The 66,951-nt window shown below is 33.0% G+C and overlaps 3 protein-coding genes across 7 annotated transcripts; 2 read left to right on the top strand and 1 right to left on the bottom strand.

Moving 5' to 3' along the window:
• The first annotated feature begins 19,450 nt into the window (after positions 1 to 19,450).
• LOC132716139 (uncharacterized) lies at positions 19,451 to 35,152 on the top strand. Its single transcript, XM_060699331.1, has 7 exons — positions 19,451 to 19,471; positions 27,107 to 28,010; positions 28,253 to 28,303; positions 30,570 to 30,789; positions 31,181 to 31,299; positions 33,052 to 33,226; positions 34,179 to 35,152. The coding sequence occupies exons 2-7, from the start codon at positions 27,124 to 27,126 to the stop codon at positions 34,440 to 34,442; spliced, it is 1,716 nt and encodes a 571-aa protein (XP_060555314.1). The 5' UTR covers positions 19,451 to 19,471; positions 27,107 to 27,123; the 3' UTR covers positions 34,443 to 35,152.
• Positions 35,153 to 40,783: 5,631 nt separating this feature from the next.
• On the bottom strand, positions 40,784 to 51,014 carry LOC132716140 (adenosine 3'-phospho 5'-phosphosulfate transporter 1-like). 5 transcript variants are annotated; one of them, XM_060699336.1, is made up of 3 exons: positions 50,846 to 51,014; positions 43,261 to 43,493; positions 40,784 to 42,696 (listed from the first exon to the last, which is right to left on the bottom strand). In XM_060699336.1, exons 2-3 carry the CDS (start codon positions 43,406 to 43,408, stop codon positions 41,597 to 41,599), a joined length of 1,248 nt encoding a protein of 415 aa, XP_060555319.1. In that variant the 5' UTR covers positions 43,409 to 43,493; positions 50,846 to 51,014; the 3' UTR covers positions 40,784 to 41,596. The 5 variants fall into 5 exon arrangements, with proteins under 5 accessions (XP_060555319.1, XP_060555318.1, XP_060555315.1 ...); XM_060699335.1 differs by lacking the exon at positions 50,846 to 51,014 and adding an exon at positions 50,716 to 50,845; XM_060699332.1 differs by lacking the exon at positions 50,846 to 51,014 and adding an exon at positions 44,967 to 45,005.
• A 5,238-nt stretch (positions 51,015 to 56,252) lies between these two features.
• Positions 56,253 to 66,694, top strand: LOC132716138 (proteasome subunit alpha type-6-like). The gene is made up of 7 exons (XM_060699330.1): positions 56,253 to 56,424; positions 59,057 to 59,151; positions 60,284 to 60,365; positions 60,908 to 61,063; positions 63,863 to 64,041; positions 64,872 to 64,966; positions 66,548 to 66,694. The coding sequence occupies exons 1-7, from the start codon at positions 56,349 to 56,351 to the stop codon at positions 66,603 to 66,605; spliced, it is 741 nt and encodes a 246-aa protein (XP_060555313.1). The 5' UTR covers positions 56,253 to 56,348; the 3' UTR covers positions 66,606 to 66,694.
• Positions 66,695 to 66,951: the final 257 nt, after the last annotated feature.

Genomic DNA, 66,951 nt, shown 5'->3' with positions numbered 1-66,951 from the left:
CATAACTCCAAAAGCCTATGAGATATCAACATGAAACTTCATAGGTGCATAGATCTCACTCGGGAGGTGTGCAGTGCACAATAATGATAACTCTACCTTTCATAATTTTTGAGTTATTGCCCTTTGTTATTTTTCATACTTAATTTTTCACCCTGAGTGGAGCATAACTCAAAAAGTGTTTGAGATATCAACATGAAATGTCATAGGTGGATAGATCTTATTGAGGAGGAATGTTGTGCGCAAGAATGATAACTCTTCCCTATACAATTTTTTAGTTATTGTCCTTTGTTCTTTTTCATGCTATTTTGTCCAGAGCTTAATATCTCAAAAAGTATTTGAGGTATCAACTTGAAACTTCATAGGTGGATGGATCTCATTGAGGTGGAGTGCAGTGCACAAGAATGATAACTCTACTTTGCATTATTTTTGAGTTATTGCCCTTTGTTATTTTTTCAAAATTAATTTTTGTCCAGAGCATAACTCAAAAAGCCTTTGAGATATCAAAATGAAACTTCATAGGTGCATAGATCTCACTCAGGAAGTGTGCAGAGCACAAGAATGATAACTCTACCTTTCATAATTTTTGAGTTATTGCCCTTTGTTATTTTTCATACCTAATTTTTCACCCGAGTAGAGCATAACTCAAAAGTGTTTGAGATGTCAACATGGAATGTCATAGGTGGATAGATTTTATTGAGGAGGAATGCTGTGCACAAGAATGATAACTCTTTCCTGTACAATTTTTGAGTTATTGCCCTTTGTTCTTTTTCATACTATTTTGTCCGGAGCTTATCTCAAAAAGTATTTGAGGTATCAACTTGAAACTTCATAGGTGGATGGATCTCATTGAGGAAAAGTGCAGTGCACAAGAACGATAACTCTACCCTGCATAATTGTTTAGTTATTGCCCTTTTTTTTATTTTGCAAAATTAATTTTTGTCCAGAGCATAACTCAAAAGGCCTTTCAGATATCATTATGAAACTTCATAGGTGCATAGATCTAACTCAGGAGGTGTGCAGTGCACAAGAATGATAACTCTACCTTTTATAATTTTTGAGTTATTGCCCTTTGTTATTTTTCATACTTAATTTTTCAATTCAATTTTTTTCTCAAAAAGAATTTGAGGTATCAACTTGAAACTTCATAGGTGGATAGATTTTACTGAGGAGGGATGCAGCACACAAGAATGATAACCTACCCTGCATTATTTTTCAGTTATTGCCCTTTGTTATTTTCAGCCATCAGTATTCACATAGGTTTCAAATCTGTAATCACTATAGCCATCAGTTTTCATTACCAAAAGACCTCTTAAAATGGAATTATTCTGCTCTACTACATAAACATTCTTCCAATGAGCAAACACATTCGGCGGGGGATGGCCATGTTGACATGGCTCTTGTTCAATTGTTAAAATGCCTTGTCGTTCCATTCCCAAGCGACATCTTTTACAGTCAGTTTTCGTAATGGTTCTGTAAAAGTCTCATAGTTTGGTATGAATCTAGAACAATAAGTTGTCATACCCAGAAAACTTCTCATTTCCCTGATATTTGTGGGTGGTTCTATCTTGTGAATGAATTCGCGAGATTTCCGATTCTGAACACAACCCCAAAGAAACTGAAAGTGACTTTTGTCTTGTTGTATTCACATTAGTTCCTGTTCAAAGTAAGACCATTGTTGAGCTGTACTTTCAGTTCCTTTTGTACAGCTTTATCGTGGTCTTGTTGGCTTTTCCCGAAAAATTATGATATCTTCCAAAATATTCTTTGCTCCACGGATCCCTTGAATCAAAGATCCAATTGTCTTTTGAAAAAAATTCACTTGTTGAAAAAAAAGTAATAGACCATGATTCCTTGTTTAGGACAAGTTGATAGTATCAATTTACTGAAAACTTTTTATCCATTCAGGTCATGCTTAAATTCATCTATTGAAGGTGTCAGGAGAAATGTCTGCCTTGATGTTATTTAATCTAAGAAAAGATTTAGTAATAAATACTAGAACCAATTTCCAAGATATGGAGGCTGGGCAGCACCGCCTGACATAAAAGTGAAATATTCTCAGTTGGAAAACTAGCATGTAATTGTTTAGTTAACACTATCTTTTTTTTAGGTATTTTTTATCCTTTTCTATCTCAAATCAATATATACATGTAAACAACAAACTCTGATTATTATTTACACCCAAAACAAAGAACTCTGATCATTATTTACACCCAAAACAAACACACATCATTTATCAGCCACTTATATGAAATATCTTTTCACGTATACGTCTTTTATACGAAACAAGACACCTGGCGAGCCCAAGCTCTAACAACTTATGATCAAACAACAATAAAATCACCACAAAATGAAGAACACAAAAAAATGAATATTTTTACAACTCTAAGATACGGTATAAACCACAAACATTCATCCAACAATATTAACTTCACACAATCTAATCGGCATCAGAAAACAACTTAAACTACAGCACCCAATATTTACATATATCCTCAAAACAAAGCAGCAACTAATATAATCTTGATATAATACCAAACATTCAACCAATATCAACCAATTATATCTTCACAAATAGATATAACTCAACAACCAAAACAACAAATTACAACCAATAAACCCTGATCAATTAAGATCACCACAATTATATTCAACCACCTCAACAAACCAACAAAACTGACTTCAAAACAACAAAATTCTCTTCCGAATAAAAAATAACCCCTCACACTATAAGCGTGTGTCTCCTAACTAATGTAAAATCTCTCTCTAAACGCGCATATTTGCTAGCTAAACGATCTGACCTTTAAACATGTATACATACAGCGACTGGTTTAAACATGATATTTACAATCTACTAAAAACAATGTATCACTGTAAAGAAATATTAACTCGTTGTTTCATCTACAACAATATATCACTGTAGGGAAATATTAACTCGTTGTAAGATACATATCTACATATAAACTTCATGATTATTCTGACAGCCCCCTACTCAAGAAAACACTCCACTGTTTTCAAACAACATGAATAATCTACAGTGTCTCTTTTCAAGTATCGAGTCTACTTAGGTAATCTGCACATACGTTGTCCTTTCCTTTCACAGCTACTATTCTAAACTTATAGTTCTGTAGAAATAATGCCCATCTCATTATGCGGCCACTTTCAACTTTACATTTCTGAATATACGTTAAAGGAGCATGGTCTGTATGCAGCTCAAATTCTTTCCCGTACAAATATTTGTTGAATTTCTTTATTCCAAATACCATCGCAAGACATTCCCTTTCGATAACCGAGTAGTTTCTTTCTCGATTCAACAATTTCTTACTCGCGTAAGCTATTGGAAGCAGACCATCATCAAACTGTTGAAGAAGTGCAGCCCCTACTCCTGTATCTGAGGCATCACATTGCAAAACAAATGACTTTGAAAAGTCTGGAAGTCGTAGTATTGGTGATCGTGTCAGTACTTGCTTCAATGTCGTAAAGGCTTTTTCATGGTCTGGTTTCCATATGATTTTAATTGGCTGTCCTTTCTTCGTAAGATCAGTCAAGGGTGAAGCAATTTCTGCAAATGAAGCAATAAATTTTCTGTAGTATCCAGCTAAACCAAGAAACGATCTCAGTTGCTTCTTTGACTCTGGTCGCATAGCGTCTTTAATTTTGACTAATTTGTCATCTTCCATTTGCATTTGTCCTTTGCCAACAACATGACCGGTAAATGGTATACTTTCAAATCCAATCATACATTTAGAAGGCTTAACTGTGATATTTGCGTTTCGTATTCTTTCGAACAATTGTCTCAACATCTTCATGTGTCTCTCCATGTAACCGTATGTCCAAGCACATCGTCAACATAGTTATCAGTATCATTCACTCCGGAAAGCAAACTTCCGCATCATTCTATTAAATGTTGCACCAAAATTGACCATTCCAAATGGCATCTTTCTGAATTGGTAACTACCTTCTGTTGTAGAAAAATGCTGTGAGATGTCTTGATTTTGCTTCAATTGGTATTTGCCAAAAACCTTTGGTCAAATCAATTTTTGTGAAGAACTTATCTTCTTTTAGCTTTGCCATCACATCCTCAACATTAACCCATTGGTTCTGTATCAAACTTTGTTACAGAGTTGAGTCGTCTGAAATCAATACAAAAGCGGTTTGTATTATCCTTTTTCTTCACCAAAACAATTGGAGAATTATAATCAGAATTTGCTGGTTCAATGATACCACATATCAAGCATTTTCTTAATTTCATCCTCTACCGCTGTCCTTTTTGCATATGGTATCGCATATTGTCTAACACGAATTGGTGTTTTGTCAGTCAACTCAATCTTGTGAGATTCAAGATCTGTAGTTCCAGGAACGTCAGTAAAAATATCCTCAAATTCTTGAAGCAACGCATTAACTTCTGATTTTTGTTCAAGTGTTAATTGATCATTAACATTAACATCTCTGTACGTCTCTTCACCTTGTGTGTCTACTAGTTTCTAAAAAGATTTTCATCATCAACTACCCCAGTATCATCATTATTTTCAGCTTCTATTACAGCTACACTCGCACAAATTCTATCTTCTCTTTCTTCGTATTTCTTTAGAAGATTTATGTGGTACATCCCAATTCTATCACCTACTTTAACTTTGTAGTCAAACTTGTTAACTGCTTCACTTACAACAAATGGACCTTTCCATTGTAACATCAGTTTATTGTGTGTTGAAGGCAGGAGCAATAAAACTTTGTCTCCTTTCTTAAGACTTCTTGGTCGGTGTTTTCTTATCATAATGATGTTTATACTCTTCTTGTGAGTTGCTGAGATTCTCTCTAGCAATCTTGCATGTTTGTTCTAATCTATTTTCTCAAATCTCTAGGACGTACTCATAGGTATTACGTGTCTCTGGTACTTCTGTCTCTGTCGCCATAATTCTTTTAGTGCTTGCATGGGACCTCTAACAGTTCTGCCATATAAAAGTTCAAATGGTGAGAACCCTGTACTGACTGAGGGACTTCTCTGTATGCAAAGAGAACCGCAGACAAATATCTATCCCAATCCTTAGTCGTCGTTCTTGGCACATTTTCTTCAACATGCTTTTTAAAATACCATTCATTCTCTCACAAGACCATTACATTTTGGATTGTAAGGGGTCGTAAACAACTGTATTAGATGAATAACTAAGCCTACAAACTTCTATCCATAAGTTGTGACGTGATCTGACTTTCCACCTATCACTAAGTATTTCCGATGGGAAACCTACATCTTGCAAAAAATATACTATAACAATGCTCAGCTATATTTTCAGTCTTCATTTGGTAAAGCAACAGTTCGTGGTAGATTAGTAGCATAATCAACTACAGTTAATATGCTACCTATTTCCCTTTCCGACTAACAGGGTTATGCTCTATTCAAATCAACCGACAATTCTCTGGAACGGAGTATCAATAATAGGCATATTTCACCTAAAAGAGCATTTCTGAAGTACTACCCCTGGGCACCGTTCATTCTGACCAATGTCACAGGAACGACAAAATCTAGTTGTATATCACTAGAATACCTAAGGCCAGTGAAAATAGGACTGTATCCTGTCTAAAGTCTTGCGTACAGACAAATGCCCACCCACTATAGATTCATGAGCTAATGACATAACTCTTTTGTATATTTACTAGGAACAACTATTTGTTTTGTTTCAGACTTCAAATCACCTTTCACCGTCTCAAATATTCTATACAACACATCTTTTTCTACTTCATATCTAAAATTGTTACCGTGTTTTGTTTTCATGATCTTATTTTCCCTAGCATACTGCCACAAACGCTGTAACGTATTGTCATTTGATTGTTCTTTCTTAAGAACATTCTACCGTAATTTCGTTATCTTCGACCTTTGGAACTTTAAGAGGTTGCATTGCTTTCTTCTCTTTCTCGGCCTGTGCTCTAGTAACAACAGCAGCTATGTTTGTTACTTCTCTACGGCTAACCCACTTCTCATTTGGCTTATCAAAAGTACAGCCCTGAATATTGCCCAAGACTAAGTCACAAATTGCTGACTCTAAAACCATAGCTTCTATTTCACCCTTATAATAAGGTGTATCAATGTCTATTTTTGCCATAGGTACCAACCTGGCCCGACCATCTATTGCTATCATGACACAATTTTTATTCAGCATTTGATCTTCTTCCACTAAACTTCTTTTTAACTACTGCTAACTCGCAACCAGTGTTCTCTAAGAACTTTCACCTCTTGATTACCAACATATCCTAGTTTCAGATCCAATTGACGTTCACCTTCTAATGATTCAATTGTACAGCTACTTGTAATGACAGGCACAGAATTACCATTGGCTAATTTAAGTTTTCCTCTTCAATACAAACCATCATAAGAACTTGTTGGAGAAATTGACATAACATAACCCCCGATACTTATTTATCATCCGATCTACAATCTCGTCGACATTCTCCAGCCTACTACGCCAGTTCCTTGGTGAAGAATCCCGATTTGTTTTAAAGTAATTTCTATTTTGCTTCTCCATATGACATTGCAGCAGCCCCATATCTTTTCTTAGTCTGATCTCGACAATCTCTGGCCACATGCCCCTCTCTATTACATATGAAGCATGTTACTTTTCTATTTTTCTGTGAAAGCGCTGTATGGTTTCGATAGATTACCTTGATTAAGGCGTATTGGTGATTATTTGAAAAATTGGCAACTTTTGAGCTTTTACTATTTGTAATTGTACCGCCATGAGCCTCTAAGTATTGTTCAGCCAAGAGATGACATCTCTACGATCCTTTGGCTTTGCGTTCCTTTAGAAAAAGAGCTAGCTTCTGTTGAACAAACTTTGACAAATTGCTCTCTAATAATAAGATCTTTCAATTTATCTACTGTATCCGCAGCGTCGGCCATTTCTGTCCATCTACTAAAGTACCTATCTAAGCGAGCCATAAATTGGTTTACAGTCTCCCCTTGTTCCGGCTTACTCTCTCTAAATTATTTTCTGAAACCGTCTTCTGTTAATTGGTATCTTTTCAAAACTGCTGTTTTTAATTTTTGATAGTCTGATGCTTGCTCAGGAGCATACTAGTGTAAACTTCAAGACCTTTCCCCGTTAATAACGAACTTAAGCTTATTGCCCATGTGTCTTCTTTCCATCCTTGACTGATAGAGAATCTTTCAAAAAACGCTCTATATAAGCATCTATGTCATCTTTTGACTCTTCAAATTTTAGGCAATCTTGGCCTCAAACCGGTGCTAGGTGGGTATCAAGGCGATCCCCAGCCTCGATTTTTAAAACTTCATTAATTCTATTCTTTGTTCTTTCATTTTCATCTCTACTTCAGCTTGAAATAAAACGTTTCTTTTCCTCACGTTCGGCCTCTTTTTCTAGACGCTCGGCCTCAAAACGCCGTCGCCCTTCCTCACGTTCAGCTTCTTTTGCTTTACGCTCGGCCTCAAATCGCCGTCGCTCTTCCTCACGTTCATCTTCTTTTGCTTTACGCTCGGCCTCAAATCGCCGTTTATCTTCTTCACGTCTAATATTTCTCTCTTCTCTATCAAGATATTCTGATTCTTTCTTTTGAACATAATCACGTAACTCCCCTCCTTCAACCCAAGCCTCTCTCCCCAATGATACCCATTTATCATAATCCATAATTACTTAATAATGATTACTATTACAAAAATAATAAACTTTTTTTACGAAACCGTAAAATAAACACTTATTACTCAACAAAATGGTGTACTCTGTAGCACCGACAATCGTTATTCCAAATCTAATCTCTATATAACAATGGCACTACCGGGCACCGGCAATGAACTTGTATCAACATAACAACCAGCGGGACCGAGATAATAATCTTCCTGTAGTGTTTAACAACAATGTAAACTTTAATAAAACAACCAACTGAGCACCGGCAGCAAAAACTTTCTATTCAACTATGATAAACACTTTTATGAATAATCACCCACTGAACACCGGTTATAAACTTTAATCAACTACTGATGTTTATAACCTCAACAAATTATAAGTTATATCTTTATCATCGATATAAACTTATTAACACAATGACTCAAACTATCGAAACAAATGTCTCCCAAGGACCACTTAATTCTATCACCGTATAAACAGTATTCAACAAAGGGTGCTCTCCTGCTAAAATGCAATAACTTCTTCAGTATAAATAAACTTTTAAACACAGCCCGTCACCGCTTCTATACATATAACTCTCTACTTAAACTCTATTGTACAGAGAGTTTACTTGTATAACACTACAACGAAGGTTTATCGATTTTCGCCTAACAGCATTTTACACTGCTACATTTTACCAACAGATCGTAAATGATTTAAAGTTTAACAAAATTTTTATCAAAGTTTAACAAACAATATTTTGCCAGAAAAGATTCCAACTTAAAGAGAATATCCCGGACGAGCCCCCAAATTGTCAGGAGAAATGTCTGCCTTGATGTTATTTAATCTAAGAAAAGATTTAGTAATAAATACTAGAACCAATTTCCAAGATATGGAGGCTGGGCAGCACCGCCTGACATAAAAGTGAATATTCTCAGTTGGAAAACTAAGCATGTAAATTGTTTAGTTAACACTATCTTTTTTTAGGTATTTTTAATCCTTTTCTATCTCAAATCAATATATACATGTAAACAACAAACTTGATTACTTTATTTACACCCAAAACAAAGAACTCTGATCATTATTTTACACCCAAAAAACAAACACACATCATTTATCAGCCACTTATATGAAATATCTTTTCACGTATACGTCTTTTTTATACGAAACAAGACACCTGGCGAGCCCAAGCTCTAACAACTTATGATCAAACAACAAATAAAATCACCACAAAATGAAGAACACAAAAAAATGAATATTTTTACAACTCTAAGATACGGTATAAACCACAAACATTCATCCAACAATATTAACTTCACACAATCTAATCGGCATCAGAAAACAACTTAAACTACAGCACCAATATTTACATATATCCTCAAAACAAAGCAGCAAACTAATATAATCTTGATATAATACCAAACATTCAACCAATATCAACCAATTATATCTTCACAAATAGATATAACTCAACAACCAAAACAACAAATTACAACCAATAAACCCTGATCAATTAAGATCACCACAATTATATTCAACCACCTCAACAAACCAACAAAACTGACTTCAAAACAACAAAATTCTCTTCCGAATAAAAAATAACCCCTCACACTATAAGCGTGTGTCTCCTAACTAATGTAAAATCTCTCTCTAAACGCGCATATTTGCTAGCTAAACGATCTGACCTTTAAACATGTATACATACAGCGACTGGTTTAAACATGATATTTACATTTCTACTAAAAACAATGTATCACTGTAAAGAAATATTAACTCGTTGTTTCATCTACAACAATATATCACTGTAGGGAAATATTAACTCGTTGTAAGATACATATCTACATATAAACTTCATGATTATTCTGACAGAAGGCATTAGGTGTCTTTTGCGCTAAATGATTATGTTTGCTTCTCTCATGTCCACACATATCACCTTATTTCTTAGGTGGCGTGACAATAGGTGAAACCCATGGAGTTGTATGATTGACCATGAATTTTTTCTATAACGTCTTTCTATATGCCCGAAAGAATTTCGGGCATATCATGTTATACCCCCTGGCGTTCGTCCTTCTGTCCCTCTGTCCGTTAGCAATTTGGTTTCCGGAGCATAACTTAAGTTCCATTTGACCCACAATATTCAAACTTCATAGGATGATTGTTTATATAGGGTAGAAGACCGCTATTGATTTTGGGGTCACAAGGTCAAAGGTCAAGGTCACTATGACCTTAAAACTGAAAACAGTTTCCGGAGCATAACTTAAGTTTCATTTGGCCCACAATATTCAAACTTCATAGGATGATTGTCCATATTGGGTAGAAGACCCCTATTTTTGGGTCACAAGGTCAAAGGTCAAGGTAACTATTACCTTAAAACTGAAAACAGTTTCCTGAGCATAACTTAAATTCCATTTGGCCCACAGTGTTCAAACTTCATAGAATGATTGTCCATATTGGGTAGAAGACCCCTATTGAATTTGGGGTCACAGGTCAAAGGTCAAGGCCACTATTACCTTAAAACTAAAAACAGTTTCTTGAGCATAACTTAAGTTCTATTTGGCCCACAGTGTTCAAACTTCATAGGATGATTGTCCTTATTGGGTAGAAGACCCCTATTGATTTTGGGTCACAAGGTCAAGGTCACTATTACTTAGAAATTGAAAACAGTTTCTTGAGCATAACTTAAGTTTCATTTGGCCCACAATATTTAAACCTCAGAGGATGATTGTCTATATTGGGTAGAAGACCCCTATTGATTTTGAGGTCAAAGGTCAAGGTCACTATTACCTTAAAACTGAAAACAGTTTTCGGAACATAACTTAAGTTTCATTTGGCCCACTGCGTTTAAACTTCATAGTATGATTGTCCATATTGGGTGGAAGAACCCTATTGATTTTGGGGTCACAAGGTCAAAGTCACTATTACCTTAGAACTGAAAACAGTTTCTGGGGCATAACTTAAGTTCCATTTGGACCACAATATTGAAACTTCAAAGGAGGATTGTTATTTGAAGGAGGTAATACTTTATTTAATTCCCATGTCTTACAAATGCTTCATCTTTACTAAAAAAAAAATCACTTTCGGGCATATAATGCTCCGCCTAACGGTGCTCTTGTTTTTGCATGTTCTCTAATTCTTTTTCGCCATTCTGTCTACAATGAAATGGAGTTCTTCTTCCTTTTTGTGCAACTGGTTTAACATTTTTGTTACCACCATTTTTCCCTTTAGTTGACTTATTTAATCTATATCCCCCACCAGTTTAACATTTTTGTTAATGTGTAATTTTACCACCATTTGTCCCTTAATTTAGTTCACTTATTTAATCTATATCCCCTTTTCCGTTTAGTTGACTTACTTAATCTATATTTTAATCTATATTTTATTGTTTGTTTGTTTCATTTTATGCCTTTTCCCAACAGTATTTCAGTCATATAGGCGGGTAGTTTCCTAACCATCGTTCCTGGAGAGTTACACCAGTACTAGACTACCTTTCTGCGCTAAACTACCAAAGCATCTCCCGGGGATCGAACCCAGTTACCTCTCTGGCGTGGGTTTGATCCCCGTGAGATGCTATAGTAATTTATGGCAGAATTCAGGTCACTTTGGTGAAAGACATGGGCCTTTTTGGTTCATTGATTTAAAGGCCAAGGTCACATATATTTATTAATCATTTTATAGAACTTTTTACAATACGATTTTCCATAGCAACGAATGCGCATTCTGCGTAGGGCAAAACGCAATAAAGATGTCTACAGTTTACAATACTTTAAGGCTTTAATAGATGCGATTTCATGTTATGTCACCCAAAAAATATTAATTTTGGGATGACTGAAGGCGGTTAGTACTGAAAAAGTGAATTTATTTTTAACAGATCTACGGTGTGCGGGACTAATAATTCAACGGTCAAAAAGGGCACACATGTTTTTTATTTAAGGTATCATTAGACGACCTTTCCATCAGTAATTATACCCCCACAAACGAAGTTTAGGGGGGGTATATAGGAGTCAGCTTGTCGGTCGGTCCGTCGGTCGGTCCACATCATGGTTTCCGGATGATAACTAGAGTTTGGAATGAGGTATTGTAATCAAACTTGGTATATAGCAACCTTATGTGGAAACTTCGGTTGGTATTGCATTTGGATGCCCTGGGGTCAAGGTCAAGGTAACCGTTACTAAAAATAGAAAAATGGTTTCCAGACAATAACTAGAGTTAGGAATGAGATATTGTTATCAAACTTGGTGTATAGCAAGCTTATATGAAGACCTGGGTTGGTATTGCATTTGGACCCAATGGGGTCAAGGTCAAGGTCACCGTTACTAAAAATAGAAAAATGGTTTCCGGACAATAACTAGAGTTAGGAATGAGATATTGTTATCAAACTTGGCGTAAAGCAAGCTTATATGAAGACCTGGGTTGGTATTGCATTTGGACCCCTGGGGTCAAGGTCACCATTAGGAAAAATAGAAAAATGGTTTCCGGACAATAACTAGAGTTAGGAATTAGATATTGTAATCTTATTTGGTGTAAAGGAAGCTTATATAAAGACCTGGGTTGGTATTGCATTTGGACCCCCTAGGGTCAAGGTCACAGTTACAGTGTTACTAAAAATAGAAAAATGGTTTCCGGACAATAACTAGAGTTAGGAATGAGATATTGTTATCAAACTTGCCGTATAGCAAGCTTATATGAAGACTTTGGTTGGTATTGCATTTGGGCCCCCTGGGGTCAAGGTCAAGGTCACTGTTACGAAAAATAGAAAAAAGGTTTTCGGACAATAACTAGAGTTAGGAATGAGATATTGTAATCTTATTTGGTGTAAAGGAAGCTTATATGAAGACCTGGGTTGGTATTGCATTTGGACTCCCTAGGGTCAAGGTCACCGTTACAGTGTTACTAAAAATAGAAAAATGGTTTCCGGACAATAACTAGAGTTAGGAATGAGATATTGTAATCAAACTTGGTGTATAGCAAGCTTGATTCGAGACCCCAGTTGCGATTACAATTAATTGAAATATTTCTTTGTACACAGTTGATAGTTTGTGTTCAAATTTTTCTTCAGACTACTTTTTTTTCAAAAAGTCAAAGTTGCTGGTGGGGGTATTAATCACCTTCAGTGATAGGTCTAGTTTAAATTGAAACAGCAGGGTGTTAAAGATAAAATTTTATTACCCCTGTATTACATAATATTACACAATTTGTATTGTACACTTCCTTTGAATAACTGGATTGGTCAGGCGGCAAGACTTTTTAGTGTCAAACAGTTTGGCATGCGAACGGTTGTTCATCCAACCGGGATGTTTAAATACCATGATATAGTTAGTTACGCTTATTAAACTGGTAATTTATGTAATTTTTAAATACATGTATGCCGATCAATGTTTTTGGATTTTGAGAAGAGAAAAATTGTGTGATGTGCATTATTAAAAATAACATGTATTACGAAGAAGCGGATAAAATGTGTGTTATATCTCTTTCAAACAACCCATCTTAACTTCTGAAGATTTTGAAAACAATAATTAATTATTTAAAATCTATTTATGTGACTTAAATTTTTCTGTTTGCATCACAAGCAAATTGGATAAAGGATATAATCAGGTATATTGAACACTAAAAATGCATTATCACAGTCCTGTTCTGATTTTTTTTTTTCAGAATGATAATTAATCTCGATTTCATTTTATAAAATTTCTTTTGATTTTAAATGAACTATTTCAACAGCAAATAAGTTGACTTTTCATTTGCTAATGGATTATATTTCCACATTTTCTTTAAACAAGAAAAATATTACATACATTCGTATGTAGATCTAATATAGGTACTATTGCATACTAACTTCTGTGAAGACTTTTTATGATTGCTGCATGAATGTGTAATGTAAAATGAACAAACATTTGAACAGATATTTTATATTTTTAAACATTTTCATGGAATGGGATAAATGTATCAAAATATTAAAGTTGCATGCATGCCTTCAGATGAGACAAATGATTTCAAGGAAATCAAATATAAACAAAAAACAATACACAACCGATTTACTGCTTAAAACATAAACACAAAAAAGATACACATCTTCCACTGAACAGTGAAAATCGTGCAAACCCACAGAAGAGCATTAAAAACCTTTCTAAAACATTAAAGTAGAATTTTATTGTAAATCATAGTCACAGATTAAAGAAATGATTATTTATTTACAATAAAAAAACAACATCATTTTTTGTTATTGATTGACCCAATAAAACCCAAAAGATACGGTTTGTAAATATTTATTACAAATAGATATTAAAAGGTATTTCCTAATATTTTATGCGACGCGCCCAGGTTAGCTATATTTAAAATTCCCGCGTTAAGTCGCGGTGGTGCTTGGGATAATCACGTGACACTGTAACGGCAGCCATCTTGCGAAACGAAAATGCCTGGCCGTCCTCTACTAAAAATGTAATATGAAATCAAAATTCCAATTCAAAGTTTATTTGCTACATCAAGATTATCAACGAGTACTATTTGCAAACATTTTCTCTGCCCGGCTATGTTGATGTTTTTTTCATTGGCTGAAACAATCACGTGATCAATTCATATGAAGGTGTGAACTTATTTCATATGGTCATTAAAATTACTCCTTTTTCGGCAAAAATAACAAATTTATTTACAAATATTTTAAGAAAACAATCCTAGAAGCATTTAGAATAATAAAAATCATTGCAAAATCATTCGTGCATATAAATTGTAAATTTGTGTATGACAACTCGCCCCCTAAACAAAACATAATAGACTCGACTAAAAAAGCGTCTGCTTCTTAACCTAATTATGAAGTTGCATGACCATGATTTGCAAACCAATTTAAGAGATAAGCCTATTGTAAAAATAATTAATACCATGACCACAGCAGATTTCGTACAGAAAAATGATCTCAAGTGTCAGGTCCTTGATCGTAAATTCTTAAACAAGTATCTTTTCCATGCCTTTTTATGGCATTCTTCGCCAAAAAGCTATAAAGTCATCCTTACTATATTTGTTAAAAGCTATTTTATATAATTTTCTACCGTTTACCTTGAACTAACTCGGCATTGTCTATGAACTTCTACTATATTTCTATGTAGGACGATGCATTTTTTTGCCCTAGCAGATTGCGCATGCGCGAAAAAAAATCTAATTCCTTAGGATTTTCATAGCAACGGACCGCGTCGTGAAAAGGTCTATTGAGTAAAATAATCTATTGATCTTCTATGAATTTATAAAACTGTAAATCCAACATAAAAAAAACATAGTAACGGCGTTAGGTTCTTGGAATGACTTTTCACACTTCATCGACTCTATGCTGACGTCTTTTTCAGTTATCTCTGAGGACTCATCCACAGCTGGCATAGATCTACGTTTCCCAAGAGGAAGTATCTTGCTTGCGCAACTGCTGACATATCAACAGCTCCGTGTTTCCGTGTATATGGTATCACTGCATTGCGTCTGCGACATGCCTTAATAACACAACAAATAAAGCCAACACCCTTAATCATAATTCATGTAATAATCATTATCCCCCGCCGATGGAATCGGGAGGGGAATATAGTTTTGGCGTTGTCCGTCCGTCCATCCGTCCGTCCGAATTTCGTTTCCGGAGTAGTTCTCTGCAACTACTGGCTGGAATTCAACGAAACTTTATAGGAATCATCAATATCAAGAGGAGATGCGCATCTGACCGTCCGTCCATCCGTCCGTCCGAATTTCGTTTCCGGAGTAGTTCTCTGCAACTACTGGCTGGAATTCAACGAAACTTTATGGGAATCATCAATATCAAGAGGAGATGCGCATATCGTCAGCTTGTTCCGGTCAGACCCTTTAACTCAGAGTTATGGCCCTTGATAAGTTATGTAGAATGCATATAGAGTAAAATTTTGTTTCCGGAGAAGTTCTCTGCAACTACTGGCTGGAATTCAACGAAACTTTAGGGGAATCATCAATATCAAGAGGAGATGCGCATATCGTCGGCTTGTTCTGGTCAGACACTTTAACTCAGAGTTATGGCCCTTGCTTAGTTATGTAGTATGCATATAGAGTAAAAATCGTTTCCGCACTACTTCTCTGCAACTACTGGCTGGAATTCAACGAAACTATGGGAATAATCAATATCAAGAGGGGATGCGCATATCGTCAGCTTGTTCCGGTCAGACACTTTAACTCAGAGTTATGGCCCTTGATTAGTTATGCAATATGCATATAGAGTAAAAATCGTTTCCGGTGTAGTTCTCTGCAACTACAGGCTGGAATTCAACGAAACTTTATGAAAATCATCAATATCAAGAGGAGATGCGCATATCGTCGGCTTGTTCCGGTCAGACACTTTAACTCAGAGTTATGGCCCTTGATTAGTTATGTAGTATGCATATAGAGTAAAAATCGTTTCCGCACTACTTCTCTGCAACTACTGGCTGGAATTCAACGAAACTTTATGGGAACCTTCAATACTAAGAGGAGATGCGCATATCGTCGGCTTGTTCCGGTCAGACACTTTAACTCAGAGTTATGGCCCTTGATTAGTTATGCAGTATCCATATAGAAAAATATTTGTTTCCTCGCTACTTCTCTGCTACTACTGGCTGGAATTCAATGAAACTTTATGGGATACTAAGAGGAGATATGCATATAGTCGCCTTGTTCCAGTCAGATACTTATAACTCAGATTTATGGCCCTTGATTAGTTATGTAGTATGCATACATCTCATTGGCATTTCCAGATTTTACTATTTAACACAAAGTTATGGCCCTGTTATTGCCCTGAATATTTATCAAGTTCAAAGAATATTACTGTTTATGCCATGATTAATATATAAATAAAGCCTTATGTCTTCAGTTGTTGTGTTAATAATAACCAGTACTCGGCGGGGGATATAAGTTCATCGAATTTGCTTGTTGATCCTTCTACAATTAAGTTTTTATCCTTCCACAAAATTTTAAGCCTTTAAGGAGACTTTGCTTTGCACAATCCAGATAGGGGTGGGTTTGATTTTTTAAATGGCGAACATTATAAAATTATTCGATTTTGATACTTTGAATTACACGAGAATCTCGTGCATTGTGAAATGAAATTAAAAACAAAACATATATGACACGATGGTAAGGGTCCTTTTTATCACTTAACTCAACGCCGGAAAAAACTTTTGAAGTATTTTGCGTGCTTTTGTACGCCTTTTTAGTAAAACATTACACGTGTGTAATATAGAAAAATTGGTAATGGTTCCATCTTATACATGTTATAACAAGCGATGTCATGTGATAAAGCTAAAATTCTATATGCCGTGGCAATTATAACTCATCCTTGAAGTATATAAACATGTTTGTCATGACAATATATATGTACATAAAAGGAACGGCAATATTTTTTTTTCTGATAAGATTTGTCAATTATCGCATCCTTTGTTCTAACCAGGTACGTATATTAATTTGAACAACGACTCCGATTATTATAAACAGCTTTCCATTGATAAAAAATGATGGGATTCCAACCCATTTCACATTGTACAGCAACATTTAGAGTGTTATTGCCCTTGCCAAGGAAAACCCTCATAGCTCGATGATGAACCGAATTAATGGTACCCCAGCTAGAGCTCTGCACCATGTGATGTATCAGAAATAACGCAACCAGTTTAAAGTTTTGTATATATACCCGGTAAGATTAAAGACAGCCGGAATTTTTAAAACATATATAGAAGTAATATTATACTCTAGGAATTCATCTAACATAATACCAAAAAATCGTGTACTTATAAGCATACCCAATTTTTGGTATGTCACATTTAAAAACGCATTCAAATCTAGGCACATACTTTGACTTAATTAAGTGCACAACATTGCTTTTACTGAAATCTACAAACATTCCGTTTAAAACACAATTGTATGTGTATTATTATAGATTTTGAAATATGAAATTTTTTCAAAACGGCTTATATTAAGTTTTTTTATATATATATGATCAGTACATGTGCTGGGATTGACAAATATGCATTTTATTTGGATTTTAAAGGCGTTTTGAGCTCCAAACCCAAAGTGTCTGTGGTTTAAAAGGCACCAGATATTTATTGGTGGGAAGGGAGTTTCATTTTCAGCAATAATAACAATATCGTCCGCATAAAGAAAAACGTATATTTCATCATTTCCAATACCTTCATTCGTACTTTTAAGAGAAACTGCTTTCTCAAAGCGGGACTAAGTCTCCCACTTGGTCAGGAGGAAAACGTACGTATACTTATCGTTGAACACTAATTTAAGGATATGCGGTATGTCCTAAAATAGTAAGGTCATAAACCTATAAATAAAACGTTAATGATTTTAGTAAAAACCGACATGTTGAATAATTCTTATAGATCTATCACTTAAACCCTCAAGGTCAAATTATTGAAATTTACTTAAATTTTCATAACTTCGTTATTTATTTTTGCCTTTGGGTTTATATTTTCTATAATTTTCTATCTTTTAGAGGTGCAATGCCTAATCACAACGGTAATAGGACATTTCGGACCATGGACGTTTCGGACCAGACACTTCGGACCAGATTTCGGGACACTTCGGACCAGATTTTGGGACATTTCGGACCAGATATTTGGACGTTTCGGACCATGTGTTGGACATTTCGGACCATGACATTTGTGTTGGACATTTCGGACCATTGTTTTGGGCATTTCGGACCAGATTATATATTATTTTTTGATATATTAGGCATCAATTATTTGATAAACTAAAGAAACTTTATATATATATTGACACAATGGGACGATTTTACACCTATCCCTATTTAGATTTTATATATTTTGCACTATAAATGAAGAAAATTAAAAAACAAACAAGCAATGTTTTAATGACACACGTTTGCAAACAATTTATTTTAAAATATATACAAAAAAGACATGGCGAAATAGATTATTTACAACATATTCTTATAAAACAAATACATTATTGACAAACACATACATACCATTGAATGTATACACTTAGATAATTATTGACCACAAAACACATGTACAAAATATTTGAATGTCAAATAAGATATTTATAAATAATTCACATTAATATAATCACATACATTTATGATACAAACACAGTTTAACAACATACGACCACAACATAACCTCTGCTTGAAAACATGAAGTATATACAAAAAGACATGACGAAGAATATTATTGGCAAACTATTCTAATAAAACAAATCATACATTATCTTACAAACAAATAAATGCATACATTTAGATAAATATTGACCTTTATTGACCTTTACAAAACACAGGTACAAAACATTTGAATGACACATAAGATAATGAAAATTACATACATACTTCTTTAATTGAGTGAATCGTAACTTAAACGAGTTCTATTCAGCAATTAAAACGTGTGAAAAACTGCATTGACAAGGATGTCGTTGTTCTTTAATACCTTCTAGATCACGATTTAATTTGGATAAAGTTGACTTTAAATATGTATATTCAGCGTATATCCTACGCTTACCAATATAGATCTAAAGGTATTTAAATTTATTATTGTTTTAATTTTTTTTCAATATTAAAAAAATGTCAAAACAATGGTAATATAAGCTTATTAGAAAATGTTAAAATCGCGTCGGACAGGTCTTAACTGCATGCATTTTGAATATCATAAACTATAAAAAATGTCAAATATTGTAAATACATCCTGAAATAACAAATAATTTTATATAAAAAGGAATATATGTTCTGGTCCGAAGTGTCCCCATCATGGTCCGAAATGACCATCGCATGGTCCGATATGTCCCAAAATGACCCAAAATTATGGTCCGAAATGTCTGGTCCGAAACGTCCGTGGTCCGAAATGTCCGTAATTCATCACAACAACAACAACAATTCTCAGGTGCACTGCATGCTGCACTTTCAGTTTCACAATGAAGTTTTAAGTTTTCTAGTGATAGAAATATAGCAGTTGAGCATTGGTACGGTTGCAACGTTTTGCTGCAAATAGTTCCTCTATTTGCCTTTGAGCGTGGAACGATTTCCCCATTCGCTAGTGGTAAATATAACGATTCGGCCCACCTTCAATTCGCCCCATAAATTTTGATTCACTTACTGAACCGTAAATGCACGATGATTTCCTATCTTATGATTCATCCAAGATAAGTGATGATTCGACCCACTTATTTCAGCATGTTTAACATAATATTAAGTGAAAGAAATTTCATATGTAGATTAGAGACCCCATTTCTTTTTTTAATCGGCCCCAGAGTCAGCTCGGCACTTGTCACAACTCGGCCCCCTTTTTCAATTAATTGTCCCTGGCCTTTTCTAAGAAAAAGGGGATATAGAAATAGGCTCCATCCGTCTGTCCGTCCATTAGACTTTCGTATCTGGTCCATAACTTTGTCATTTATCAAAGGAATTTAAAATAACTTGGCACAAATATTTGTTACAATAAGACAATGTGTCATGCGCAACAACCAGACCCCCACCTCCAGGGTCAAGGTCGCACTTGCTCATTCAAGGTCAACATTGTCTATTTGAGTTTATATGTTGTGTCCGGTCCATAACTTTCTTATCTTTGAAGGTATTTTGTAAATACTTGCCACATTTGTTCACAATAATGAGACAATGTGTCATGCCCAACAACCGGTCACCTACCTCCAAGTTCAAGGTCACATGTGGAGGTCAAAGATTAACATAGTCTGTTACAGGGTATATTTTGTGTCTGGTCCATAACTTTTTCAAAGATCAAAGGATTTTAAAAATACTTGTTACAAATAGTCACTATAATAAGACAATGTGTCATGAGCAACACCTGCATCCCTACCTCCAAGGTCAAGGTCACACTTAGAGGTCAAAAATTAACATAGTCTGTTACAGGGTATATTTTGTGTCCGATCTAGAAATTCTTCATAGTTCAAGGGATTTTGAAATAACGTGGCACAAATTCACAATAATAAGATGATATGTCAAGTACAACACTTGCCTCCCTACCTCCAAGGTCAAGGTCACACTTCAGAGCAACAGATAAGGTGCGTATTTGCGTATTTACGCAATTAATTTTATAAAATACGCAAATGATTTTTTAAGAATGCGTATCAAAACCCATTAAAAAAAATAAAATACGCAATTGTCTTAAAAACCCGTGCGTATTGTCATTTTCATCACCGCCAATTAATCTGTCGTACGCTCGTAGTTTTGGACAAATTATATCGATATGCATGCTATTCGAATATTCCCGAATCAATGCTAACTAATCAACGGTCTTCGGTCTTCGACGGTCCCCGGTCTCCAAAGACCGACTAAGCCATATCAATAAAGCATGAGACCGTCGATTTGTCTACTCAGGTCAACGGTCTTTACAGACCGGCAGAGACCGTTGATTTTGCGGAGACCGTCAATAAGTAGATAGATGCATTGAAAGCAATATGGCGTCGTACAAAAAGGAAAATGATTTTAAACAAAACAGTCGTAAATCAAAAATCAGTCAGAAAACGAACTTGTTAAAAATATTATGAAATATAACATGGGCATTTTATATAAAAGATAAAACAATTGTGAAAAGTTCTAGTAAATTGTTAATCCTATTTTCTTTTTAAAAAAGTTTAAATTTTATTGATATTGAAACCATAAAATTCATATCTTCATAATTGAATACCCAATTAATCTTGAAATCATAGGTTATCGAGTTTTGGAATACCCAATTAAATTGAGCTAATACCCTATTCCAAAGGAAATGATGGAGTAATACCCAATTCAATTTTAAAGCTTATCTGTTGCTCTGACACTTAGAGGGCAAAGGTAAACAGAGTCTGATATATGGTATATTTTGTGTTCCGACCATAACTTCTTCATTGATCAAGGGATTTTGAAAATACTTGGCACAAATAGTCACAATGATAAGATGGTATGTTATGCATAACACCTGTGTCCCTACCTCCAAGGTCAAGGTCACACTTAGAGATCAAAATTTACATAGTCTGTTATAGGGTATATTTTGTGTCCAGTCCATAACTTTTTCATAGATCAAGGGATTTTAAAAATACTTTGCACAAATAATAACAATAATAAGATGATATGTCAGTCGTGAAAATGGGTCCCTACCTCCAAGGTCACACTTTGAGGTCAAAGATTAACATACTCTGTTATAGGGTATATTTTGTGTCTGATCTATAACTTCTTCATAGTTCAAGGGATTTTGAAAATACTTGGCACAAAAAGTTACAATAATAAGAACATATGTCATGCACAACACCTGCACCCCTACCTCCAAGGTCAAGGTCACACTTAGAGGTCAAAGCTTAACATTAAAGATTTTTAAATTCTGTGTTTCATTTTATTTCTTTAATGAATTTATTGTTGCATTTGCAGATCTAGCATTGATCAAAAAAACTGGACTGAAAGTTTTGAGATCAATACCTTAATTTTTGAAATAGCACAATTTTATGCTTCATTTAAAACTTCCCGAGGTGGGGGACGATGGTAACTCTGTTACAAATTCTTGTTCGTCGTTTGTCGTCAACAGTCTAGCAGTCACAGTTTTGATTGGATCATTGTCAAACTTTGTCTATTATATATTTGTCTCAATGAAATACAGATTGAGTTCGAAGATGGGTTATCTCAAGTCAAAAACTAGATCACAGGAACTAAAAATAGAAAAAGCTTGTTAACACTCTAGTGGCTGCAGTTTTGATCCAAATATTCTGGAAATTTGTCAGGAAGGTTGTTTTGATAATTTCTAGGTCAAGTTTAAAGATGGGTCATCTCCGTTCAAAAACTAGGTCACAGGAGCTAAAAATAGAAAAAGCTTGTTAACACTCTAGTGGTGTGTTTGTGTTTGTTTACCCTCGCCACTGGAAAGAGACCATATGGGCGAGCATATACTTCATTTATAACCTTTTAAAAAGGGGGAGCTGATGTTTAATTACTAATTGTTATATCCGTACATGTGTTTATGTGCATACCATATCCCCAATGACAGGGTAGTCTCTACGTACAACCTCTGCCATGGGAGTAAGATGGGGCAATCCCATACTAAGTTCGAGAAATCTAAAATTTAATAATTAAAAGCACTTAATTTAATATCGGCCAAGACGTTTATATAGGTTACCGTCTTTTATAACAGGACTAATTAATATTTAATATAACTAAAAAATTTTAGAAATTTACCTATAATTGTAGAGTTCGCATACTTATGTGCGAGAAGGCATGTCAGGAACGTTTTCTGACCATTTCATTGTGGGCTGTCTGTTATTTATGTTGGTTTCTATTTAAATGTTATAAACCGTATACATTGGGATGCATATGATTAATTACATGTTTGTAATTAGCAGAGTTTATTTTAATTTTGTAAATTTTGTAAGTTCTACCGAACACCCGCTTTACAAAGTTAATTTTGATTGGTTTAGAGAAGATTGCCTCCTTTGTCCTCATTGGTCTAAAATTTCTTCTTTCTAAATAAGGAGGTCAATCCGATTTTCTTGAAGTTTGTGCAAGTTTGTGTGTTGACCTATTTCGACAAGTTTGTCGCGCGGACTGGATAGAAATTTTGTGGGTGCCCGTTGCATTCCAATGTATACGAGTTTTTACCAACTTTATTTCTAAATTAAAACAAATATAATAATTAAAATGTGATGGAAACGGCCTTATCTATTTATCACTGTCTCATGGTCTATAAATTATTATGCATCTAGATATCACACATAATAATTAATCTTCTATTACTTAAACAATTCATAGAAGAATAAGAAAAAATCTAAGTCCCAGATATGGCTAATAATAATAACTTGGTTACCCATAATGTGATGAGATAGTCTTTTTGTAACATATTTAAGAAAATCTCATGCCTGAGTGAACCCATGATAAACGTATTGCTCCATATGGGGGCACGGGTTCACGTTTACTAGTATTAAGGATACTAGTTTATATATACAGGAATAAAAAAAGATAGATAATAAATAACACGGGGCAAGGGGATATATACAATATGGAGTCTTTTTTGACATTATGGGTAATCTGTAGCCAGCACCTCCCAATTTTGAAAATAACCATGAGACTGTATGGTAAAAATAGTCTAGTGCACAGCCTATTTAAGAAATTATTCAATTAAAATTACATGGCAATAAAATTACAAAATAAATAAATAAATAAACTTCTCAATAGCACCGTTTCACGGCCACTTATTAGGGCCACTTTTAAAATAAACACTTAAAATAGGTTTTGTACACTTTATACAATGGCTGTGCACTGACTCAAAAATTTAAAACATAAAAATATATGGTCGAAACTTACATACAGTATCCTATACTTTAGTATATAACTTAGGCAACTACCCCTCGCGTAATGTTAATATATTCACGTCTTAACCTAATACATCAAAAAAGTTTTGTCTAGTTAGACTACCTTGTATTTATCTTATAAAGTTTCATTTAACGGCATTGATTATATTTTAATACATTCACCTTTTTGCTGGAGTGTAAAGATGGGTCATCTCCGTTCAAAAACTAGGTCACAGGAGCTAAAAATAGAAAAAAAAATTGTTAACACCATAGTGGCTGCAGTTTTGATCAAAATATTCTGGAAATTTGTCAGGAAGGTTGTTTTGATGATTTCTAGGTCAAGTTTGAAGATGGGTCATCTCCAGTCAAAAACTAGGTCACAGGAGCTAAGAATAGAAAAATCTTGTTAACACTCTAGTGGCTGCAGTTTTGATCCAAATATTCTTGAAATTTGTCAGGAAGGTTGTTTTGATGATTTCTAGATCAAGTTTGAAGATGAGTCATCTCTGGTTAATAACTAGGTCACAGGAGCTAAAAATGGGAAAAGTTTGTTAACACTCTAGTGGCTGCAGTTTTGATCAAGATATTCTGGAAATTTGTCAGGAAGATTGTTTTGATGATTTCTAGGTCATGTGTAAAGATGGGTCATCTCCGTTCAAAAACTAGGTCACAGGAGCTAAAAATAGAAAAAAAATTGTTAACACTTTAGTGGCTGCAGTTTTGATCCAAATATTCTGGAAATTTGTCAGGAAGGTTGTTTTGATGATTTCTAGATCAAGTTCGAATATGGGTCATATCTGGTCATAAACAAGGTCACAGGAGCTAAAAATAGAAAAATCTTCTTAATACTCTAGTGACTGCAGTTTTGATTCAAATATCTTGGAAGTTGATCAGGAAGATTGTTTTGATGATTTCTAGGTCAAGTTTGAATATGGGTCATCTCCGTTCAAAAACTAGGTCACAGGAGCTAAAAATAGAAAAAGCTTGTTAACACTAGTGGCTGCAGTTTTAATACAAATATTCTGGAAATTTGTCAGAAGGATTGTTGTGATGATTTCTAGGTCAAGTTCGAAGATGGATCATTCCGGTCAAAAACTAGGTCACAGGAGCTAAGAATAGAAAAATCTTGTTAACACTCTAGTGGCTGCAGTTTTGATCCAAATATTCTTGAAATTTGTCAGGAAGGTTGTTTTTGATGATTTCTAGATCAAGTTTGAAGATGGGTCATCTCTGGTTAATAACTAGGTCACAGGAGCTAAAAATGGGAAAAGTTTGTTAACACTCTAGTGGCTGCAGTTTTGATCAAGATATTCTGGAAATTTGTCAGGAAGATTGTTTTGATGATTTCTAGGTCAAGTGTAAAGATGGGTCATCTCCGTTCAAAAACTAGGTCACAGGAGCTAAAAATAGAAAAAAAAATTGTTAACACTTTAGTGGCTGCAGTTTTGATCCAAATATTCTGGAAATTTGTCAGGAAGGTTGTTTTGATGATTTCTAGGTCAAGTTCGAAGATGGGTTATATCTGGTCAAAAACTAGGTCACAGGAGCTAAAAATAGAAAAAAGCTTGTTAACACTCTACTGGCTGCAGTTTTGATTCAAATATTCTGGAAATTTGTCATGAAGATTGTTTTGATGATTTCTAGGTCAAGTTCAAAGATGAGTCATCTCTGGTCAAAAACTAGGTCACAGGAGCTAAAAATAGAAAAAGCTTGTTAACACTAGTGGCTGCAGTTTTAATACAAATATTCTGGAAATTTGTCAGAAAGATTGTTGTGATGATTTCTAGGTCAAGTTCGAAGATGGATCATTCCGGTCAAAAACTAGGTCACAGGAGCTAAGAATAGAAAAATCTTGTTAACACTCTAGTGGCTGCAGTTTTGATCCAAATATTCTTGAAATTTGTCAGGAAGGTTGTTTTGATGATTTCTAGATCAAGTTTGAAGATGGGTCATCTCTGGTTAATAACTAGGTCACAGGAGCTAAAAATGGGAAAAGTTTGTTAACACTCTAGTGGCTGCAGTTTTGATCAAGATATTCTGGAAATTTGTCAGGAAGATTGTTTTGATGATTTCTAGGTCAAGTGTAAAGATGGGTCATCTCCGTTCAAAAACTAGGTCACAGGAGCTAAAAATAGAAAAAAAAATTGTTAACACTTTAGTGGCTGCAGTTTTGATCCAAATATTCTGGAAATTTGTCAGGAAGGTTGTTTTGATGATTTCTAGGTCAAGTTCGAAGATGGGTTATATCTGGTCAAAAACTAGGTCACAGGAGCTAAAAATAGAAAAAAGCTTGTTAACACTCTACTGGCTGCAGTTTTGGTCCAAATATTCTGGAAATTTGTCAGGAAGGTTGTTTTGATGATTTCTAGGTCAAGTTCGAAGATGAGTCATCTCCGGTCAAAAACTAGGTCACAGGAGCTAAAATAGAAAAAGCTTGTTAACACTTTAGTGGCTGCAGTTTTAATACAAATATTCTGAAAATTTGTCAGAAAGATTGTTTTGATGGTTTTTAGGTCAAGTTCGAAGATGGATCATCTCCAGTCAAAAACTAGGTCACAGGAGCTAAAAATAGAAAAATCTTTAAACACTGTAGTGGCTGCAGTTTTGATCCAAATGTTCTGGAAATTTGTCAGGAAGGTTTTGGTGATTTCTAGGTCAAGTTTGAATATGGGTTGTCTCCAGTCAAAAATTAGGTCACATTGCCCAAAACCTTTTTAACACAATAGAGGTCACATTTTTGACTCAATTGTCATCAAACTTGGCCAGGATACTTGTCTAAGACATTGCTTGGATGCGGTTGATGGGTCAGGGGAGCGATCCAGGGCCATCATGGCCCTCTTGTCTTACAATTTGAAGGGTTCATTAGAAGCATCAAATACTTTTTAAAAGACAGAACAGAATTAATCTATGACAAACCTATTCCCCACCTCCCCTTGATACCATGTTATTTTAAACCTATATTACTATGTAAACACTTTACCTCTATTATTTACAATATATTAACAAACAATGAAGAAAAGCCTACCTCCAAATCTGCATGGTGTAGTGTCTAATTAAAAATTATCTAGTATACTTGAAGAGGTATTTGTCATGAGCAATATCTTGTAAAATTAATATAGTTCATATGTGCATATACAAATGTATATGAGTATGACTAAAACATAGACCAGAATATCAATTTCTTCAGTTTTATATGTAAAATGATAATTTAAGATTGCAATTTTTATAACAGTTTTGTGTTTGTTTTGTTTTAGGTATCCTGCTCGCATCGATGATGGTTATGTTTATTCTAAAGTTTGCAAGAAACACTTTAGTACAGAAATTACTAACTGCTAATGGTTTAAGACTCTTCAATGACCATTCTAAATGCTTATTGTTCCCATTAATGCACTTTAAATCAATTCCTGGTGCATCCAGAGCAATATCTACATCAAATAGAAGAGAGGATATAGCTAAATCCAAAACTCCACCAAACCAGAAGTTTATTGCCTTTAATGAAAAAGTTAACAGTGAAGAAAATGATTTTACAATGACATTTGCTGAATGGGAAAAGCTTGAACAAGACATTTTAGAAGAATCTGCAGGGTTTGCTAGTTACATTGATTATTCTATCATGAAATCATTGAGCCGTAAACCTGATTTAAGTGTCTCATACTATAATTTTATAAAGTCTAAAAGAGAACCAAACATATCAACAATGGTTGAATTAATTGTCAATTGTGCAGGAAAATATGATGATCTTGTATTTGAGGTGTTGGAAAAAATAAAGAATACCTATGATCCAGTGTATTTTGAAGTAATTGGATCTAAAGTTGCATTTGGTATTTCCAAAACAAAGAAATATACTTTGGCAGTTGATTATTTAGATTATGTATGCATGGACTCTGAGATACCTGGTTTTGCAATTAAGACATTAGTTCAGATTTTTAAAACATCTTTAAAACGCCAGGATTACAAGACATTCTGTGAAGTATTCAATAAATACCTCCCTTTGTTGAGAAAGCAGCACATACCTGAAATGCAAACATTTTCACGAACATTTTTTGAATGTTGGAAGGATGGTGTGATTCCTGCTGATCTACTATTTGAGATACTGAAACTAGAAGAGTTACCTTTGGAAGAAGATCTAGCAAACCAGTTAGAGACATACTGTAATAGGTACATAATTTCCACTTAACTTTAAATGTTATTTTTCTTTCCTCAAACAAATTTGAATTTGGGTCTTTATTAGAGGATAAGTGTGTTGTCATTTTTTGAAACTTCCAAGATAATTATACTACTCTGATGTCCTTACTTTTACGTTTATCATTACATTCCTGTAGCTTTAGAATATATTTACATAATACTGTCTTGTACTTGTTTTCTTCATAACAATTTATTTTTTAACTCTTTTTTTGCAGTGAGTGGGCACATTGTGAAAATGCAAAACCATCAAGAATTCAGGCAAAAAGGTAAATATAGGCAGAATTTGGTTTTAATTAAATTAAAATTGTGTATAAGATCATTTAAGCATAAACTTTATTTTTCAGCTACTAACCCACACAGAAAATTGTGTTTTAATGGCAGAATTAAGATGCTGAATCTTTAACAGCCTAGTATTGTGAGGAGGAAACACATAGTTTCATGTAAATGTTTTAACTTGAGCCATTCTTGTGAAAACAGGGATAATCCTGTTTGTACACTGAAAAGTATAGCTGTCAATTTCCTTGTCTATCTACACTTTACATGGGTAAAAATATTTCAGGACTATTGCTGAATAAGGATTTTACTTATCTTGAAAGCTCTCTTTTCTTTTTTATTAAATTCTGAAAGCTCTCTTTTCATCTTTATTATATGCCCGAAAGGGCATATTATGTTATACCCCCTGGTGTCCGTCTGTCCGTCCGTTAGCAATTTGGTTTCCGAAGCATAACTTAAGTTCCATTTGGCCCACAATGTTCAAACTTCATAGGATGATTGTCCATATTAGGTAGAAGACCCCTATTGATTTTGGGGTCAAAGGTCAAGGTCACTATTACCTTAAAACTGAAAACAGTTTCCAGAGCATAACTTAAGTTCCATTCGACCCACAATGTTCAAACTTCATAGGATGATTGTCCATATTGGGTAGAAGACCCCTATTGATTTTGGGGTCACAAGGTCAAAGTGAAGGTCACTATTACCTTGATACTGAAAACAGTTTCCGTAGCATAACTTAAGCTCCATTCGACCCACAATGTTCAAACTTCATAGGATGATTGTCCATATATGGTAGAAGACCCGTATTGATTTTGGGGTCACAAGGTCAAAGGTGAAGGTCACTATTACCTTATAACTGAAAACAGTTTCCGGAGCATAACTTTAGTTCCATTCGACCCACAATGTTCAAACTTCATAGGATGATTGTCAATATTGGATAGAAGACCCCTATTGATTTAGGGGGTCAAAAGGTCAAGGTCATCCTTACTAAATAAAAAATACTTTCGGGCAAATAATGCTCCGCCTAGCGGTGCTCTTGTTAAATTCTGAAAGCTCTCTTTTCATCTTTATTAAATTCTGAAAGCTCTCTTTTCTTCTTTATTAAATTCTGAAAGCTCTCTTTTATTCTTTATTAAATTCTGAAAGCTCTCTTTTCATCTTTATTAAATCCTGAAAGCTCTCTTTTCATCTTTATTAAATCCTGAAAGCTCTCTTTTCATCTTTATTAAATTCTGAAAGCTCTCTTTTCTTAGTTTTCATCTTTATTAAATGCTGAAATCTCTCTTTTCATCTTTATTGAATTCTGAAAGCTCTCTTTTCTTCTTTATTAAATTCTGAAAGCTCTCTTTTAATCTTTATTAAATTCTGAAAGCTCTCTTTTCTTCTATATTAAGATCAAAATTTTAAACTCAGGGTTTTCAGGTTGATTTGACATTTTTAATTTCTACCCCATGACTATACTGTAATTTTTGTCACCTAATTTATATTTGTGAATGTAAATTTTAGCATTTTGCCAAGGTCTGACAATCGAGGATTTTTTGTTTTCACTTTTTTAGATTCAAAAAATAAGATATTCGCAGATCCCCTTGTCAAAACTACACTTTGGCATTATTCTGCCATCTTTTATAGTTCAGAATATAATTCATGCCTACAATGGATTAAGCATTTAACTTAAATAGTAATATAATAGGTAAGTAAATTGTCATCTTCTGCATTCAGGCATTCAACAATGGCCAGTCAAGATAATATATAGAAACGTTTTTACCAAATTGCTAAATCATGCAGAATTATTCACGCAAACTTTTTCGGAATGTAATGCCATCTGTGCATATCAATTGGTCACAATTATAAGTTAGATAGTAGTAGTTCAAAGAAATGAATGTGCCTACATTAAGATTGATATCTTTTGGTGTTTATTAATAAATTTTGCCAAAGTTTAGTATCAAATAGGTTGTCGGTCTTTGAATTATATATAAATTATTATATTAAATTATTATATAAAACTCATCTGGTAGTGTTTTCACTCCTGTTCCACCTTCTTTGCTATTTTAACATTACAAAATATTTAACAATTTTAAAAGTTTATGCTCCTACATTATGCATAATTATTTTCTTTTCCACACTCAATGTAAACTCATATGCATGTTTTTACTTAAAGGGGTCATTTAAATTTCCTTACTGGAAGTAAATCTTAAGTATACAACTTTATATTGATTGGCTAATTAAATTAATGAGTCATTATTATTGCTTGACTTACAGACGTATGTGTTATTTCTGTAATGAAATAATTCCTGTTACTGAAGCAATAGACGAGGCAGTCATGATAAAGATGTTTCAAGAGGTTCTTGCGAAGATGTTGAAAGAGAATAACTTTACAATATCCAACACATCTCATGAATTACAGAAGCTCCGTCGCATTATAAAGAAACAGGAGCAGCCATTTGATTATGTAATTGATGCGGCAAATGTAGGACCTTTTGTAAGTGCTTGCAAGTTTCAATCTCTATATGTAATAGCCTTTCATCTGTCAAAAATCTAGAACTTTTAACAAATGTTTGGCTTAATTCCAAATTATCTCTTGTATTATGAATTGTAATGGACAGAGTTCATTCATACTTTGACAAAACAACACTTATAACAACACCAACATTTAATAATTTAAATGTATGACCTTAACTGTATGACCTAGACTGTCAGTCAAGGTCAAATATGAATTTTCAATTATATTTTGTGCAAGAGAATGACATTTTCTAGGAGTATTCTTTACTACAATATTCTTCCTCTAATATGTTTAACTTTAAAAATTAGAAAAAGTGGAATGTGAAACTCTGCTTGTTTAAAAACATTGTGAGATTTTTTTTCTGTTTTAGCATTTGAATCCTATACTGAAGAAACTTAAAAACAGAGGAAAACATGTCTTGGTGATATGTAAAAATAAAATGCATACATTGGACAAAGAACTTGGAATATTTTTGATCTTGAAAAAATGGTAAGTAGTTCAGTATGGAAACTACTGAAATGCATGGAAATGAAAGGTTATGAAAGATTGATTATAAGTTAGCTAGAATGATTTTGTGAAAATAGACAAATCAGTAGAAGTTGGCAAGTGGTTAAGGTGTTTGCCATTCAACCATAGGCTTGTGAATGTGAGACCTATTTGGTGTCTCAGCCATGTTTCCTCACCAGTACTGCATGTACTGGTTTGTTGTAGTGATAGAAATCGGATGAAATTTGTCCCAATCGATCATCGGTTCAATCGGATGGGACATAATCAATAACTTTTTGAATAAAGTCGTGTTAAAAAGAAATAGGAAAGTAACGTTCCTTCCCAAGGCAGTTGATTATATTCAGTAACATGAACTTCATTTTAGCACTTTTCAACACAGTTTGAACTTTATATAGTCATAATTTTACGAAATAGATTTTATTTTTCAATGGATGTCAAATAATAACATTCACACCACATTATATTACTATTGTTTACATCATGTATTGATCCTGTTTAACTCCAAATTGGGGGCGTCCGTGGCCGAGTGGTTAAGGTCGTTGACTTCAAACCACTTGCCCCTCACCGCTGTGGGTTCGAATCCCGACAGGGACTTTGGATCCTTTCATGTGAGGAAGCTATCCAGCAAGCTTACGGAACGTCGGTGGTTCTACTCAGGTGCCCGTTCGTGCCTGAAATAATGCACGGAAGGGCACCTGAGGTCTTCCTCCACCAGTAAAGCTGGAACGTCGCGATATGACCTATACTGTGTCGATGTGACGTAAAACCCAAAACAAACAAAAAAGAAACTCCAAATTGTCTCGGAGATATGTTTTTTGTGATCGCCGAGGTGTTCATAAAAGAAAATTACCGTCATAATTAATTCCCTTTGATTTTTTGTGAAGCGATTATTGTCGCTTTACATAACAGTAATTGATTATCGGCGACTTGCGACAATCAGAACATCACTAGTTAGTTGCAGGAAGCAGACTTTATAGAATGGTCTAAATGAGGTCTATGCTCTGAATTGAGCTGAAATAACAATGTTCAAATTTTCTTTGTTATGTTACATTGTAATGTATGTGACACCAAGAGCTTAGATAATTATGTTTTAAGTGACCTTGTGTTCTGTACAAAAATCATATGAAACAGGTCTATTGTCATACATGGTCGTACATGTCCCCACTTGTTAGTCACTTGCTTTTGATAGAATTATATAGGAAAACAAAATCATTATGTTGTAAAGCATATGTAGCATAGCATGTTTAAAACTTATCTTCTAAGAAACTAGAATGTCTAAACTTCTATATATAAATATTGCCCATTATGTCAAAATTGGTCCCTCACTGGGGGTCTCTCAGTTTATATTAAATTTCACAAAGGAAACATAAAACTATATGGCTTACAGCTTATATGTTGGAATTTAGCTTTGCCTTTTAAACCTCAACCAAAGTTATATGAATCATGCCCCTAAGGTCAAAAGTTCCCCTGCACCAGGTTCAAATTTAATAACAGTATCTTTTATAGAATAATAAATTTAGAAATGTTCCCCTTTGATACTTAATTGCCCAGAGTTTATATAATACATGTATATGTTGCAATGTTAGGGAGAATTATTGCCCTCAGTACTTATGGGAGGCATTTTGGAATCCTTTTTTTCTGTTAAGATGGCCTACAGTAGACTGTCAAAACAGTGGAATGAGGGGGGTATCACTGACCTACAGATATATTTCTAGTTTCATTGAACTTTTGCAGGACACATGATGATATTTACATGCTGCTGGCATCTTTTTTGTCCGGCTGGAACTGTTACCTGGTGACTAATGATGACTTTTCTGATCATATTATGAAAGCTGATCGAGCATTGAGGCCATACTTTTATTTATGGAGAGATAAAAGAAGAGTGTTTCATGTTCAAGACAAACTTCTGGTATGTATTTAACTATGTATATACATAATATAAAGCTCACCTTTCAGCCCATACTACACATGTGACATTCATGAGCAATGGTTGCCCATTATTATCTGCTGTTCACATGTTTCTGGTCTTGTGTCTGGAGCTTAAAAAGTTAAAATCACTTCCATTAAAAAAATGCAAATGTTACAACATTCATTTTTAGTGTGAAGCGTTTTCTTATGGACTTCTTAACTAGTTTATTCAATTTATGGCATCAAAATTGACTGTTTATATTTTCCAGTCCGGTACCTTACCACCTGAAAAATTTTATGTGTAACACAGCAAATTTGTTAAAGTAATGGATTGGGGGTTAAAATTGGCCCAGCCTAAGATGTATCTTGTTAGAATATACATTTCTTAAGATTGTTTTTTATGTTTATATGATCAGTAGATCTCAAGTGCAAACTATTTGAAGGAATAAAAAAATGTTGCCGCCACAAACAGCCAGTTGTGGATTTCATCCTCATCATTGCCACTCCAAGTAGCAAGATAAAACTTAAAAACTGGCATATAATGAAATGATATGCCTACTGCATTGAAGAAATAATTATTTTTTCTAGCAATGGGTCTCAAGTGAGATATGGCCGGCTTTGTTACAAAGAATACTCTTCTGTGTGCTTTAATTCCTAAATTTCTTATAAATAGTATTTCAACCAAGGTCAGTGCCATGTAGAGAGAATATGATTTTATCTTCAAATGAAGGTCAATGTCACAAAGTGAGAATATGATTTAACTTTCAAATGAAGGTCTATGTCACAAAGTGAGAATATGATTTAACTTTCAAAATGAAGGTCAATGTCACAAAGTGAGAATATGATTTAACTTTCAAAATGAAGGTCAATGTCACATACTGGAAGCTTAATTTTAATATTATACTTTTGTCAGTATTTATTACATGTGTTACAAAAATACTCCCATATTCCAGCATCCACCAGAATATAAATGGACAGCACACGAGTCAAATACAGCTTGGCATATACCATATTTAAAAGAGGTTCAGATTGTTGAAGAAAACAAGGAAGTCAGTACACTTTTACAACAATTTAATGCACAGATGTTCTTATGTGTGACGAAATCCAACTATGTTCCTTCACCAGAGTTATTATTGTTAAGGCAGACATTCAAATCATTTCAGGAACAAAGTAAAAAACTGTCAGATTCTAATGATAACTTTTCAAAACTATTTTGAGGACAATAATGATAGTTTGAGGACAATAATGATAAATCTTCAGACTGCCATGATGAAACCTGGAGAAATGCTTCGAGGACAATAATGAAAACTCTTCAGACTACTACGATAAACCTAGATAAATGGATTGAGGACAACAATAATATATCTTCAGACTGCCATGATGAAACCTGGAAACCTTGATGAGCAAAAAGGGGTGGGGAGTTTTTGCATATTTTGAACTTTATTTGGTTATGAAGTGAAAAAGCAGTTTCTGTTTGCAATGTGAATCTGTTTAAGTTGGTATACATGTCGGGTATCAAAATATGACTCCAAATCAGAAGGGCACATAATCCCAAATTTTATTTTTGCAAGTCATGCACCTATTTTATTTATTTTTGTCTGCTAATATCAATTTCCCAAAGACTGTCAAAGTTTAAAAGTTATATCACTTTAAATTTGGATTACTTGTTCTATTTAATTTGAAATGCATTTCTAAAAGGCAGAATATTTGCCTTTTCCTAAAAAAACTGTTAAAGATAAAAAAATTATCATTCAGAATATTTGCCTTTTCCTAAAAAACTGTTAGATATTAAATTCAAACTTGAAGTATTTGTTGACTGTCAAGGGCAATTAATTGTAAGGTACAGGAAAATGGAAGGAACCTAATAAGCTTTAAAAAAAAGTTGATTATATGAATGTATAGAGATTAAATGAATTTTGAACCTCAACCATTTGATTTTGCTTTTAAACTTACAATTGTTTGAACAATTTCAGTATCATCATTATAATAATTAATTATGACTAATTTATGTCTTAACTAGAAATGAGTCCATAGGACATGGGTGCCCCCACACTCTACTGTTTTGTCAATCTTATGACTAGATCAAATATTTTTTGGGCTACATATGCCACAAGTTGAAAACTAAAAAATTTTACTAAGTAAAGGGTAAGAACTTTACAAATACTGAATAAATCCACAAGCGAACCCCAAGGTGCATAAATACACATGCTGACCAACACTTAGTGTAAACTTTCAGGCCTACAGGTCAAATAATTTTTGAGCTATGCATGAACAAGTTGAAAATTGCAAATTTATACTAAGTCAAGGGCAATAACTCTAACAAAACTGAAAAAAATCCACATAAAAAAATCCCAGGTGCATAGCTGCACAGTGATGTTGATCATTATTCCTGTAAAGTTGGTTGATTCTAACTAAAGCACTCAAGGAACAAAAAACACAACATAATGAAACGGTTTTTATTAAGTCAAGGCAATAACTTTACAAATACTGCATAAATCCACAAGCGAAACCCAAGGTGCACAACTACACATGCTGACCAACAGTCGTGTAAAGTTTCATGACTCTAGGTTAACTACATTGAGCTACGCACAACACAAATTGAAAATTGCAAGTCAAGGGCAATAACTATGACAAAACATATAAATTCACAAGCAAAACTCCACTTGCACAACTTCACATGCTGATCAAAATTCCAGTTAAGTTTCATGACCCTATGTCAAATACTTTTTGAGCTACGTGTGACACAAGTGGAAAATTGTAAATTTTTACTAAATCAAGGGCAATAACTCTTAAAATACTAAATATATCCACACAAAAATACCCAGGTGCACAACTACATATGCTGATCAACATTCCTGTAAAGTTTCATGACCCTACATGCCCTAGATCAAATACTTTTTGAGCTACATGCGACACAAGCTGAAAATTGCAAATCTTTACTTAGTCAAGGACAATAATTCTAAAAATACTAAATAAATCCACATGAAAATACCCAGGTGCACAACTACACATGCTGATCAACATTCCTGTAAAGTGTCAGGACTAGGTAAAAAACTTTTTGAGCTATGTGCGACACAAAATGAGAACAGACGGACGGATGGACAGACTAAAAAGGGTAAATCTAAATGCCCCCCTGCCTCCCCAAAGTGGGGTGCACAAAAATTGTTCAAAAGTCACTTGTACAGTCACCTGCTTAGAGAAAAAAAAATATCTGCTGGACGAGGACCTGGTTAATATACAACCAATTATGTACGGGTTTGTTCACCATTTTATTTTGTATTTTCCCACATTTACAAACAATACATCTAGAAACATTTCAGTAATAAATTATCACATGATATCAGTGAAAAATTAAGGCCACAATTTTTACAGATATGATTTGGTAATTTCTGTCAAATAAATACTGGCATTCCTCCTCTATAATGACTTAACCTGAACCCTTTACCTCCTGAATTTGTAAAATGGACTAGTAGAGCTTTTATTTTTAGAAATATCCATTTTGGAGATATTAAAATCAAAATTTTAAAGTTGGTAAGCCAACAGTATAGAGCCTTGTCAACTTGCAATAATGTGCAGACTTGACTGGCTCTATACTGGTGTCAAAGGTTTACCCTTTTGGGTTCCATCAGGTTTAGCGTTAAATAAAATTTATATTGTGAACTATTCTAGCCTTGAATTTGGAACAGTCCATTGTAAATTTAGACATTTCAATATCAAATACTGGAAGTATCAGCTAACAGTACAATCTGATAAAGCTGTATGGAAGGGCAGGCTGAACTGACATGTAATTAATGCCCCTAGAACTACCCAATGTTCACATGGTAGTTTGGTGTAATGATTGAATATCTCACAATAAAAGTGTGTAAGTAATGATATTAGAAACAAGTCTCCAACTAGGTGTAAATCTACAACAAATAGGTTGAACCACTGCAAGTATTTGTAAACAAAAATATTATACTCTTATTATTTACAAAATAAACATAGAATTCAATATAATTTTCATATAAGTGTACATCATATCAATTTTTGTAAGCTTTTATCTTGCAAGATTTAAATAAATATAACTTAAAATTTATCTTTTTTTCAAAGTCAATTAAAACTTAATTCTAAGAAATACATTTTGCACATAACATAATGTAAGTTATTCTGAAATAAATTACTATAACAATATTTGAAAATGCACATTATTTTTGTTCAACATTCTACAAAAATAGATATCAATCTATTTCATAACAGAAACCAATTTCATATTTAAAACAATTAATTGAAAAGGGCCTAGGGTAACAAGATTGCGAAATAAAAATGATATATAAAATCAGAAGATAACAATCTCCAAATATATAATGAGATTCATATATAAAATGGTCCCTAACAGTATATTTAATAATCTTAACAAAACATCTATAACATTGTTTAAGAGATGTCAAAATGAAAATAAAATAACCTGTCCAGTAAGTAAGTTTGCTAGACTTACATTCCTCAATATGAACAAGAATAGTAATTACCTGCGTCATTTCACAATATTTCAATCACTAACGACATACATGTAATAAACAAAAGTACATATTAAAATGGTATGTTGGTGCCTGTACACACCTACTACAACTTATAAATTCACTTGATCAGATATCTGTACAGAATTTATTCAATTTTCTACCCTGCAATGAATATAACAATCGTAATCATTGTATATTTTTGTCTGATTACTTATATTTCATTGGCTAGATTGTAATTAAATAAGTGACCTCAGATCGTAATTAAATAATTGACCTCCTTCATACAGCATCTCTCTTGTATTTTATCACACTTTTGTTATAGTTACATTTTATATAAACCATAACAGCTCAATAAAAATATAAAATTTGTAATACCAAGATTATTGTAGAATGAATGATGAAAATGAATTCCAGACAATTAACAATAACAAGCAATATTATGCAATTAAACTGTGACATAAATATAATATTTTGGCAATAAGATGAAATTTTATGTCTAACATGAATTTTTTTAACCAATTCTGAACTGTAATATTATACTGCACTTCAAGCAGCATAGAAGCCAAACAATCTGAGCATTTCAGACAAAGCTAATCTACCTGTTATACAATACCAACACTTGCACTGATCACCCATTATGTCTTCAAAAAAACATAAAGAATGAAAAAAAGTTCACAGTCATGCTTTGTATTTGGAATAACTTTTCTTTAATATTAAAGCTGATGATGTAATAATACAAACAATTAAGAGTTTAAAATATAACTGACAAGGAAAAAAAACTGAGTACTTAATTACTTAAATAATTCACATGATTTTTGTTATGTAAACTATGGAGGAGACAGAAATAATGGGGACTCTTGCAGTTTTAATTTCAAAACTACACATACTTTGTGACATGTTTACAAAAATAGTACAAACAAAATTTGTTTATACATGATGTAATACTGATTTATTTCACGCAACTCCAAAATGTTAATATTTTTCATATAAAATAATCAATTCTTTCTTTTAATTTCTTAGTAAAACATAATCTTTGGATAGTTGTAAGGTTTTTGTATTAAGTCTGGTACAAATTTCGTTGTATATAGAACAATATATTTTTATTCTTAGTAAATCTCTTCAAAGCAGCAAGAATAAGAATTGTTTAGCTCTGGAAGTATTTTAAACTCATAGTAACTAACTACACAAGACATAACAAACTTACAACTAATGAAACATATCTTTGGTGTACAATAAACATGAATTAATGAAAATATATTTTAACAAGTACTGAGTATTTCAATTTATATCAACCACGAAGAAAAACAAAAAAATAACATTTATTTTTACACAAACAGTCACAATGATGACAACATTGTGTCATGATTAAGTAATCATAATTTATAGAGGTATTTTAATTTGGTGTCTATGGATTCATCTCATCATTTCAAAGCATATTGTTTACTATTTCTTAACCCTGATACTACTGATTTTGCGTAATGGACTTGACCAGCTTTGACTTTGGATCAGTCCATTTTAAGTTTAAGGGATTTCAGTATAAAAACACATTTTAGGGCTTACCAATGAAGATGCAGACTGGACTCCCTTTATGCCAACCAGCAGGGTTAGGATTAAAAAAGTATCTAAGGTAATTCGATCCCATGACGGATAATATCAACAATATACTGTATCTGCATCGTGAAGAAAGATGGATACAACAGATCTCATAACCTGAATGTATAATCTATAATGGTATAACAGACATCTGTTGAGAGAAATAATACAGACAATAAAATGATTTCTGTTTATACATGCATTCAACACTTAAATTTACAGAATGTGTTTTAATTCAAGGAAACAGACTAGTTTATACATGCATTCAACACTTAAATTTATAGAATGTGTTTCAATTCAAGGAAACAGACTATGTGTGCAATCTTAATTGATCGAGAGATGGCAAATTTGTAAACTTTTAAGCCAATTTCAGCTCATTATTGGTCATATCTCACTGTTCAATCCTGGTTAACTAAGCAGTAATTACCTATGTAACTAATTACTAATTCCACATTATTTTGAAAGAGTTCAGTGAGAGACAAAAATTACTGTTCCACTCAATTTAGGGATCAGTTGTCACAGAGTTATTTCGCCTAACTCTAGTAACCAGGGACCTCTTGATAAAAATTAATTCAAATGCACTCCCTATTGAGCTGAGAGAGTGTCTTACATGGTTAAATTAAAGCATAGAAATATATAAGTTTTCTACAAAATTGATGATTACTGCTCCCATAGCTACAGAAACTCAATAGTTTTAAGTATCTTTAATCATCAGCTTAAAATATTCTACCGTTTGTGTTATTTTAAAGCTGCTATGTTTTATCAAAACACATTATTCAATAATCAGCCTTTTAAATTTGGATATCCTTATAGTTCAAACACTTTCATTAAAATAAATCATAATCACATGTAAAAATATTGTCATTTAACTCCATTACAATAACGTGTTTCAATATAGTCATATAAACTTGTTATCTACCAACAATAAAATCATTGAGTCAAACAGATAATACATAAAAAAGAGATTATAGCCTATAAGCCATACAACGGGAGCTTAAAGTTAGATTGTCGTTAGGTTCTATTCTTAAATTTAAAGTCAAATCTAATTTACACACAATTATTCAAATTATAAAATACAAGTGTTTAGATAAATAACTTCAAAAACAAATTGAAAACAAACAATATAAATGTGGTGACCCTGCAATATATGCTAGATAAAACCCAAGCCAACCTGAAAAATACACCTTTGGTAAATGTAGAAAATGTGACATAATGGTAGATACATGATGACATATGAACAACAAATGGGTACAGTCTATACTTTCCAAAATATTTCCTTTAAAAATGCTTCTAAAGATGCATTATGTTACAAGAATTTAATATAAAATTCCTTTTTGCAAAACTGTAATTGACATAAAAATAGCAAGATAAATAAATGTTATCAACTCTTGAAACAAAAATAACAATAGAGATTCTGCGATCAGAGTAATAGATTTATAACCCATCATTTACTGAAATTCAAAATTAACAAGTTTCAAATGTAAAGCAATTTTCAACCTTTCTCCGATGACAAACTTTCCTTATATAAATTATTCATCAAAATCATGCACCATTAAATTATAACCCAACAATTTCTATTATCTACTGTTCACAGAGGGTGGGGGTGTGAGACTGAGGGGGTGAGGTTACTTAATAAACCTGAGTAAACAGATCAATGGTGCATAATTCTAAGCTTTGTAATATAAATATAAGTCAATGGTGTAGTAGATTAAACATTTTTATGTATATGTAATGTTAATAAGAAAACATTTACAAATTTGAATTGACCAAAAGCGTGACCAAATCAATTTTGTAATGCTTGCTTATGAATGATTACTAACCAATGTTAATTTCAGTGTTTGAAATCATTTTACTAGATTTACTTGACAATAAATAAAAGTTGATTTACCAAAGTAAGTAAATGAGATACAATTTTAAAATTTTGAGTACCTTAATCCTATTGGACAAAAAATAACTTCAAACACTAGCTAATAAAGTGATATAAACATAAATAAAGCAACAACCTCTTCTAATACAATGTAGATAAGACAGAATTGTGATTAGTAAACTATAAATAAAAGTTCATATTATTTAACTTTACAATTACATGTATGTTATAGACGACTAACAAAGATCAATCTTGATAAAGATTGATAACAAATTAATATATCACGCAACAAAAAGATAAAATAAACTCTATAAATCACAATATGAATATAGTGCCACTTACTCAACGGCAGAGTCTTTACCGTGTGCATGATTCAACAATGAAATGACTATGCTCATATACAATAAAATTCAATCTATACATTTGAAGAATTTCTTTCCATAGCTTCTCTTGCAAGTCTGATAGCACATGCTCGTTGGTTGGCATATATTCTCAAAAATAATGCTAAAAAAACAATGCATACACCAATAATACCTAGGAATGTGAGGGGATGGCCATAGATGATACATGATAATAATATAGCAAATGCCTGTCTCAAAGTCATAATGATTGTAAAGGTAACTGGCCCAAATCTTTCGATTGTGTAAAAAATGAAAAGTTGACCGCAGGCAGAGCACAAACTAAGAATAACTGCGTGAACAACAAATGTTGGAAACTTAAACATAAAAGCAATACATTCTACAAAACCCCCTTGTTCTATCAGTGCGACACTTGTCAGCAGACAGGAGAACATATTTACACCTGCCATCATTTGTATGGAGGACATTTTGTACGTTTTGAAGAGTTCACCTTGCCAATTAGATGTGAAACTATCAAATGACATATATCCTACCAGCATTATTACGCCTGCTATTGTTGTAGTTTTTGTGCTGTCCCTGGTAACATCGCCACTTGTAAGTAGAAACAGTCCCACTCCCAATGAAATCATACCCGCTGTGATATATTCATGGTACTCGTATGTTTTCTTTGAAACTACTTTACCCATAAGCATCACAGGAATGACTTTACTGGCCTTGGCTAAGACCTGCGTAGGAAAACTAACAAATTTAAGTGCCTCATACTGAAACCAGCTACTCATGATATTTGAAAAGGAACTGTATGAATATTTATATAATGGTGCTGTGTGAGGGGGCTGCTTCTTCATAAACAGTACAACTATACCTATCGTAAATGCTAAAATTCTATTTATAAACACAAGAAACTGAGAATTTTTAAAGTATTCTCCCTTTGTATCAGCAGACGCTCCATACTCGAATGTCATGATTCTCTCCTGCAGAAGTCCCCATGTAAGATATGACCCTTGTAGACCAAGGAAACAGACAATTAAGACCATTGCACTCTTGGAAAGGTCAAGAGGGTCAGTTGTTTTGCCTCCTGAACTGTTCGCCTCAGAATTATGCTCATTTTCTTTTCCAAACACACAGAGTTTAGCCAACTGCTGGAAAAAGCCTGGGCCTGAAATTAATTTACGATAATTACCTTTCATTTGCACATTCAATATATAAATTCACTCTATGATCTTCATTTTACAATATTATTTTCTATGTTCTATTTGTACAAGAGTTATCATATACCATTATATAAATATTTTTCTTAAGTCTCTGTAAGTCAGCATTATTTTTATCACTGAAAATTATTCAAATGTAGCTGCTTCTAACTTTGAATATACATAAAGTTGTTTTTACATTCTTAAATAGATATCACTTTTCCAAGAGACCACTTGACAATTTTCTAGTATTTGGCCATACCCATACAAACAGTTAAATTCTAAACATTGGCAGATTGAAGGTAAAACCAGGGTCTTTCAAATAGTTCAGATATTTGAAAGACCCTGGTAATCACATTTAAATTTGGGATCTTTGGGTCATGTGAGTTAACAATTGAGAAAATCAGAAACTATATTAATGATGAAGGCAAGTGGTCATGTTAAAAGGATACCCAATCCAGAATTTTAGAAGCCATAAACAAACCTCAGGTTATTAGTAATAGTAACATATTAGTAGAAGGTTGAAAACTAACTTGAAGTACCTGCAGTTTCATCATACCGAACCTTACGCAGGTAACGTATGAGAAGATATCCTGGAACAAATATAGTTGCATATCCTAACAGATTAACCGACAGTCTGACAAACCAGAAATCCATGTACGAGTCTTCTGCGTCAGCCATTGTAGATTCCGTGCCAAGAATGTATGGTACAATGAGATTCAATATGAAGATTCCAAGGCAACAGAGCCCCGCACGTACCAAAGCACTGCAATTACAAACAACTGTTTTAGTACTGTGATAAAAAAAAACCCAGAAATATTCTGCTGTGTTACATTATAACATGTCATACTACTAATTCAAAGTAGAACCACATTATATATGTTTAGTCCAATACTAGTATTGCAGAACAATTAAATATTTTCTTCTGTAACATAGTTCAGATATCGTGTGATAAAATGAAAATAACTGTTTGAATGCTTCAGTACATACATAAAATATAGATTTACTTCTACAGCAAGATAATTATTTCCTTACTCCTTTTTCATTTTCAAGAAGGATGTCTCTAACTTAGGAGGAAAAAAACATAAACATAGATTAATCATGCACTGATTTCTCTCAATCTGTTAACTTTACATGAAACTATTTCAAAGAGGCAAGTAATTTACCATATGAATTACATATTTAACTTAATTTGGCCCATACAAAATATTCAAGGCCTTATGACATCTCAATTACTCTATAGTCCCTGCTTCCAAGTAACTCACGGTCATCAATTATATAGGATACATACACTTTAACACATCTTATACAAAACGACATGAACATCTCCCCATGTATTCTAATGAAGGTTATATAAAGATTAATCCATAATGTCGTCAAATATTCACAAATATTTTCAATACATCACACATGATAATGATTGAAGAAAATAATCCTTTGCTATTTGAATACATATGCATTTGAATCCTGCACTAACTACATGTAATTGAGTGCAATGTTCTTGCCACACCTAGCATTATATTCCTACCTTTAAATGGACTAGTCCTTATGTATATTTGGAATTGTTTATTGCTAGTTTTAGGGATTTTAATTACAGTATACTGAAACTGCAGCTAACAGGAGAGATTGGTTAAACACTGTATTAAGTACATGCTTACAAAATTGGCTCTATAATGAAAGCATCATAAAGACAATTCAGTGAGTTAAAATATTTCAAAAACTTAAAACCCTATTTCACCTTCATCACTAAAATATTCATACTTTACATTTTCACATGAATAAACTTAACAGACCAAGCATAACACAACCATTAGAGCAATAAAAACAGTTATTAAATGGGTTAAACTTTTTTCTTGTCACAGTTAAGCTAAGTTTATGAATCATTATCATTCAATAACTTCTAAAAAAGGCTGCCATACCCTTTTTTGACCTGCTTTAATTATGGAAAAGACATATAATTATGTATTATGGCATGTCATTGGTCAACATAATTGCAAGTTCTGGGAGAGTTAAATATATACATGTACTAGTAATTATAAAAAATCTGCTATTAATATAGCACTGTAATATTATTGGGGTATTGTAACAACAGGTGCACGCTAATATAGGATATTTGATATGTGGGGAAAGTTAGAACAAAAACACTTAAGATTGAAAAAGTAACTTGGTTTAATATATTAACCCAGTGAATGAAATTTAGTACACACCACACAATGGGTTTAAATATATATTACCGTACATGAAAAGAATCCATGTGTCATGCTGATGTAAAAACATATCTTTAAAGTAGAAAAAAGTATTGTAAATTTCACAAGTTTCACTAGATATTTAGTATCACAATATCTTAATATCATGCACTTTAATTTCATTACAAATTTAAGAACTGATGGTAATTTTTTTTATACCACTTATGATTTTAATTTAATTATCAAAATATAAAAATTGTACAGCCAGCAGTTTAGACTATTGTCTGACTGTGCACTGCAAGTTTAAAATTCAATGTTTAATCTTTCGTTCTGTTTTACAAAAACTTCATATCATAAAGACTACCAGCTTATAGATTTTTTTATATAATTTTCACAAATATTTACATGAGCATAATAAGAGATCTAACATAGGCTTTAACTACTCTTTAAACATAACATTTAAACAGCAACGTTCCAGTGAATGACTACAAAACAGTGTCACTTCAAGTGTGAATGTATTTATATATTTTGTATATTTTTTCTGATGGTTACAAATCATAGTCTGTGATCATGACAGGTGTAGAACATCACAGTTTAAACCTTTATACTGCTGGCCATCTGATCATCGTCTACACTGTTCAGTCAGTACTATTAAATTTTCCCTTAAATTGATAATTAAAAAAAATGTCCACATTGAAAGATGTACAAGTTCGTATATATTATAACATATTTAGTGTGGAACTGGTGTTAACAGATATAGATGTGCAGGCTGGCCTGGCTCTATAGTGGCAGCACAGGCTTGTTATAATCAGTATTATCATTCAGAAAGTTATATGTAACTTGGACCCTGCAGCAAGTACTTCACCATGTTACGGTAATAGTATTTAAATGACTAAAACTTAGAGCTTTCATTCTTTGACTTATTGTACAAAAAATATTTCATTTAATATTTGTTCATAGGGTTATTTTTCATTATTTTCAATTCAATCCCATGCAAATCTCTTCAAATGTCACCATAATATTAGAATATTGTTATCAAACACTTGTGATCATATAGTTCGATGGCAAAACAAAGTAACACTAGAACAGCTGTTACACAAATATAATGGCACGGCTCTCCTTCTGGTATTATGTTCTCATTAAAACACTCTGTTTTTACAAGTCAACGTAATCCCATCATGCTTAGGGAGTGTTTTATAGGCTAAATGATTACAACCTTACATTACAGGCAGCCAAGTTACACTTACATTCATCGTAACTTAGTCACATCTCTCCCATGCTAGTTTCGTCCATCTTTTCAAACAAATTGATTCTATTTAGTAATGAAAACATAGCAAATTTATTGACAAATATATAATATTTTGTATCTTGATTAATCCTCTTGTTGTGCAGAGGTTGGCTGGGATTTGAATTGATAATAAAGACTAGATGTGAATTGTGTCAACAGTACACAGATGCCCCCACAACATGGGCTCTAAGGAAACAGCCTTTATTTGGCTGTAAAATATCGGGGAAAATCACTGGCTAGGGATGTGGATCCTGCATAGAACACATCTTGTCTACTTCAACTCTGATCAAATATACCAATTTATTTTGGAAATCCCATCATGCATGCTGAAATAATAGACCACACTAAAAAAAACTCCCCCAGACCCATTTTAAAATGGTCATAAAATCTGACATTCTTCTTACTTATATCTCAATTCATGACTATACATCTTTAACTGGAATATTATATTCTTAGGTTGCAAAATACAACAATGAGAGAAGAACATGTTCTTAAACGTAACATTTCAACACACTAAAAACATAAACAGTACTCTTAGTTATAAACTATTTGATTAAAATCAACATTAACAAATTATAATGGGTAAATTCCCTTGACTATGCTTAATTCAAAAAGAGAAAAAATATATACAGTGTAACTTCCGAAAACCGAACACCCATGGGACTTGTCAAAAAGTTCGGATTTCAGAGGTTTCCGGAATTCAGAGGTTTATGATAATGTGGACAAGACTAAGCCACTTAACATCACTAAATGTCAAGGAAGATGTGGCCATTACTGTAATATCATATATAATAGTCTTTTAATCAAGATAAAAATGTGAATGAAAATAATACATTTTATCTTACCTGCAAATGCTTTTGAATTTCTATCAATTTGTAGAAATGTTGTTAATTGCATAAACTTACATATCGTCCAGTGGTAGTTAATTAATTATTACATCAAATGCAATAAAATCCCTAAAGACGTATGCATACATTGTTCAATTAATTGTCATTTAACCCGCTAATAAACACTTCAAATTAACTGACCGCCGTAAATTACTTTGATTAACCGCATCACTTCTAACATCCCATGTCACAGTTTGTGATTTTAACGCGTGTCAAATTACACAATCACCGCTAATTAGTAAACAATCGATAGGGAGATTAAATCTTCCTGCAGGGTAAACATTCTCTATTTACAATGTATTTCACACCTTTGGATATGTCCGGTTTTTAGAGGTAAAATTGCATTGATTTGACTCTAATTTTACGAAAATATCGTCCGGAATTCAGAATTTAGAAGTTCCGGAATTCAGAAGTATTATATTAATAGAAAATAGAAGGGAAAAAATCGGGACCGAAAAATTGTTCGGTTTTTAGAAGTTTCCGGATTTCAGAAGTTCCGGAATTCGGAAGTTACACTGTATATACAAGAGATGTTATCTATGTCTCTGTATAAACATAATGATGTCAACCAGAATACTATTAAAGGCACTGTGATGAACAGACAATTTAAATTTATAACCCTTTAGAATAAATGCATTTATATTTATAACCTGTTTATTTGTACAAATACTTAATGTATTTACTTATTTCACCTCTATTTAACCTGTATTTCTCTTAACGTCATAAAGCCACCACAGAGCAGGGCCCACGCTGAACTTTTTCTTATTTCCTGAGGAAAACACAGCAGAGAAAAACCATTTAAGTGAAGAATAATTCAATAATTTGACCGTGAAGGTCATATCTGAATTCTTAAACATGTCAGTTTTGTCGCAACTTGGTTTTTTGCTGACGAGGGATTGAAAGGGGGGGGAAAATCAGTTACAGCTTTAAATTTTAAAAGAAAGAAAACAATAAATCTTTAAATGATTAAAATATAATCACAAAACAGTCTATCATTATTCATAATACAAATGTATAAGTTAAACTTTTTTTAAATGAAACTGAAAACCAGAAATAAAACTCTATTAATTACCGATATTTCCATAAAGAATTCATGGCAGACTTTTCTTTGTATCAAGAATTTGAATTATATATTAAGTAATTGAAGAAATCACTTAATTCCTGACATACAAATGTATAATGACATACAATGCTGAAAGAATCACCAATTGATGTCATGCATGAAAATGCAGGCCACGACAATAGCGGTGGTCTGTTGGTCTGAGACCACCTGATTTTGGCAAGGACCACCTAATTTTAAAAGCCACTGGTCCGTCAGACCACTTGAATTTTCTGTACAGTGCTACAGTTTCTGTATTTGGGAGACTGGCGATTTATGGTAAAATCATTTGTCCGATGTAAAGTATATGGTTCATTAATCTCATATCAGTTAAAGAAATTTTTAAGTCATCAATAACTTTCCTTTTAACTCACTAAAATTTTGTTGATGCAAGTTAAAAGAGTAAACAATTTAGGTAGACATTCATTAAAATGATGCAAGTACTGCATTTTCTTCAATTATGATATTCGTTTGATCCTGGATAAACTTATTAATATTTTCAGATAAAAACTGTTTTATTAAAAAAGTTAATCTATTAAAGATTATTGTTATAAGACGTACCACTTAATAAATATTTGAATAACAGTAAGTACATAAGACAGACACAAATGGTTTATAACTATTCCCTAACTTGAGTTGAGCGAAAAGTTTTACAATAATATATGAGCCGCGTCACGACAAAACCAACATAATGGGTTTGCGACCAGCATCCCCGCAGTCTGATCAGGATTCATGCTGTTCGCTTACAAAGTCTATAACAAATAGAGAAACTGATAGCAAACAGCATGGATCCTGATCAGACTTTGCGGATGGGCAGGCTGGTCTGGATCCATGCTGGTCGCAAACCCATTATGTTGGTTTTGTCATGACGCGGCTCAATTATATCTTTCTAATGAGATAAAAAAAACAGCAAAAAACAAATAACTTTACAATAGAATAGTTACTGACTTGGTTTCTTAATTTCCAATTAGATGAAAATATTTAACTATAACTATCTGATTTGTTCAGGTGTTAATTATACATCTCTGTCACCAATTTTAAGCATTTTTTCTAATCTGCAGTTCTTTTAATAAATAAAGAGTAAAAAAATTAACTTTAACAATATAATTAAAATAATTGACCACCTGGCTTTCAGCTGGACCACGTAAATTTCAAATCTAGTGATCCAGCTTACCACCTCCTAAAAAAGTTAGTGTCGAGGGCTGAAATGTATGTGATTTTGGATGTTACACTTTTGGCATACATGATTCAGTTCTTATTTACTTATTTTTTGTTTTAAACTTGAAAATATCAAATAAAATTGTAGAAATGCTCATGCTGTTCGCTTACAAAGTCTATAACAAATAGAGAAACTGATAGCGAACAGCATGGATCCTGATCAGACTGTGCCGATGCGCAGGCTGGTCTGGATCCATGCTGGTGGCAAACCCATTATGTTGGTTTTGTCATGACGCGGCTCATGTATCTTTCTAATGAGATAAAAAAAACAGCAAAAAACAAATAACTTTACAATAGAATAGTTACTGACTTGGTTTCTTAATTTCCAATTAGATGAAAATAATTAACTATAACTATCTGATTTGTTCAGGTGTTCATTATACATCTCTGTCTGCAGTTCTTTTAATAAATAAAGAGTAAAAAAATTAATTTTAACAATAAAATTAAAATAATTGACCACCTGGCTTTCAGCTAGACCACCTAAATTTCAAATCTAGTGATCCAGCTAACCACCTCCTAAAAAAGTTAGTGTCGAGGGCTGAAATGTATGTGATTTTGGATGTTACACATTTGGCATACATGATTCAGTTCTTATTTACTTATTTTTTGTTTTAAACTTGAAAATATCAAATAAAATTGCAGAAATGCTCATTTTCATAATAAAATGGGGAAAATGGAATTATTGTTTTGCATAGTTTTAAGATTATGACTGGTTTGCATTTGCTTTAAAATCCCCCTACTTTTGGTTCAAATCCCCTGCTTTTAAAAGCCAAATCCCCCTATCTGGGTGCCATGAAATGTGGCATGTATGAATCTATATCCTAATAGGTTTTTAATAGAGGGTCAAGTTGACCCTTGCCGAGTTGACCCTTTACCCGTCCACAGTGTCAATCCATTATTACAAACTAAGGAAAGACATAAATTAAAGAAAACATATGTAAGTCAAACATCTATATTGCTACATGCAATACAATATCTGTTAAAAAGTATCTACTCTTAGTTGTTTTTTAGTCCAAATATTTAGACGTAACCGCGGATTTGAAGCTATTTTTTACATGGGTCAAAACGAAAATGCGATGTCTTTCAAATTATGAAGGACTAAGTTGTTTTTTTAATTTGTCAGTTTTCCAATTTGTTTTCACCATATGTTAAATACAAATTAAATCTAAGCAACTTCAAAAATATCTAAACCTATTTTATGAATCTAACCTAAAATACACAAGGAATGTGCACAAAATAATATTGCAATTCTAACAACATAAAATCCACATGCAAACTTTGCAAAAAAACAAGAGTAAATCTAGACTAACTTTTGGTGACTTGTCTTCATTTTCCACGTGTATCTTCCGTATTTGCACCATTATACTAAGACAATACATCAATTAGAGCAATTAATTATACCGCTTGAGCGATTACAATATACAACAAGATGATAATTACCTGTATATTCCGTTTGACAGTTGATGATGTCTTGTTTTAGTGTATCTGTCGTGACGTGACTCGTGTCGGATTATTACTTCCGGTTTACAAGTTTGACTATTTTCTGTTGCATACCGTACTGTACAGTTTATAGTAATAGCATTCCCCCCTAGGCGTTGTGAAACGTCACTCAATGAAACGTATGCATACTTGTAATATATATGTTTTTACTTATTTATCATTTTAAAAGATTTCTTTTTTTCTTTTTTTTCAACTGTGAAATCAAATAACATAATTTACATCTTTATTTAAATCTGCGAAACAAACAAGAAGTATCTTTAAAACAGATCGATACTCAACCGGGTTTCTGCACGAGAATCTCTAAATTATTACACATTTGCTGTACAATAACATAATAAATCTGCGTGTTCTTAGTTTTTCTCACAGACACTTGGGGTGTGGAGCTTAAAACGCCTTTAAAATCCAAATAAAATGTATATTTGTCAATCCCAGCACATGTACTTATCATATAAATCATAAGCCGTTTTGAAAAAAAATCATATTTCAACGTCTATAATATTATTATAGATATAGTAATATATTTTATTTGGATTTTAAAGGCGTTTTAAGCTCCACACCCAAGTGTCTTTGGTATTTCTCCCTTCAGTGAATGTTGAAGAGACAAATTTCGAGTTTATATTCCAAGAAGTAAAAGTCTCTTTTCTCTGAATCTTTTCTGACCTTGGTTGGCTTCAGTATTTCATATTGAAGAGTTTTTGGGTGGCTCATTTGTTTTTTGTTTTGTTTTTTTGTCATTATAAACTTTTTTTCGTCATTATAAACTTTGTTTTTCTTGGATTTGAGAAATTGAATGGCCTTTTCATTAGGTTTGTGAGTTGGATTAATTGTTGTCGGGAATAATGTAGCTTGGGGTATGTAATTTGGAATAGCAATAACTGGACAATGCAGACGACACAATTAACCTTTAGAATAGAACTATTAATATTTTAGTATTCACATTAAATGTAATCAAGTCAATATTTAAGTCAATAAGAAATGTTATTGATATATGAATATATTGAGTATTACTTGAAACTGGAAACCTATTGCCGTTTTATATTCAAGGGAGACAACTTGTACAAATAATACAGTAATATATATGACACGATACATTCCCTTAAGTGCTGGTCAATCTTTAAGGCATGGCCATCCGTATCAGTCCATTTATAACCATATTCTGGTACTGATAGTTTCGCAATATTTCATGTCACATTTTCAGACAGAAAAAATATCTCACTCTTTAATTAATGGCATTATATTATACATGTACATTGTACTTATGTGTAACATTTCTCTCTTTTATTTCAAAGGATAACAAATTGAGTTTAACCATTTAAAATAATAATTATAATAGAATGTGGTAGGATATGCAAAAAAATATTTGACATAGGTTTGCTGTTTTGACAGTAATATCCATCCCTCAGGCATCCGCCCTCGGGTTACCGCCAAATTGATGCAGGGTACCAGAGGTACGGATCGGTATTCCTATTCGAACTGCAAAATATGACAGATATTACACGTATTATTCATTTGACCACATTCGGGTCTTTATAAAACGTCTCTGAAGAAAATTTTATAGAGTGGACAAAACCCCACTCCCAAATTTTATATAGTGGACAAAACCCCACACCTTCAATTTTATAGTGTGAACATAACTCCACACTTTTTTATTACTAATATGTATAGACCTTTGACTGACAATAAAATAAGTGACATTGTTGACACTTTGAATAATTAATGTTAGTTAAGATTAACGAATGTTTAACCTTTGATTTTTATATAACTGTTTGTAATATTTAAATGCTTACCCTTTGAATTTTTATTTAACAGTTTGTAATGCGTGTATTAATAATATTGTATTGTATATTGAAATAAAACTAACATACCATTAATTGTCAGAATCAAAGGAACTATGTAAAATAATTAAAGTAACTATATCACTTAAGTAAATATTCTGTTTTGTTCTTTTCTAACAAGATCAAAATCATATGAATTGTATGGTTTTATAACAAATAATTAGAAGGTGTTGGGATATGTCCACTCTATAAAATTCAGGAATGGGGTTTTGTTCGCTCTATAAAATTTTGAGGTGTGGGGTTTTGACATGTGGGGTATTGTCCTACATTTGGTGTGTTCACTTAATAGACAAATGGCAAGGGCCTACATTTAGACAATAGTAAAGTGTTCAGGTAAAATTAAGTCATACTTTGCTTTATATAGACATGTGTATTTCCTAATATAGATTAAAACACTGTTTTATTCTTGTCGCTTTAATAAAATACTCGCTTAATATATCTCTCTGAAAGAAAACCGGAGAATTCACTTTTAAAGTTTAGACAAGGCAGGATGAGCAACGTCCAACAATAAAGTAATGACCCACTTCTATGATTTTCTGGACAGCATACTTAGAAAATACGGCAATAAAGACAAGTCATCGCCGGTAAGTTAATTCATTTAGACATTTTTTGACGCAGCACACTATTTACTCTTGATAATGGTCAATAGGTGGCTGAAGACATAGCATACTTAGAAAATACGGCATCAAAGAAAAGCCTCTGTAGGTATAATTATTATTAACTTTACTTAAATTTTTAAGCAAAATTTAACACGTTTGACTATTATATATTGACATGTTCAAAAAGGCATTATTCTCATCAGTATATATATTCTCATATAACTACATCTTCCCATAATTGTTTTCTATTTAATATTCTACTTTACATGAATATTCATAATCCACGTCTCTCACGATATAAGATAAGCTTTTGATACCCTTTAATTAAGATTATTTCATATTTTTTATTGAAATTATATTAATACAATTTTGGTCACAAGTTTTTTTTATATTAGTCTTAACACGAGGACTCGCTTCCTCATCGGAAATATAATGATGGCATGCCAGATTTGTGGGCATTTGCCGGAAGAGAAAACGGGTATGTGGACTTTAACATTTTATTACAATGGTTTTTGGTGAGTTCTTTTTATCCCTATTGATGAATAACTTTAACCCACATAACAGCGGATAAGTTTCCAAACCAAACATACCCCTGGCTATAATTCCAATATATTTTTGTAATATACAATACTAAAGGCATTATCTCTTTCAGGTAATAGGCCCAGTCATTTTTTGCGAAATGACCAAAAAGGTGAGCATTGGATCTATTCAATTCATTGGGAATAGTAAATTTTTAATATTTATCCAGGGACGTCGCGTGCTTGTGGACATTGGAACGAAAACTTATACTGCTAGCCTGCGATATTTAGTGGTGTAAAGCCTTAAAGTCCTTTTCGTATTTTGAAGTTAAGATAAGATAAGATAATCTTTACTCATAGTCGGTTACATAAAACATATAAACATTAGCTATATAAGCTATTTTCCGACATAACATACTATCCTTTAACAATGCAAACAAACACTCTGTATAAAAGAAAATACATGTATATAAAAGGATTAAAAAGATCAATGTACATTTATGAGTGACTCTGTAAAACAAATTAGATTTATAAGCACATATAAATATGGATAAGATAATATTAATTGATTGAAGTTTTTTTCGCATTAATAGTAACTTAGAGCTGGATAGACTTTGAAACTTTTGAAATTTGAAATTGAAAATGGTGATATTTTCCAGACATTTTAATGCCTGCCCTTTATTATAAAGCAGGTATTTTTATTTTATGCATTTATAACATAAGTCATTAAGTTGCAATAATCAATGAAAAAGTAAAAAATTCTACAAAACAACAATTTTTTATCAAATTTACATGTTAGGCCATGTTTTAACATGGAAAAACACGATTTTGGGTAATTTCACTTATTTTCATCATTTTTTGTCAAGAGTTTTTTTTTCCATCAAGTACATTTTCTAAGTATTCAAAATATTCAAGGCTAATTATATACAGTCATATTTATACACTTAATTTTCTATCGCTACCAGTAGCCTTTTCGCAATATTTTAAAACTAGTGTGGATAGTTGCTTGAAATTTTCAGGGCAGTTATATCAGACAGTGTTTGGTAGTATGGTACTGGCCACCGTACTGTGTAAAGCCCGATGTTGTCACACCTGATCGAGGCTTACACAACTTTACGACATAGGAAACGCCTTGGAAACTGATGACAGGTCTCTGACTTTTTTTTTAATCTATGACCCGTTCTTACTGCAATGCCCAGAACTTGACTTCCTTCAGTGGCGTTTCTGGCAAACTTATTGGGGAGGCGGTCGCCGTCCTTGCGACGTCACTGTTATCAACTCTTCTGCGCATCGCTCACTTTCTTGAAGTAAAGTGAGTGTATTCAGTGAGCTGCAAAGGGAGCGTAACTGTTATCATACATATCCCTATCAAAACTTGGGGGAAAAAACGTACTTGCTAATTTTAAGTGATTTACATGTACCTATCACACAGCCCTTACTTTGAAAAAAATGTATTCGAATGTTCCGAAGATCATTTTAAGGCTTTTATCGTTTGCAATTTTAGGCAGCTGGTAAAATTATGGGTACTCGATCTGTTCCTCATATTGTCAAAATAGGATTGGTAATACTTACTGTAACAGCAAAGTACATAATCAGGCAAATGACGTTGTTTTTCGTATCCTAAAGATCATGTGCTATGGCCACATTATAATTGTCACCGCAGTGCATTTCATATTTGTAGTACATTCAAATGAATGAATAAAATAGATGAATTAACAACCGGTTATTACTTCTGAATTTTGAAATGATATTTTTGTTAACAGCCAAATGTATTATTGTTTACAGCCAAATGTACCATATACTGGTTGTTTACTTCAGAGGCTAGTGTTAACTATTATGTACTTGAAATGAAGAAAACCTGAACATCTTTTGAAAACATTTGATAAGCATCCAAATTTAACGTACAAATTTAACTATTTATAAATTTACTGTGATACAGGTAACTCGTTAATTAATTACTGACAGCAAAACAGACATATAAAATGTCATTATCGATAGCTTAAGAGTTATGTAAGTAAGATGCAGCTTGAAATCATATATGTACCCTTTCAAAAAACATTTCTGTCGAAAGCTAAATGAAAATTCTGTTTATTTGTTTTGCAAACATTTTTCATTATTGGAAGAATATGACTTGTATCAGTTTTTTTGCTTGAATACAGTATGCAACATATTTTCATTAAAATAAAAAAAATATTGATAAAAAATATGAAAAAAAAAGAATCTATTACAAATGTAGTTGTTTAATTTGACAACGTTTGACACGTCATCGTGAGTTTTAAGTATCTGATTAAGTGAAAAGTCGACCGGACCATTGAATAGTATAAACCCAGTATTTAGTGGTGTAAAGCCTAAAAGTCATTTTCGTATTTTGAAGTTCTTTTCGCTTTAATAGTAACTTGGAGTTACAAGTGACTTCCGTTTCAATGAAAACAGCAAATTCACACACCGGCAACTGAAATTTTACTTTGTTTCAAAATACTACGTGTTCGACATGTCTAGAGGAAGTAGCGCTGGATTCGATAGACATATTACTATCTTTTCACCAGAGGGTAGACTTTATCAAGTCGGTACGCAAAGCTTGAAGATAAAATTATGTAGCGTTTTCAATGTGTGGGTGGGGTAGCATTTTATAAAATCAACTGACTCTATGTTGTTGATATCTATTATATTTGTTACATATTTGAGTTATTTAAGTATAAAAGCAAACATAATGAAAATTTTAGAACAGGTTGATGAGGGAACAGTGGCAAAGAAATGTTTGAGCTGTCTGACATTTGTGGTGGCGCGATAGTCCTATAACATAAGACGTTTCCGTTTGTACTACGTACACTCCAACGTCTTATCGACTTCTTCATAAGTTCCTTTAGCAAAACCTGCCCCACATGTATACAGGTAAAATGGCCGAATGTATATAGCGGTGAAAATGGTATCAATTGTATTGGGTTGGATTTATTTACATTCGAAGGCGAGTCATTTAATTTTTTTTGCTGCACATTGATGCAAAAATGTTTAAATTTACTGTCTGCATATATTTTGACTCAAAGTATTGTTTTTGTAGAAAAAATTTTTTCTTTTTCAAGTTTTAATTTTACGCTTTACAAATTGGAGGGTTTTGCTTTTTAAAAAAATTATTAAAAGGGGATAAACTTGGGGTTTTTTTTATTTTCAAAAAAAGTTTATTTTAGGGCTGTTTTTAAGATTGGTTTGAAACCCCAACTATTAAAAACTGTTTTTTTCCCGGGGGTTTATTTTATTAACGTTGGGGGTTTTTAAAGAAACTTTTAAAAATTGGGTTTAAAAAAAACCCCAAAGGGGTTTTTCTGGGGAAGGAAACCGGAAACGCTTGGGTAGGGTTTAAGGGGGGGATGTTTTTGGGGCCAAAAAACCCCCCTTTGTAAAGGACCCCTTTTAAGGGCTTCTTCCCCAAAACCAAAACCGCCCCTGGGTTTTTTTCCCCCCAAGTTTGGGTTAAAATTTCCCCCGTATTTTTTTTTATTTCGGGGGATAAATTTTTTTTTTCCAAAATTATTAAAAATGGGGTTTTAATTAAAGGTCCTTTTTTTCTAAATATTTTTTGTTTAAATTTTTCAAATGCGGTTTTGCCCTTTTTCTAAAAGGGAAATTTTTAAAGAATGTTTTAAAATTTTGAGACCAATTTTAAAGGGATTTTCCTAAAATTTAAAAAACATTATTTTCCCCCCGGGGAAGGGGGGGAAAAGGTTTTTGGGCCCCTTCCCTTGGTTTTTTGGCCCGGAGTAAAAATTCCGGGGGGTTCTAAATTTAAGAATTTTTGGGGAACTTTGGGTTCCCGGATTTTTTTGGTATTTTAATTTTTTTTTAAAAGTTAAAATTTCCCTTTCTTAAAAAGTGTTTTGTTTCCGGGGTTTTTGCCCGAATAAGGTGGGAATTGGGAAACTTATAATGTTCATCACATTTTCGGCCCTCATTTTTTCCTCTTCCTCTCACTGACATTTGAAAACAAGTTTAAAGTTCAAGTTAGCCTAGAAAACTGGAAAAAAGTGACTTCTCTTATTAGGCAAAACTGAGAGGTATATATTTTCTAACAGAAATAAATGAATTTTAGCTTGTATAGATATTTGAAAATGTGTATCAATATTGTATAGGATGATGAATATCGATGATGTATCAATATCAAGATATTCAATGACAGCCCTACATATTATTAAATTCAATAATTATTTTTCAGATGATATTTTACTTCTTTTTTTTTCTTGTTTGTATATAAATGATATAGTAATTACATATATTAAAAAAAAAAAGATTTGTGAAATACAGTTGAACTTCATGAGCTCAAACTCCGAGGGTATGTGCAAATTTGTCCAAGAGATCGGTAGTTTGAGCCAACCGAGGTTGAACTATTATCATGTAGGACATAAGCATAAACATTCTACACCTTACACCGGCCGAATTATAAATACGTCAGTATAATTGTTTGTTAGTGTATCAGTCTAATACATCATATCTTTTAAATATTACGTCTGTGGTTCTACTCATGTGCCTGTTCGTGCCTGAAATAATGCGCGGAAGGGCACCTGAGGCTTCCTCCACCTGTAAAGCTGGAAAATCGTCAAATGACCTATACTGTGTAGGTGTGATGTAAAACCCTAAACAAATATAAACAAACTTTTAAATATTAAAAATTATTATCCCAGTGTTTTCAAATGAGTATTAACGGTACACTGTGTTAATCTATATTCATGCATATTGTAAATGGTTTAGTTTGATTGGGCAATCATTTTCCAATCTTGTTGAACAATATTCAAAATATATTTATCTGTGTATTATGGGATAAAATTTGTTTATGTTTTTTAAACAATGGATTAATTAAATATTTAAAAAACAACATTCGCGAATATGAACGAGAGTATGGAATATGAATATTATTTTCTGAAAAATCAGCATTTTTTGGGAATATTTTCGTCAACAGACACTTATTATTTTCTTACAAGTATCGTGTTTTTGAATGAAAGAAGATGGAATTCTGTTTTTAATTCGTTGTAAATTATTGTGACCAATAACTCTTAGTAATTACATAGATATGGTATATGCAAACTCTAAATCTCTGGTTGAACCGTTTTCAAGACAAAGGCTATTATTAATGAAATTTTATTTGCAACACGTATATATATAGATAAATATAAGACTTAGTTGACTTGTAATGAATACTTTTTATTTCAGAGTATGCATTCAAAGCTATAAATCAAGGGGGATTAACATCTGTTGCTGTCAGAGGAAAAGACAGTGCTGTTGTTGTGACACAGAAAAAAGTTCCTGTAAGTTGATTTGCTTAATATGTGTAATTAATACTGTATTATCACATACCCATGCCACTTTTGTGACTCTGTAAGAATGGTATGGCATGGCTGTGTATATATTTTGATGTGGCGTCATTTGAGTTACACAAACATATTGTAGAGACAATTTACATGTAAATATAAACTAATCAATTAAAAAATGATTCTTTTTTACTTTTAATTCTCCTTATTTTATGTATGTTATAAACACATATTATATTCATGTAGGTTCATTACTTTATTTGATGATATAGTGGAATAAAAAATATTATGCTCCAGAGGCTGGCATAATGTAATTTTATTCAATATGTAATCAATAAATTTTATTCAAATTCAATATCCTCTATACAAATACATAAAATTTTAGAATATTGTCTGGTTTTAGTTTTAAAAGAAAAGAAAAAACCCATGACAATATTTCCCTTATCAACCAGGGATTTTTTTTGGCTAATTGTATAGCCGATATTCAGTCATATTCCCAATTGAAAATAGTATATTATTTTCCCAATTCACAGGTAAAAAATCCCAATTGAAAGTTACAAAATAAAAATATTGAATAATAAATTCTAAAGTCTTTGAAAATAAGGGCCTCTTCACTGTTATGGTGCTTTAATGTTTGAAGATGCCATCCTAGAGAGTGATTCTTTGCATTCATTTCATCACTGCAAAATTTAAGTCATGCATTTTTCCCAATTTTTAACAAAACATTGCTGAAAAATTCCCAATTCTGTGGGTATGGGTCATATTCCCGTAATCCAGGAAAAAAAACCCTGTCAACTTTTTTGCAGCTTAGTTTTCATTATAAGACATAAAAAAGAACCTGTTATGAATATGGTCCCATGTTTATAAAGGATTTGTAAGCTGGATCAAAATAGATATTTAAAAGGTAATAATGAAAGCTCCATATAAAAATTGAAGAGCATCTCATGATCTGGGGTCTTCCTCTGTTTTTAAGACATGTTTATGTATGCTTTACCTATATTTATGTGTGTATGGCTAAAGGCTACTAAAAGATAAAACATGTCTGCATGCATCTGATATTGAAAACTAATTTGGGTGCTGGCAATTGCGTACAGCTCAATAATGTGCACACAATATATGTTTGTTTCAGGACAAGCTGTTAGATGCTAGTACAGTTACCCACTTGTTCCAACTGACAGAAGATATAGGATGTGTAATGACTGGAATGATAGGTAAAGTTCAAATATACTTGTTTTACCACTGTCTTTTTTCCCCACCTCCTTTAGATGGGTCAAGTAAACAGACAACATTGGCAGTGATGCCAAAAAATGATGCTAAAAAATTCATATGATAACAAAAGTTCATAATTTGTTGTTTTTTTTTTGTTGTTTTCTTTGTTCCCCAATTTACCTAATTTCATTACTAAAACTTTAGTTATGACCAGAAAGCAAAAGAAACAGAAGGTTGTTCATCCACAAGTCCAATAAGTACTATGTTGGAAACTGTAAAAGAAAAAGATTTTGACAAGATTTTGGGCTTAATGGACCTTTATAATTATAAATGTATATAACCTTCTTCTTCAAGTGTCAGAATTGCTGTTGCTTAATGTGAATATGTCGAAAGAATGTGCATATATAAAGCATTTCTAATATAAATAATAAGGCAGTATTCTAATGCAAAAAAAAGAACAATCCAATGTTGCATTGAATGTACTATATTGAATTTTATATATTGTATCACATATATTTCATATTATGATATGACTATATTACAGCTGATAGCAGAAATCAGGTACAGAGAGCAAGGTATGAGGCAGCCAAGTGGAAGTACAATTATGGTTATGAAATACCATTAGATATGCTGTGTAAAAGGATAGCAGATGTGTCACAAGTCTACACACAGAGTGCTGAAATGAGACCTCTTGGATGTAGTAAGTTTGTTGGGTTTTGTTTTGCTTCAGACTGGTTTTCAAAAGTTGGTTAAAAAATTCCACCAATCTGTATGGTAACTGGAGTTCCTTAGGTTTTCATTGAAAAATGAGTCAAAAATGAACATAAAATTTGGAAAAGGAAACATTCATTTGGACATTTAGTCTGGTTTTCATTAGAGGTTGTTAAAAATATCATAAATCTGTATGGTAACTGAAGTTCCTTAGATTTTCATTGAAAAATAAATGAATCAAAATGAATATAAAATTTGGAAAAGGAAACATTCATTTGACATTTAGAAGCATATGGGTTGGGACTGTGGACATTAAACATTATGAATATTATAAATGAAATTGTCCATATTTTAGCCTGGACAAAAACTGTCAATATTTATGCCCCAACAGAGTGGGAGCATATAGCGTTGCACTTGTCCGTCAGTCCGTCCGTATGTCTGTCCGCACTCACAGGAGAGTAATTATGTGGCTAGAGGGACAATAGGTTCTCTTTGATGTCATTCATTCCGTTATGCTTTTATGTGGCTATTTTCTTTTGCGTGGCTAAAAAGAACAATAGAGAGAACAATAGAGTAGCCACATAATTACTGTCCTGTGAGAACGTCCGTCCGTCCGTCCAACTGTCCGTACGTCCCGAAATCTTGTGAACGCAACTCCTCTTAAACCGGATGGCAGATTTTGCTTAAACTTTCAGGGATGAACAACCTTAATGTGTAGATGGTAGTTAAGGAAGGAATTTTTGCTGCGACCAAATTTAACAGAATTATGGCCCTTTGTTGATTGTTTCACTTACTATGTAGAAATTTTGTGAACGCAACTCCTCTTAAACCGGATGGCAGATTTTGCTTAAACTTCCAGGGATGAACAACCTTAATGTGTAGATGGTAGTAAAGGAAGGAATTTTTGCTGCGACCAAATTAAACAGAATTATGGCCCTTTGTTGGTTTTTTTACTATATACCATATAGAAATTTTGTGAACGCAACTCCTCTTAAACCGGATGGCAGATTTAGCTTAAACTTCCAGGGATGAACAACCTTAATGTGTAGATGGTAGTGAAGGAAGGAATTTTTGCTGCGACCAAATTTAAAAGAATTATGGCCCTTTGTTGATTTTTTCACTATATACTATATAGAAATTTTGTGAACGCAACTCCTCTAAAACCGGATGGCAGATTTTGCTTAAACTTCCAGGAACGAACAACCTTAATGTGTAGATGGTAGTAAAGGAAGGAAGTTTTGCTGCGACCAAATTTAACAGAATTATGGCCCTTTGTTGATTTTTATGCCCCCACAATGTGGGAGCATATAGCGTTGCACTTGTCCATCCGTCCGTCAATCCGTCAGTCCGTCCTTCCCGAAATCTTGCGAACGCAACTCCTCTTAAACCGGATGGCAGATTTTGCTTAAACTTACAGGGATGAACAACCTTAATGTGTAGATGGATGTAAAGGAAGGAATTTTCGCTGCGACCAAATTTAACAGAATTATGGCCCTTTGTTGATTTTTTCACTAGATACTATGTAGAAATTTTGTGAACGCAACTCCTCTTAAACCGGATGGCAGATTTTGCTTAAACTTATAGGGATGAACAACCTTAATGTGTAGATGGTAGTAAAGGAAGGAATTTTTGCTGTGACCAAATTTAACAGAATTATGGCCCTTTGTTGATTTTTTCACTATATACTATGTAGAAATTTTGTGGACGCAACTCCTCTTAAACCGGATGGCAGATTTTGCTTAAACTTACAGGGATGAACAACGTTAAGGTGTAGATGGTAGTAAAGGAAGGAATTTTCGCTGCGACCAAATTTTACAGAATTATGGCCCTTTGTTGATTTTTTCACTATATACTATGTAGAAATTTTGTGAATGCAACTCCTCTTAAACCGGATGGCAGATTTTGCTTAAACTTCCAGGGATGAATAACCTTAATGTGTAGATGGCAGTAAAGGAAGGAATTTTTGCTGCAACCAAATTTAACAGAATTATGGCCCTTTGTTGATTTTTTCATTATATACTATGTAGAAATTTTGTGAACTCAACTCCTCTTAAACCGGATGGCAGATTTTGCTTAAACTTCCAGGGATTAACAACCTTAATGTGTAGATGGTAGTAAAGGAAGGAATTTTTGCTGCAACCAAATTTAACAGAATTATGGCCCCATTGTTGATTTTTAGTTTTCAACTTGTGGCACATGTAGTCCAAAAAATATTTGACCTAGAGTCATAAGATTGACAGAACAGTGGCGTGTGGGGGCATCCGTGTCCTATGGACACATTTCTAGTTTCACTCTATACCATATAGAAATTTTGTGAATGCAACTCCTCTTAAACTGGATGGCAGATTTTGCTTAAACTTCCAGGGATCAACAACCTAAATGTGTAGATGGAAGTAAAGAAAGGAAATTTTGCTGTGACCAAATTTAACAGAATTATGGCCCTTTGTTGATTTTTCCACCATATACCATATAAATGTTGTCCTTTGGACACAGTTCTAGTTTAGGATAAATTTCAAAATATGTACAGTCTGAATTTTGAACAATACAAACCTTGATCATATGGCATTGATGTGCAGACATCATATACCAACAGACGGATCATTGTCTTCACTTGTTGCATGGGTAGAGCAAGCTTAGGGTTAAGTGATGTGTTTGTACTTAATTTCTCAGATTCACAAATGTTATGTATATTATTTCCTTAATGATGTGTACTGTGCTTTAATGTATATAGAGAATTATCAGGATAACAGTTCAATGTTTATTAATAGAATGAACACTTTATTTACAGGTATGATTCTCATAGGTTATGATCAGGAAAATGGTCCTCTGGTATATAAAACTGACCCGGCAGGTTATTTCTGTGGGTTCAAGGCAACAACAGCTGGAGTGAAACAGCTAGAAGCCAACAGTTTCCTGGAGAAAAAAATCAAGAGAAAACAGGATTTCACATTCAATGAAGCTGTTGAGGTAACGTATTCTTGAATATAACATCTAAAATATGACAGTTTAATATTAGACGGTTAATGTGCACCTTCTTTCCTGCAGGCACAGGTGAGGGATTTATTAAATCTAAGGGCTTCTGCAGCTGTTAATGCACAAAAAAGGTGCAATAAGTGCTATTCTTGCATAAAAGTATACATCCAAATAGGATATTCTGCATTTCGTTATTTGTATTTGGTATAAATAAATCATTGCTTGTTTGATGCTTTTCACATGCTTATGCGATGTCATTTGATTATGTCATTTATGTTTTGGTTATAAAACTACAAGAGCAGTCATTGAATCAATCTGTTTTTAAATTATGCCTCAAGTCACAAAATAATATGATATAAAAAACTATGCAACAATGCTGCTTGGTCACAACAATCTATCAAATAATGCATGTTTTGTCCTCGGTTAATTTTTACCTGTGTTTGCAGTTTTTAGACAGGGAGATAATTCTTGCTATCTTAATGATTCTGAAACTTTATTTGTCAAGTGTCCTTGATATTTGTTTTCCTCTATTGCTAGAAAATTCTTTCTTGTCTGAAAGTGTCATTTTTTCCTAAAATTCATTTGCAGATCTGGTTATTAAAACATGATGGATATATATAAATGTCGTGAAATATTAATGATGTTAGAGTAAGGGACCTTGACTGTTCAAAGAATATTTATAGTAATATATATAGATTTTGTAATCTGTTTCTTTATATATTTTGTAATCTGTTTCATTACAGGTAAATATGTTTATTGGACATTCATGCAATGTGTACACTACATGGCCAAAACTGAAAACCATTTAAAATTGTATATTTCAGATTGCGATAACATGCCTGTCCACAGTGTTGTCTGCAGATTTTAAGGCATCAGAAATAGAAGTTGGTGCAGTTACTAAGGCAAACCCACATTTTAAGTAAGTTAACTGGCTTGCAGAAAGTTGAAATTTTCTTGTCTGTACTTGTAGCCTTTTTAAAGCCCCAACCCTGAAGGATGACATATGTTATTGAATTGTTTGTGTCCACTTTCTTTCCAGCCTGCAACTTTGTTATTGTGCTCCCACTATAGGGGGGGCATTTAGATTTACCCTTGTCCGTCCGTCCATTCCTACGAATGGTCATTTATTGGGTACTTCTTTTTTTAAAAAGTACTGAATAAGAGAACAAAAGTACCCAACAATACTGACGGAATGAATAGAATTACCCAACAAGTGTCCTCTCGTTCGCCCGTCCGTCCTTCCGTCTGTTCCCTTTTTGTGTCGCACGTAGCTCAAAAAGTTATTGACCTAGAGTCATGAAACCTTACAGGAATGTTGATCAGCATGTGAAGTTGTGCACCTGGGTATTTTCATGTGGATATATTTAGTATTTTTAGAGTTATTGCCCTTGACTTAGTAAAAATTTGCAATTTTCAACTTGTGTCGCACGTAACTCAAAAAATATTTGACCTAGAGTCATGAAACCTTACAGGAATGTTGATCAGCATGTGTAGTTGTGCACCTGGGTATTTTTGTGTGGATATATTTAGTATTTTTAGAGTTATTGCCCTTGAATTAGTAAAAATTTCCAATTTTCAACTTGTGTCGCACGTAACTAAAAAAGTATTTGACCTAGAGTCATGAAACCTTACAAGAATGTTGCTCAGCATGTGTAGTTGTGCACCTGGGTATTTTCGTGTGGATATTTTTAGTATTTTTAGAGTTATTGCCCTTGACTTAGTAAAAATTTCCAATTTTCAACTTGTGTCGCACGTAACTAAAAAAGTATTTGACCTAGAGTCATGAAACCTTACAAGAATGTTGCTCAGCATGTGTAGTTGTGCACCTGGGTATTTTCGTGTGGATATTTTTAGTATTTTTAGAGTTATTGCCCTTGACTTAGTAAAAATTTCCAATTTTCAAATTGTGTCGCACATAACTCAAAAAATATTTGACCTAGAGTCATGAACTAACATAAATGATGGTCATCATGTGTACTTATGCACCTTGGGGTTTTCTTGTGGATTTATTCAGTATTTGTAGTATTTGCCCTTTACCTAATAAAAGATTTTTAGTTTTCAACTTGGGCACAAGAAAAAAAAAATTGGCCTAGAGACATAAGATTGACAAATCGGTGGAGTGTGGGGGCACCTGTGTCCTATGGACACATTTCTAGTTCATGGATAGATATTGAGATTTCTAGAGCCTTTGGTAAATATTCAATAAAGTAAGATGGATATTAAATATTTCAGTTTATATTTTTGGTAATTTATGTAAAATCAATGGATGTAGCAGGGGATAGTTTATATGACCAATCATCTGTACAAACAATATATGGCATATTTTCAAAGCATCTATGTTATTTTAAATCAAAATGCCTGCAACATCTACCATCACATTATGTTTAATAATTGTAGACTATGTTCCTGCCAGTTATTGGGTGCAAGTGTCCAAAATGTCTTATCTGTATTATAAATGGAAATGATATTTTGATAAAAGATTTATTACTTATTTTTGCAGGATCTTGACGGAAGAAGAAATAGATGTACATCTAGTTGCTATAGCTGAGAAAGACTGATCATAAATTATTTCTTACATATTCATTTCATAACCATGGGAACAAAGGAATGGAGTGATTACGTACTTTAGTTAAAGAATATTAGTTTTGAACATAATGTTAACAAACACTATTTGAAGAATATGTAAAATTTGAGCATAAATGTAGCTAAAAGTGTATTTCTATAAAATGTGTTCAGATTTTGTGTCAATCATCAATTAAAATGATGTCAAAAATGGTTTTTAATGTAGATTTAATGACAAATGTTATATGTTAACATAGTTTGAAGACTCGAAGTTGAATGCTGAACTGAAGAGGAAATAACCATACTTATATAATCTGTTTATGAATTCTGTTTTCCAGGTAT

Source organism: Ruditapes philippinarum, unplaced genomic scaffold (assembly GCF_026571515.1).
Source record: "Ruditapes philippinarum isolate M1 unplaced genomic scaffold, ASM2657151v2 ctg128_1_1_1_1, whole genome shotgun sequence".
In the NCBI taxonomy this organism is placed as follows: domain Eukaryota; kingdom Metazoa; phylum Mollusca; class Bivalvia; order Venerida; family Veneridae; genus Ruditapes; species Ruditapes philippinarum.
Note: the sequence above shows the minus strand (reverse complement) of the source record. Positions and strands in the feature narration are given on the sequence as shown.

Bases quoted from the DNA above. Each gene is read 5' to 3' on its own strand.
- LOC132716138 (XM_060699330.1), top strand. From the start codon at position 56,349: ATGTCTAGAGGAAGTAGCGCTGGATTCGATAGACATATTACTATCTTT. The intron at 59,152-60,283 runs GTAAGTTGATTT...TGTTTGTTTCAG, and splicing joins TGACACAGAAAAAAGTTCCT to GACAAGCTGTTAGATGCTAG. The intron at 61,064-63,862 runs GTAAGTTTGTTG...CTTTATTTACAG, and splicing joins AATGAGACCTCTTGGATGTA to GTATGATTCTCATAGGTTAT.
- LOC132716140 (XM_060699332.1), bottom strand. From the start codon at position 45,004: ATGTTTTTACATCAGCATGACACATGGATTCTTTTCAT. The intron at 43,494-44,966 runs GTACGGTAATAT...TTGTAATTGCAG, and splicing joins GACACATGGATTCTTTTCAT to TGCTTTGGTACGTGCGGGGC. The intron at 42,697-43,260 runs GTTAGTTTTCAA...AATTAATTTCAG, and splicing joins TGAAACTGCAGGTACTTCAA to GCCCAGGCTTTTTCCAGCAG.
- LOC132716139 (XM_060699331.1), top strand. From the start codon at position 27,124: ATGATGGTTATGTTTATTCTAAAGTTTGCAAGAAACACTTTAGTACAG. The intron at 28,304-30,569 runs GTAAATATAGGC...CTTGACTTACAG, and splicing joins TCAAGAATTCAGGCAAAAAG to ACGTATGTGTTATTTCTGTA. The intron at 30,790-31,180 runs GTAAGTGCTTGC...TTTCTGTTTTAG, and splicing joins CGGCAAATGTAGGACCTTTT to CATTTGAATCCTATACTGAA.